The sequence below is a fragment of the Uranotaenia lowii genome, chromosome 3, assembly GCF_029784155.1.
Source record: "Uranotaenia lowii strain MFRU-FL chromosome 3, ASM2978415v1, whole genome shotgun sequence".
Taxonomy (NCBI): Eukaryota; Metazoa; Arthropoda; class Insecta; order Diptera; family Culicidae; genus Uranotaenia; species Uranotaenia lowii.
In genome coordinates, this window is record NC_073693.1 from 158,526,904 (window position 1) to 158,598,992 (window position 72,089).

The following is a 72,089-nucleotide window of genomic DNA, read 5'->3' on the forward strand; positions in this document are numbered from 1 at the left end:
CAGTTCTCATTCAATGGGTTTCCCGTTCCTTCACTCCCGTTCCCTTTCCCGTTTCCATCTTAAGACAAAGGAATGCATTGAAAGGAGGCCAAACGCCGGGAAGCCGCCGTTGTATGTTTTTTGTGATTGATCGGTAACAGAAAGCTTATGACAAATATACCTCGTCCTGCATGAAGCTCGAATAGTACACTGGTTAGAATGTCGGACTGGAAAGACGATACAATTGGTGATGTGAGTTCGATTCTCACTACAGCGCTGTGGTTTTAATTTTTATTTTCTTGTTTCTGGGTTGAATTATCCAATAGGAAGGAAATCCCATAAAATGTTTTTCTTGTTTCGCTTGAATGTAGTGGTCATCATTTTGGTTGGGAGCCGAGTCCTTATGCCAGTTACGGTTTTTCAAACATACCGTCTTCGGCACAGTGCACATTTCAAAGCATTATCGGCACAAAGATTTGCTAAAAAGGCATTAGATTTTTGCAACCTCTTCTATGGGTGTACAAAGGTGGAGGCGATATATCTACAATGACAAGATTCCAACGATTCGATTTCCCCACAAAATGCAAAATATACGATTTTAAGTAATTTGAGTAAATCGGAAAAAAATTTCCCCGACCGAGATTTGAACTCCAGTCCTCCGAGTTCTCACAGTCCGGTAACTTACCACAATGTCAACTCATCAGTTGATAAGATCCACTCTATAGCTCTATAGGTGAGATTTTCTTTTTACGAACCGGTCAAAGGAAGAAAGGGAGAGATCGGATAGAGTTTCAATTGATGGACCGCCCATTTATCGTAAATCAGTTCACTCAAATCTTAAATGTCGAATTAGCATATTCCCAACTTTTTGGAGACATATTTACGTATTGACTAAACTGCTATCCGACTCAACTATTTTTGGGCAAAGCTTGTCGTAAATGAAAGATAGAAAATCACTCAATACCAACTTGTTTACGATGGTTATTGAAAATGTCTTAATATTCGACTGAAATCACGTCACGAGCCAAAACCAGAGCCCGGAAGCTGTATCATCGGATTTAGCAGAAGCCAGATGCGTGCATTCTCATGGACGATGAAACCTATGTAAAAGTGGAAAAATTTGGCCAGAAAGTGCTTGTGTGGCAGGCAATCTGCTCCTGCGGATTGAAGTAGGCAAGTTGAAGGTGTATCACTGCCTGGCTAGGGTATTGGTGTCTGCTAGCCGTCACGAAGAATGTCTACCTTAACTGGTGTACCCAGCCGTGCGCCGGTGTGTCACGGGGATCGGCTTAGAGCGACTTCCCCTGGAGTGGCCACAGTGGACTTTTGGAGAAATCTGTCGAGAAAATATGCGGTGTTTTACGCTGCGCGAGACTCGTGCGGTTTTCCCCACAACATACCTTTTTGGTCGATTTATTCTCGTAGAACTTTTGCCACTGCACTACCACTATCCTATGCTTTCTAGATCTAGGCTAATCGAGAGAAGTTAATTAATTAAAGGCACTGATAAAGGAAACTACAAGTGTTCAAAGTTACCAAGTCTGAATGTTCTTTGACGGCAAAAGATAACCGATCTTTCCTACGCTAATCACCGGGAATAAATGGGTCGGGAGATCTTTTCGTCATCTGGCTTACTGGATTAGTTTAACTTCGTGACCGGCACTACCCGATCCGACTATGTCGAATCGCGAAGTTAAACAATTAATCCTCTCTCGCGAATTCTCGGATAGCCCTTGTCTTCCCCTTCCAAATCCGAAATTAGAAACCAATCTTTTTCTTCCCCAAACTTTTAGGTTCACAACGCATCCCGAAGGAGGTCATTCACCTGATGCAAACAAAGTCTGCCGTCGGTGGTCTACGGAAAACGGCGTCTCAAGCCACACGTTTAAAGTTGGCAGTGTGTTGGTTGATCTAAAGCCTTCAACAGCGTGTTAATGGTTTTGATGATTGTTCGTCTAGGGTGGCGCTTGAAATATGAAGTCGAAATGTTTTCGCTTTAGGAATAAAATAATTTAATTAACGCTTATTTATTTTGGTTAAACTATTAAGGATATAATTATATGAATATTTACAGTCGTTTATCTCAAATCAATGTGTTTTTTATATTGGTCTTACAAAGAAAAGGTTTTGCCTTATTAACCCGTAACACCTCTGCGTCCCCTTTTTCTCTCAGCTTTCGGTACAGCCACGATTTCGGAATTTTTATTGGAATTCGACGATTCTCAATTGTTGTTGGAGTTCGACGATCTAGCTTTAGCGCTTGAAGGGTCTCGAGCTCGCAAAAAACGTCCCTATGGTGTAGGTTGAACAAAGTGTTTAAGGCCACAAATATGAGTTTGTGATTTTTAATTTATTCGCGGGGAAGGCTAAGTTTGCAGCTCGGGACGATGGCTCTAGGGCGGTAGACGGTAGATATCCGGTGTTCTAGTTGAAGTTTACGCAGAAAATCTTATTATAGAATGTTTCATTTCGTGAACGGTGAACGTTCAGTGTTCAAGCTGTAGTTAGAAATTTCAGTTAATTAATTGAAATTTTTTATGAGTAAATCGAAAAGTTCCATGTTTTCAATCGCTGGTCCCTTTTCGTCGCGTAGATCTTTGCGATCACCATCCAATTTTGATTTGATTTGAAATTTGTTTATTTGAAGGGTGCCGTGCGCTATTCTGATTAAGTACCCTTGATTACCATCCGATCATCAAGGTTTTGTTTATGAAACACTATAAAAATCGATCGTATTCATTTGTATCCAAGCGAGATACATCTATTTTCCTTCGCCATGTCTGTTAGTTTTTATATGTAAAACAGCGCAATGAGCTATAGAACTTTAATTTGGAAGATGATTTGGTTTATTGAACAATCTGTCATTCTAAAATATTTGGAATGAAGTTTTTTATTAGGCACTAAATTAGAGGCGTGTTTTGTTTCATAGTTACCCATGGGAAAAGCTGTCAAACAATTATAATGAAGCATTCCAAGATTTTTATATCTATAAATATAAGATTTTTTTTTCAGAAATGGCAAGGACTCGATTCATCATTATCCACTTACAATAAAAAATTAACGTTTGAATCAAACGTATTCCGAAATAACAGTACATAAATGACAGCTAATTCAAATTCTCGATTTTTTCCCACACGAATCTGTAGAATCTAGATGTAGAGCAAAGTTAAATGTCTCAAAAAAATACAAAGTAGGTAGTTTAAAAAAAATCTTTGATTGAGAATAAATCTGGATGGATCTGAGGGTCATCTGACAATATCCGGGCAAAACCAGGCTTTTCATTCTGAATTTATCCGAAAAAATTCAAGAGAAAGAGGCGGAAAGAAAATTTATTCAAATTAAAATGTTCAGCGTCAAAATTGTTGTTAAAACTATGGTATGAGAATTTCTCTTATTTTTATTTTCATGAAAATAATTCTCAGGAAGTGATATGAGCTAAATGACAAAAAAAAATGATAAAAACTACACGCTTCTTTATTTTAACTCAAAATTAAGTACGACCGAGGTTCAAAACATAGCTCGATTCTATGAACTTAAAGTTAAGTACCCTTTTTCCTCCTTGCGATGGTTCAAAACGGAGTTCTAACTGCGAACTCAAAATTGATCCCTTTCTTTCCTTCGGCGAGGGATCAAAGCTGAGTTCGACCTTATGAACCAAAAATTGAACTTTTTTTGTTGGAGTGAAAACACAGCGAGTTCACTTCGAACCGGAACAGCAACCAACGATCACGACGCAAAGTTTTGCCGTTCCGGAACAATTACCGGAAGACTGTGAAGGATCTTCATAATGGAATGTCCATCGTGTCAGCGTAAAATTCTGTCCGTCATTGTCATCATAAATATGGTAAGCGGCTTGGAATGCCCGGAAACTTCCGGATGTTATATACTTTCCGTGGGAAGTAACATCCGGAAGTTTTCTTTGGCCGGGAGTGTCAAAACTTTCCACCGTTCTGTAATTGCAATGCAATGTACCGGAACAGCAACATCCGGGTACAAATTTTTTTAACCATCCTTTAATTCGCTGAAAATAAACAACCCTCCAATAAAAAGGATAAATTTGAGTTCGGCTGCCGAACTTTGTATTGAGTATGCCTATCAGAACATAGTTTTGCGTTTGCCCAGTCAAACTCAAAGTTGAGGGCTGCTACTGAAGTGCTGTTTTGAACCAAAATTACTTAATTTTGAGATTAAAAAAAGGAGCGTGTATGGCAAAATCTAGCAAGGTCGAGATACAGAGATATCCTATCTAAAAATCTAAAAATTTCGTTTTTTTATTTCCTAGATCGAAGTTATGATTTAAAAAACGCAATTCCAGAGGTATAAGAATAGTTCAGAAAATTTGGCTTTCCAATTTATGATGACAACTTGTATCCACTACACTTAATTCACAAAATATGACTAGAAGGGCATAGTCCGATAGTGATAAAAGGGAAACGAAATCTTCGCGTTTGGTAAAACATTCCGAAAATAGCAGGAAAACTACTGTACGCAGATATAAAGCTACGTGGACCATCTTCTACTCTTGAAAATGCTTGCGAATACTTGCGAATGCTGCTGCTGCGCTCTTATTTTGTTGAAACGCAGTCAGTGGTTAAAAGTCATAAATACCAGCAGGTGCCGCCGTTCGCAATTCGAAAAGGGAACCATTATTGGCGAAAGAATGAAGTCATTTTGCCATTTGCGGTATACCGTTGCACCTAATTGAATGCAAGGAATGCGAGCTCGCACCGGGTTCTTTATGGTAATGAAGAGTGTGGTTTTTGGTTAATTGAATGCCGTTGTCGTTCTGCATGCGCGAAAATTTTTAATGGATTGTTAGGAACAATTGAGATTAACGGAAACGGCGCATTATCGGCTCTTGTATGTTTAATTATTAACGAACCAAAAGTTGGGTACCGTCAACAGGGGCATAATGCAACACATTTCAACTTCAATGGCTTCTAAAAACTTAAAGTCCGCAGATAATCATACCGCTTGCACATCAAAAGTTTTAAGGTTGGTGGGGCATCAAATTGACGTAGTCAGAAAATTTGAAATTTTCAAATTGACAAAAACATGCTTTCTTCACCCTACTAAGAAAAAGGGGTAAGTTGCAAAAAACTTTGTTAGTTAGTTAATGATCCCGCGCCGATCCTCCGGTGCATAGGGCCGTGGTAAAAGACCTCCACTGTTAACGATCCGGAGCCAGCGTCTTCACCTGGTCCCAGTCAAGTTTCTCGTCGACAGTTCGGATTTCAGCGGCTAGGTTTCGCCGCCACGAATTTCTGGGTCTGCCTCTTCTTCGATGACCTTCTGGATTCCAATCTAGCGCCTCTCTGCAAATCTCGTTTTCATCTTTTCGCAGCGTGTGCTCAATCCATCTTCACTTACGTTCCCGAATCTCGATTTCTAGCGCCTTTTGATGACACCGGCGATGTAGTTCCTCATTCGAGATCCAGTTGCCAGGCCACCAAGCGCGGATGATATTCCGCAGGCAGCGGTTTACAAATACTTGCAGTTTTCGCGTCGTTACCGCATATGTGCACCAAGTTTCGCACCCGTACAGCAATACGGATTTGACGTTTGAGTTGAAGATTCGGATTTTTGTTCGTAGAGAGATCTGGCGTGACCGCCAGATGTTTCGGAGACTCGCAAATGCAAATCGGGCCTTTCTGATCCGTGTTTCGATGTCTTTTCTGGTACCACCATCAGGCGTAATCTGGCTACCAAGATACTGGAAGCACTCCACTTTCTCAACTTGTTGCCCAGCTACCATGAAACTGGAGGGATTTCCTGTGTTGATCTCCATCGACTTGGTCTTTCCGACATTGACTTTGAGACCTGCTGCCTTGGAACTTTCGGTGAGGTCGTCGTGTTTGCTCTGCATATCTGGTTGTGTTTGGGCGAACAAAACAATATCGTCAGCCAGGTCAAGGTCGTTCAGTTGCTCCATTGTTGAAGGATTCCACGGCAATCCTCGGTTCGGTGCACAGTCAATCGATCCAATCAGAATCTCATCCATTACGATTAGAAAAAGTAGCGGTGATAGAATACATCCTTGTCTCACTCCAGCAGTTACCGGGATTGGTTCGGACAAGACACCGTCGTGCAAGACCTTGCACGAAAATGCCTCATACTGTGCTTCGATGAGATGGACTAGTTTCTCTGGGACCCCTCGTCGCCTTAGAGCCGCCCAGATGTTTTCATGGTTAAGTCGGTCGAATGCTTTTTCGAAATCAACGAACACCAGCAGAAGAGATTCCTGGAATTCGTTGATTTGTTCCAGTATGATTCGTAGCGTTGTGATGTGGCCCACACATGATCGTCGAGATCGGAATCCAGCTTGTTGCCGTCGGAGTGTTGCGTCTATTTTCTCCTGGATCCTGTTCAGAATCACTTTGCAGAGTACTTTGAGGGTTGTACAGATCAACGTTATGCCTCGCCAGTTACCGCACTCTGTCAGGTCTCCTTTCTTCGGGACCTTTACGAGGATACCCTGCATCCAGTCGGCCGGGAATGTTGCAGTATCCCAGATGTCAGCGAAAAGACGGTGCAACATCAGCACAAAGGCAAGGTCGGCTTTCAGCATTTCAGCAGGGATGCAATCGATCCCAGGTGCTTTGTTGGATTTCATGTTTTTGATTGCCGCTTCTATTTCAGCCAGCGAAGGCGCTTCCGAGTTGACGCCATTTATGCGACTTACTGTTGGCGCTTCGAGCTGCAGATTCTGTTGGCCATCGCTATTCGTGACTCGGAAGAGTTGTTCGAAGTGCTCAGTCCATCGTTTGAGCTGATCTGTTCGATCGGTCAATAACTGACCTGCTCGGTCTTTTAGCGGCATTCTTGCATTAGTCCTTGCACCACTGAGGCGGCGAGAAATGTCATAAAGTAATCGGATATCTCCATTGGCGGCGGCTCTTTCTCCCTCTTCGGCTTGGGAGTTTGTCCAGGCTCTCTTGTCTCGTCTACAAGCTCGTTTAACTGCCTTTTCCAGCTCCGCATATCGTAAGCGGGCGGCTGCTTTGGCTGACCCGGTACATGCCTGCTCAATTCCGACTTTCGTCTTTCTCCGATCATCGACCATCCTCCAAGTTTCATCCGACATCCATTCACTCCGAGAGTACCATGGCTCGTCGTGATAAAGGCATTCTTGATTCCACACCACTGTTCTTCGACTGTTCCGTCTGTCGGCAGCTCCGAGGCTCGGGATTCTAGCTGTTCAACGTATGCCCTTTTCACCTCTGGATTCTCCAACCGGCGGACGTCGTATCGACACCCGACTTTCTCCTCGCGCCGTTGGACACGCGCAACTCTCAGTCGTATGATGCATGGTCAGATGCAATGTCTGCGCTTCGCTTGTTGTGGACATCAAGAAGGCTCCTTCTCCATTTTCGGCTGATGCAGATGTGGTCAATTTGATTTTCTGTTCGGCCATCTCGGGATACCCAAGTGACCTTATGTGCTGGTCGATGGGGGAAGAGCGATCCACCGATCACCATGTTGTTGTTGCCACAAAATTCTACAAACAGCTCTCCGTTTTCGCTCATCTGTCCTAGACCATGGCGCCCCATGATGCGCTCAAGGTCCTGATTGTCGGAGCCAATCTTTGCGTTGAAGTCGCCCAAATGGATTTGAATGTCACCCTTCGGAATTTTCTCTACCACGCTGTTCAGTTGACTGTAAAACTGCTCTTTCTCCTGCAAGTCGGCAACGTCAGTTGGCGCATAACACTGGACCATTGTAAGGTTTCTAACCCGTGTTCTAAATCTGGCTACGATTATTCTTTCGTTTATCGGTTCCCATCTAATGAGGGCCGCGTAGGCCTGCGGGCTTAACAGGAAACCAACTCCTCGTTCCCGAGTAGCATGTTCTCCTCGTATGCCAGAGTAAAGCAGGACTTGCCCGGATTGTGTCTTGTGTTCTCCAGTATTAGGCCAACGGACTTCGCTCAGTCCCAGAATTTCAAGCTTGAGGCGGCTAGCCTCTCTAGCAAGTTGTTCCAGTTTGCCTTGTTGGGCAAGGGTTAAAACATTCCAAGTTCCAATTCGTGTCCGTGTTTTCATGCTAAAAATCGTCGCCAAAGTTCCAGGTCGGTCATTTCTTTCGGATTCCGTAACAATTTCAAATCGGGAGCAGTAGGTTGTTAGCCTAAAGTCCCTATCCCGCGATGGGGCTGCCATCTTGGACTTAGCTGGCGGGAGCCGCATTTCATAAATTCAGCCGCTTGCTGCAAGACAGACGCTGTTTGAGCCGCCCCTGACCTGGAGAACAGACGCTCGGTTGTTGTTGCACGCCGCCCCTGACCTGGGGAACAGACGCGTGCGGCCACCTTCTCAGTCTGCATGCGACCAAAGCATCCACCGGGGTTGGGTACCCGATCTCCGCTTAGGTTACTCGCACCCCAGCCGGCACCGCGGGGAGGTAGAGATAGGAGTTGTGAATAAGAGGTGATATGACCACTATGGGGTCTCGTGTTGCACATTATCCACCGTTTACCAGCCAAGCCAAACTTTGTCTTTAATAAAAAAATCAAATGAAAACGTTTGAAAAATTATAGTTTTTGATATATGTCATGTTTTTCAAGCAAAAGCATTAAAGTGCTGCATACATTTAGGGTATAAAAACTACCAAAAATGTACTAGCTGAAATCATAAAAATAAATGTTTGGATGGATTCATTAAACCAACACGTGATTCAAAACAATCATATTACAGCACATGGAAACAAGATTTAAAAGGTAATCATTTGCATTCTGATGCATTTTAGCCCAGATTGGTAACTGAGTTATTAAAATATTTAAAAAACATTAGTGACAGTACGATAAATATGTTTACACCAACAGTGTTGGTAGAGGATAATAAACGCAATATAAAGTTTGTAGGTGATATTAATAAGATAATCCGTCATACTGGGTAAAATTTTTACGGCATCAAAAAATATAAAAAATTGTACATCTATGGCTCGATTTTTAAATTATCTATGAGAATCAAAAACTTTAGAAGACTAATTCACGATGTGAGAAACTATATAAACATCATATTGTTATCATTAAATGATAAATTTATTACATAAGGCCAGAACAAATATCAATTGCTTCTTTTGTCACCCCCATTCATAATTTTCAAAAACTCCGAAGGGGGAAATAAATAAAGTTTGAAGTATTTTATGGAAAATTCGGAAATTTTATCAAATATCCGAAAGATAACAAAACAACAAAACAAATTGTGGAAGATGGGAGTCTTATCAACTTTTATATGCTTTAATTTTTTGAACTTTTCAATAAAAAATTACTTGACTTATGGGTTTTGTGCAATGGTATAGTATGCAATTTTATTGCAAACAAGCTTTCATGCAATTTATTTCAATTTATTAGTTTTTTGCATTATTTATTACCCCCCCTTTCGTTGATCCAACTCCGAGTGACAAAAGAAGGATTTCAATTTTTTTCCGAATAGAATTGAATTAGTATTGTGGTATACAAATGTTGCATCTAACCCTGCTGTTGCATCACGGGAGGCTGGGTCATTCGGCCGAAAGTCATGAGGCCGAAGGTCAATCGGCCGATGAACGTTAGGCCGAATGGGTTATCAGGCCGAATAGAACACTAGGCCGAATAGGTTATTCGGCCGATGGTTATTCAGCCGAAGGCTGTAAGGCCGATAGAACGCAAAGCCGAAGAGATGTTCAGCCGAATAGTCACTAGGCCTAATGATTATTATGCCGAATGGTCATCAGCCTGAATAGTCGTTAGGCCGAATGGTCACTAGGCCGAAAAGTCATTTGGCCGAATGGTCATCAGGCCGAATGGTTATTAGGCCGAATGGTCATCAGGCCGAATGGTCGTTAGGCTTAATGGTCCCAAGGTCGAATGGTTATTAGGCCGAATGGTCATCAGGCCGAATGATCGTAAGGCCGAATGGTCACTAAGCCGAATGAGTATTTGGCCGAATGGTTGTAAGGCCGAATGGGTTAAACGGCCGAAGGCTATCCAGACGAAGATTGTTCGGCCGAATAGACGGAAAGTCGAATGGATATTAGGCTGAATGACCGCATGGCCGAATAATCGTGAGGCCAAATGGTCACTAGGCCGAATTGTCACTAAGCCGAATTATGGCTAGGCGAATGAACGCTAGGCCGAATGGTCACTAGGCCGAATGGTCGTTATTTCGAATGGTCACTAGGCCGAATGTTCGTAAAGCCGAATGGTCGTAAGGCCGAATGGTCAGTCTTAATCGAATTTTTGCGTGATAGGTCGAACGAATGTCAGGCCGATTGATACCAGGCCAAATGGTCATTAGGCCGAATGGTCGTAAGGCTGAATGATCATAAGGCTGAACGATCGTTAGGCCGAATGGTCAGCCTTAATCGAATTTTTGCGTGATAGGTCGAATGAATGTCACGCTGAATAGATAGCAGGCCACGCTGAATAGATAATGACCATTCGGCCTGGTATCTATTCGGCGTGACATTCATTCGACCTATCATGCAAAAATTCGATTAAGATTGACAATTCGGCCTACCGATCACTCGACTTAACGGCCATTCGGCCTTACGACCATTCGGCCTAACGACCATTCGGCCTTACGACCATTCGGCCTTACGACCATTCGGCCTTACGACCATTCGGCCTAACGATCATTCGGCCTGGCATTACGACTTTCCATGCAGACATGTGACTCACGATCATTTGGCTTAACTATCATTCGGCCTAACGACCATTCAGCCTTTTAACCATTCGGCCCAACGACCATTCGGCCTCATGATCATTCGGCCAAACGACCATTCGGCCTTGCGACCATTCGGCCTTGCGACCATTTGGCCTTGCGACCATTCGGCCTTGTGACCATTCGGCCTAACGACCGTTCGGCCTTGCATCCATTCCGCCTAACGTTCATTCGGCCTGGCAATCAATCGACCTAACCAGCATTCGGCCAAATGACCATTCGGCCTAACGTCCGTTCACCAGGCCGAACGTCATTCGGCCTTGCATCCATTCGGCCAAACAATTTTCGGCCAAATGTCCTTTTGTTCCGTTCGGCCGAACATACTCCGGCCTAGTAACCCTTTCGGCCTAGTGACCTTCGGCCGAACATCTTTTGGCCTCTCGGGCTTTGGCCGAATGTCCGGGCCCCGTTTGACGGTAACTTCTCTTTGGGCTCTCGTTTCGCTTAAGTACTTATCATGACAAAATTGACACCTATGACATCTACTTACGTTCATGTGAAGAGCATGTTACCATTAGCATGTGAAAAAGGCTATAATCAAGATGCTGTTTCCTCGAAAGGCCATACAAAAACAATCTATAGTAGAAACCTTGAATTTTCGGCTAACGTACATTTATCTCACCAAAAAAGCACGACGGAATCTGATTATCTAGCCTTGATGTAAGTGCAACCCGCTAGCGAAATGCAAAAAGCATTACCAAAATAAATCGATGTTCCATTTCGCAAATGGCCAATAAAGGATATTATTTTTAGCGAGCTTCCAAACAAACGAGTTGCCTCGCTAGGTTGGAAAACTCTGGGCTGGCCATATTAACCAAGCACCGAAAATTTTACACAACACAAATTATAATAAACACCCGGGGAAATTTTACCTATAGTGCGGTGCTCCTAGCTCTAGTGGTACTGGGCCAGTGTAAATATAACATAGGGTGTTGGTGTTAAACGAGTTAGAAAAGTACACATAATATCATAATTTTAGTTATGTTTCTATTGACATTATTAATTCAACGTTTGTGAGCTTCTAAACCTGAGACATTAAACGTGCCACTACCTTACATTATTCCACTACATTGCGGTTTGTTTCTCAGCTCCGATATTGACCAAGCGCTGGCCTCTGCCTGGAGTCCGAGAACCGAGTGAAGTTGTTTTGCTAGTGCAAACATTACTATTAGCCGCCCCATCAGAAATCGACTGTAATTCATTTATGAACGGCAGAGGCAATTTGCATACTTATACCTACTCGTTCGAAGGAATCTCGCTGATGAAAAAGGATCAGAACGACTTTTGGATCTCTTAATTCGGTTACATGGTTTTATTTAAATTATATTTGAAACAATTTTAAAAATACTTACCAGGATCTTTAAAAAATCATTACGAGCTTTCAATATTTTGTTCAAACTCACTGTTTATAATACTCGGATGATTCGTTGGTAATTTGAATACAGCTCTTTAAATTGGAACCCAGTTTTGAAAATAGAAAAACGAAATAATGAGTTACGGTTGAGTTTAATGAAGTGAAAAGTTTAATTAAGTGTCCTATCAAATTTGCACTTGTTTTGCCCTCTGCACTAGTTTTTAAAACTAATGCAGGGTTGTTCCCCTCAAATTCCCAAGCTTGATGAAATTGTCAATGTCATCATTGGACAGATAAGGTGGCTCCATCAAGGGGAAAGTGTTTAATTAGTTGCCAGTATTTATTTCAATGCACAGCTTGATTTCGGGGTTAGGTTCATTCCTCGAACACTAGACAACTCAACCTTGAAGGCGCTTCTTTAAACGCTGCTGCCTGTATCAAGCCAAACAAGTCATTGTTTGAATGACTTATTTCTGCGAAGAGCACAACAAACCCACCCAGCAAAATTCGACGTGGCAGCTTCTCAAGCGTCCGTGAACAATCGTTGAAATTTGAAGTAAGTATTCAAGACCTGGAGAGCAAACTATGGTCGATGGCGATAACGATCTGCTTTGAAACTTGAAACGATTCGCTTCGGATAAGCTTTTCTCTGTTCGATCTGGAGAAGTGTGCTTTTGACAAAGTCATCGAAAAAGTTGTTACTAAAAATTCGATCACTTGACACAACTTGTTCTTCTTGGTAGGACAATTTGTTGGACGTGTACCTTTTCTGACACGGCGATGTGGCTCAAAAGTCTGAGTGGCTGCCAAAAGTTATCTACAGTTAATAAGGGCGGGAATGGCTGAGCAGATATGTTCTTTTCCTTTCGTTTTGGCGCTAATGCCACGGCACCCAAGTGGGAGGGAGGTTTGGGGAGTAATCTCAATTTTAACGAGAGCAGTGAAACATCTACTTGGCAGCTTTCATTTCCCCGGGGTGGCATTTCCATAATAATGGATCTGATTGTGGTTTGGCGAAGGGTGTACCTTTTCCATGTTTTCTCAACCAAGCAAATGGTACTTGTGTAAATTGACGAAGCCCCGCTTAAATAACGAGCACAGTGTTCGGTTGAAGTATTTTTATTTTTCCACATTTTTTTTTCCTTCACGAGCTCATTAGAGACACTGCTGAATGCTCGCGTGAGAGGTGGAAAGTATCAAATTTGATATGGTTTTTTTTTGCACGTTAGAGGGTATTGTACTGAGAGGTAATGAGCATAGAATTTTCTTCTATAAGATTGTCCAAGATTTCTAGGTACAAAATTAATTGGTGTCAATCATTCCATCATGAGATCAATCAATATTGACGTCACTCTCTGGAGCCACCGCCAGCCAGTAGCACTAGTTTACAAAATTTAAAAAAATTGTGAACTTCATTTACTGATCCAAATTTTTAATGTTAAATCTGGCACTGAATCTAAAGTTATCATTTCGGGTTAACAACTTGTAAATTTCTTTAAGGTTTGCCAATACTAAGCGCTTTTGCTTTAGTAAACGAGAACTCCCCCCGGGCACTTCTGTAACCTTTTTTTCCCTGCCAGTTCTTTGCGTACATCTCCTTCAAGTTAAAACGAGCTTGAAGAAAGGTACTCTCCAACGCATTTCTTCATATTTCCAATTAAGCGCTTTGAACATGCAAATTCACCTGTTGATTATAATTTATAACAATAAATCACAATTCAATGTATTAAAGACTTGAAATTACTTTGAATTTTCTGGAGCCTCCACGATTTTGGAAGTACTGACGAAATCCGAATTTTGTCGCTCGTCTTTGTACACCCCTGAAACGTTTCTTCTAGCTGCTCAATCATCTCCTCTCCGATGCACAATAAGGAAAAAAGTGTAGAAACAGCTAAGAAATTCAATATTTTCCCTACTGCACAAAACATATCTACATATGAAAAAGTATTTTTCTTTTGTGAAAATTTCCAGAGAAGCGATTAGATAGGGGAGAGTGGGGATACTTGATCCCCTTTTTTTTATTTTCACCATATCTTTTTGGAAAAATTTAGCAACTCGCCGTCTTTAACATTTTCTGACAGCTTGTAACTTCAAGTTTCTATGCTCCAAAAATTAAAACGATAGTTGAACCCGTTGATGAACTAGAAGCATTTTCGTGGGAGTAAAAAAATTGCGATTTTTCTGAAGTTAGGGGAGACTTGATCCCCTATTGAAGGAGACTTGATCTTTTATTCAGGAAGCTGTGCGATCTGGTCCAGGGCTTGGAGGCACCAGTGTGCCAACCACTCGACCTTAAACGCCGGGGGAACCGCGCACTACCGCTCGACTCGTTCACTCACGCTCGTTGATCGCTGGCTGACTGGCTGGCGTACACGCTCGTATCGAATGACCGAGTGTCGGTTAAATCCATTCACACATCCTCCTCCTATCCAAAAAAAAAATCAATTTTGGAACAATGTTTCTTGTTTATATAAAACTAGCTGATCCCGTACGAACTTCGTTTCGCTTTAAGTCGTTGGTACGTCAAAATGAGTTTAGAAAATGAATTCGAAACATTCTTTCGACAATTTTGGGGAAAAAATTAAACAGTGTTTAAAGTCGTTACTATTACTATTACTTGAAATTCAAATTAAACGGTTGATTGGCTTTTTATTAAAATTTATGTGAGAGTGTTTTCTTCTCGATCGATTGCAAAATCTAGACATTATGGCAGAAACATGTACTATTTGTTTATGTGCACGACTCTTTTGCTTGACCTTCACACTTAAATTGGTATCAATTAACTGCCTCCAACAATATTATTGCACAAAACACCGAACTTTCAATGAAACCCTCTTTTTCTGTCCCATGGCCCGAAATTCGATAATTGAAACCAATTTTACGTTCCTCAAAACTCCCTTGTGCCATTTTCTTTTCAAATTATATGTAAAATAACGTCAGGAACTTTCAAACAGTGAACAGTGAATATAGACGCCCCTTTCGCCGACCCTTGACACGGAACATGCTACCTGGAGTCAATTGTTCATAGTTTATAACCCTCATCTGAACATTTTCATCTCAATCCGATGCATGATCACGACAATATCGCGAAAACAGTGAGCAACTAACATGGACGGCCTTTTTTTACCACGATTCAAAACTTGACACCTGAAATCAATTATCACTAGTAGAGGATTTAATCCCTGATAGCAAAACAAAATGTTGAGGAAATTTCTTACTCAGTTTCTCTGCGAACCACCATGAAATTTAATAGGCAATGCATGGTTCTATCACTTACGTGAATTGATTTGGTCTCAACACGTATTTTTAAGTTTTTCTTCTATTACTTCTTTCTTCTATTACGTTTAACTTTAAGTTTTTCTTCTATTACAATGTCTGTCAACAAACCTAATATTAATGTAATCGCGCATTTTTTGTTTCGGAGGCCTTTCAGTTTAAGACAGTCTTTTCGACACACTAAAAATTTAATAAAAAATGTTCATGTTGTTTATACCTTATTTCATGGTCAATCCCGTTCATTCATTTTGCTGTTAGCCACTATCTCATTTGAATTTCAAAGGCTTTTTCCTGTAACGTTATCATTATCAAGGCTCTATCCAATTTTTCCAGCGTTCATCTTACTCATTTTATGATTTCGAATTATTTTCTCGATTCACCTTGCGATTCATTCTTATTTCAAGCTGTTCTTTCAACTCGCTTGGTTCAAATTGCGGAGATACTTGTGTTATCCTATTGACTCGCTTTTTTTTAGTTATCCTCACAACTCGGAATTTGAAACACTGAATCCAAGCAGATCTCTCAACTTCCTTCATTGTTAACTATCATCTCAAATTGTTCAACACGTTTGGTCATTAATTTTAAAAGCAACTTAAGCTGTTCTCGCCTTTTAATTATTGTCGCTGAATTCCCAATATCAGCGACGGTGACATCACTGACGACACTGCATATTAACCAGACATCATTCAAACACCTTGCAAATGTCGGTACCAAACAAAAGAAAGAGTTGCCGATTGCCGAGGTGTTTGATGAATTTTTCATCGTCGCTGGTTGGCAAGGTTGCCAATCCCCAGCGCGAAAACTTTGGATTCCAACTGCATTGACAATATAAACACTCAGGCATCTGAACTCGCATTCCGATTTCAAGTTGTCCTTTCAACTCGCTTGATTTCTCGTCATTAACACAGGCTGTCTCCTCTACTTGCTTTTTATTTTCAAGCTGTTCTCTCAACTCGCTTCATTTCTTATCAACAACTCAAGCTATTATCTCAACTTGCCTTTTAATTTAAAGCTGTCCTCTCAACTCGCTTGATTTCTCATTCATAACTCAGGCTGTCCTCTCAACTCGCCTTTTGATTTCAAGCTGTCCTCTCAAATCGCTTGATTTCTCATAAACAACTCAGGCTGTCCTATCAACTCGCCTTTTAATTTAAAGCTGTCCTCTCAACTCGCTTGATTTCTCATTCATAACTCAGGCTGTCCTCTCAACTCGCCTTTTGATTTCAAGCTGTCCTCTCAAATCGCTTGATTTCTCATAAACAACTCAGGCTGTCCTCTCAACTCGCCTTTAAATTTCAAGCTGTCCTCTCAACTTGCTTGATTTCTCATAAATAATTCAGGCTGTCCTCTCAACTAGCCTTTTGATTTCAAGCTGTCCTCTCAACTCGCTTGATTTCTCATTAATAACTCAGGCTGTCCTCTCAACTCGCCTTTTGATTTCAAGCTGTCCTCTCAACTCGCTTGATTTCTCATGAACAACTCAGGCTGTCCTCTCATCTTGCCTTTCGATTTCAAGCTGTCCTCTCAACTCGCTTGATTTCTCATAAACAACTCAGGCTGTCCTCTCAACTCGCCTTTTAATTTCAAGCTGTCCTTTCAACTCGCTTGATTTCTCATGAACAACTCAGGCTGTCCTCTCAACTCGCCTTTTAATTTCAAGCTGTCTTCTCAACTCGCTTGATTTCTTATTCATAATTCAGGCTGTCCTCTCAACACGCCTTTAAATATTCATTTTCATCATTCAATCTGCTGATTCTATTTGATATGATGCTTTCTTACTAATTTGCCTCGCCTGAACGTCTGTATTCAATTAAATGAAACATTGATTAATTTGTTTCCATATGGACTATATGTCACCTTTTCTCTACACCGACCGAAAAAGCTCAATAAACATAAATCAAAAAACTAATTCTCGCTATAACCACTTTCTTTATATAATGGGTACTTAGATTACTCATTGTCCTAAAACGGGTAATTTGATAAATTACTTAATTTTTAAGCTCGGCTAATGCAAATTATTTATTCGTGAACTTTTCAGAATTGTTTATATTTTTCGGTTCGACTTTCTTTTTTCCGATTCCGATCTCCAAACCTTGACTCTGCAAAAAGGTTTATGAAAAGGAACTTGTCACGGTCGCCAAATGTGCGATCTGGTCCAGGGCTTGGAGGCACTGGTGTGCCAACCACTCGACCTTAAACGCCGGGGGAACCGCGCACTACCGCTCGACTCGTTCACTCACGCTCGTTGATCGCTGACTGACTGGCTGGCGTACACGCTCGTATCGAATGACCGAGTGTCGGTTAAATCCATTCACACAGAAGCCCTAATCCTTGTATAAAAATCAAACAAAACCCCAAGATAGAATGTTAATTGACTATTTTTTTTTCTCAAGGGATTTTAAGCATCACTAGCTTATTCATCCCGAGTTAATTGACTATTTTGGTCATGTTTGTTCTTATTTCACAATTTATAGCAGACATAAGAAGAAAATTGTATAACTTTGTCTCAACGCTAATAACATTGCATACTTAAAGGCGCTATTTTTTTTATAATTAAGAGAAAACGGTTGTACTCCATTTACCCGAAAACCATTGCCCAGAATGAAAAATCCCCAGAATTCCAATCGCCAGAAAGAACCATTCCCCAGAATTTTTTTCCCCAGACGAACCATTCCCCAGAAAAATTTTCGCCAGAATGGACCATTTCCCAGAAATTTTTTCACCAGAATGAACCATGTACCAGAAATTTTTTCGCCAGAAGAACCATTTCCCAGAAATTCGAAAACATTTATCCTTACTAGAAATTATTTAATAAAAAGGAATTGTTACAAAAAAATGGGGTTTCATAACTTCATTCTTTTGCGGCAAAGCCGCAACCAACGAGGATGAAGGGACTGAGGCGGCACAAAGCCGCCGAAGCTCCCAAATCCGAGGAGGCCGCCGACCCGCCGTCGGAAGCGGCGGCCCTAAGACATTGGTCTAGGTCTGCCGGGGCTTCCTAGGTCTGCGTGAAAGCTAGGGGTGATCCCTTAGCCCCGTCCGCCACGCGACAGCGTGAAGGACAAAACGTCTTTCAAGTTCGAACGCGCAGCGTGAGGAGTCGGATACCAAAACGGTTTTTTAAAGGACCATGGTAAGCATTGATTGAATCAATTAAAGTACCCAAACCATAAACAAATCACAATATTGGTTCAAAAAATTAATTAAGTTGGAAAATTTTAAAGTCGTAGTTTCATTTAAAAAATCATTTTGAAAAGTTAATTTCGAATCATATGAAATATACAAGAATTCATTTGAAAAAAAAAACAAATAAAAATACTAGGGGAAAAAATCTGGGATTTGTGCCATTCTGGTAAATGTTCCATTCTGGGGAAAAAAATTCTGGGAAATGGTCCATTCTGGGAAAAAAATTCTGGTAAATGGTCCATTCTGGGGAATTTTTTTCTGGGAAATGGTTCATTCTGGGGTTTGATTTCGGGTATTTGTCATTCTGGGAAAAATTCATTCTGGGCAATGGTTTTCGGGTAAATGGGATACAATCAGAGAAAACTAATTATTTTTGCTCTTTACTTCAGACAATTGTTTGATAAATATTAGTTTTTGGATAAATATTAGTAATTTCGTAATCAGCAATCATAACGATCAATTCAGAAGAAGAATATGCCGTTTGGAAGGGGGATCAATTGTAACCAACTCTAGGGGATCAATTGTACCCATAATCAACATTTTAGAAAACTTTTTCTGAAAAAAGATGAAAGTTTTCCATTGCTTTGGAAATATGGCATTATGAAGTTCATTTTTCGCTCGAACGATTGATACATTGGAACAAATATGTTTTTCATAATTTTACCATGTCAGGAACATTTAAAAGTGATGAAAAAAAATCTTCAAGTTACATTTTGTGAAATTTTTCAAACAAAGTTCAATTACTCAAACAATTATTTTGTTAAAATTTTTTAAACTACAAGCATTGTTATTTTGCTCATTTTGGCACATTTTTCTAGAACATTTGATCTTTGTAAGACATTCCAGTTTCGAGATATAGCTAATAATCAAGTATCCCCAGGGATCAAGTATCCTCATTCTCCCCTATAGTTTCAGACGCCGCACGAGCTTACAAACGGAGTTATAGTGCCTTTTTTTTAAATATAAGGGAATATTTTGTAAACAAACCAGAAAAAATCCTATTCAGACTTGAAAACATTGAACAAAAATAGGCCTAGCTTGTGTAGTTTTTTTTTGAGAAATCAAATACAGGCTACTTGAGCTACCGCACGTTTTGGAAAATGGAGTTATGGCTATTTTTACCTTCAATTCCCCTGTATTTTTCAATTATTTCAGAAAAAAAGCATGTTCGGACTTCAAAATTTTCGACCCAAGGAAACTAATCTTATGTTTTTTGTTCAAAAAATCAAATGGAGGCTATTTGAGCGACCGCACGCTTCAGATAACGAAGTTATGACTATTTTACTCTCAATTCCCTTACATTTTCAAATAGTTAAGAAAACGCATGTTCGGACATGAAAATTTTGAACCAAATGCGACGTATCTTATGTGATTTTTTCAAATTCAAAAAATTCAAGTCCGAACATGCTTCTTCTGAAGTATTTGAAAAATGTTGGGAAATTGAGGGTAAAACAGCCATAACTCCTGTTTACAATCCGTGCGGTGGCTCAAATAGGCTTCGTTAGAATCCTCGGAAAAAATAACACAAGATAAGCCCCATTTGGTTCAAAATTTTCAAGTCCGAACATGCTGTTTTCTGAAATAATTAAAAAATGTAAGGGAATTTAGGGTTAAAACAACCACAACTCCATTTTCCGAAGCGTGCGGTGGCCTTCATTAGATTCCTCGGAAAAATTACATAAGATAAGCCCCATTTGGTTCAAAATTTCCATGTCCGAACATGCGTTTCCTTAACTATTTGAAAAATGTAAGGGAATTGAGGGTAAATTAGCCAAAACTTCATTATCTGAAGCGTGTGGTCGCTCAAATAGCCTCCATTCGATTTTTTGAAAAAAATCACATAAGATTCGTCTCATTGGGTAGAAAATTTTGAAGTCCGAACCTGCTTTTTTCTGAAATAATTGAAAATTACGGGGGAATTGAGGGCAAAACCAGCCATAACTCCATTTTCCGAAACGTGCGGTAGCTCAAATAGCCTCTTTTCGATTTCTTAGGAAAAATTACACAAGATAGGCCTACTTTTGTTCAAAGTTGTCAAGTCTGAATAGGTTTTCTTCTGGATTGTTTACAAAATAAAGGGGAATTATGGGTTAAAAAGGCACTATAACTCCGTTTGTAAGCTCATGCGGCGTATGAAACTATGTCTAATCGCTCCTATGGAAATTATTACTTTAGGAAAATACTTTTTCATAGATATGTTTTGTGTAGAAGGGAAGATATAGAATTTCTTCGCGGAGTATACACTTTTTTCCCCATTGTGCGATGCTTTAAAAATTTCATTTTGATTATCAGCGACTCCAGCAAAATAAGTTTTCATTGCTTTCGATGTCCTGAGCATTTTTTTCGTTTTTGCATTAATTTGATCGTCTGACCCTAGTTTTACTCACAGGAAGTGATGCCACATTTAAATCGGTATTTTGAAACCCATCTTGATCGGTATGGAAATATTAAAAATCGGTATTTTGCTGTGGATATAAAAATGCACAAACTGTTATGGTTATTCAATAGTTCACCAATTCAACTACAAGATTGACAAAAAAATCAAAACTCGCCGCTTCGTATTCAAAGCCTAACAAACAAAGATTATTGTCTGATACCTTAAAAACCCTTCATGTAAATATAACATTTATTCTTAGCATTAAGTTAAACACTAAAAGTAACTTTCCTAACATAGTTTCTCTGAATAAAAACTTGTAATGGAAAACTAGTCCCAGAACAAGAGTTCGCTAAGTTAGGCAGAAAGACTCGCAATGGTCAATAATAGGAGAGATGAGGGCATAATGGCCACCTTAAGAAGGACGCTAATTCAACCATAGAAAACAGCTATAATTTGTGAATTGCTTCATTGTTTCGTGTTCAGGCACTAAGAAAATCATTTCCTAACGGACTAAAACCTGAAAAAGAAGATAAAAATGTTTAAAATGTATTTTAAATTTTTTTGCCAAAAGCTGAAAATCAGTCACTAGGGGTATAATGGGAACCCCCACTGGGGCAGTATGAGCACCATTAATCGGGGCACGGAGAGCATTTTCTGCCGTAGAATCTAGCAGTGAACTTGACTCGATAAAGTCAACTGAATTATAGATTTGGCATATTGGTTAGGTGTCGTAGGTAATCATAAGACTCGAGTTCGATTCCTGGTCGATGGTGAGTCGTAGATCCAACAAACACAGCAATAACAAAATAGATTTACCGATGGTTTAGACAGTGAATTGAAATTTCTAACCAACGAAATTGTTTTATTTTTTCAGGCCACGGAGCATCCCTTTGCAGTAGGTTGGTGTTAGGTTTTCGCACATCCTGACGGATCAAGTAAATCCGAATGCTTTCCAGGGATTACAAGAACACGAATTCTCGACTGACCCGGGCAAAGGCTGTTCAGAAAATTCATTTTATTTATTTAGTGTATATTCTATGACAACTTTGATTGATGGTAAACACACTGACCATAGTAAACATATCAATTTGGCTACTCCAGGCATGTCAAACTCGTTCAAGTGTGCGGGCCGCATTAAAAATCTTCAATGACGTAGAGGGCCGCAGCCTAAATCAGTTAGAAAACATAACATATAAGTTTCGCGGAGATTAGATACTATAAAATGTAATATAGTTATAAGTAAACTTGGAATAAAATTTTGCGTTAAATTTCTGTGTTAGCTTCTAATGTTTAACATTCTTAGATTATAATGCATTATATCTATTGTCCTGATATCAGGTTGAAGTTTATTTGTCACTGACACTTTCATTATTGATGATAAATTTTTATCAGAAAATCTCGAACGATGAGGAGTTTTTGTAATTTCATTATGGAAAAAAAAACTGCACACATAGACAGCTGCTTGCAAACATACCAAGAATTCTGGCAACAAATTTCCGTAACTCAACGTAGCGTTCAGACAAATAACTGTAAAATGTTGGTACAGCCACTGCAATGTATTTCGCTTTTAATATATAATCGCACTGCAGCTCTATCGACTCTAGTTGCAAATTATCAGCAGCATTTTTAAGGAGCAAACGAAAATGGAGATACAAACAATAAAAATTCTTGCATGCTGCCTCATTTTGATCTTTTTAATTCTTGACACGTAGAGAAGAGCACAAGGTTTTCTTTGGAAATTTGGTTGATCCATAACCGTAACTTCGCTTGAAAGTTTTTTACATCATTACAAGCAGTTATGATATCTTTTTTTTCTTTTCCTTGAAGCTTTACACACAAAAAAAGCATAGTAAAATTACTAGATCCGTGGTTTAAATGAACAACACGCAACCATATTTTTGAGTCAATAATGTTTTGTTCTTGATATTACCATCCACATAGTAATTTTACTTTGTGTTAATTTTGGCTGCGCATAGTAATTTTAACTATGTTCATAGTAAAATTGTCAATGATAGGAAGAGCTCTTTTACTTCGAGCATAGTAAAATTGCAATTTTCCATTATCGTAATAACACATTAAAATGAGTACCCCATCATGATATACATCACAAAATTACCATTCGGCATTGTATAAAGACCTCGAAATAAAATTCATTTGTTAAAAATTAAAATTTTTATTTATTTTAATTATTTTTCATTAACTTCAATTCATGGTGGTAGCACCACCCACGAATGGGGCACAGGGGTTGCATCACACTTAGCGTCTGAAATAAAAATGAAAAAAAAACGGGAAACAATTAATTATAGGAAATACGAAAACGTACAAAAACTGTTCAGTTTGCTTGCTCAACAAGCAGTAAAAAAATTAGAAAATAAAAACACAATTTCACTCACCTGAAAGCCTGCATTTAACGGCCCGGCAGATTTACTGAAATTGCGTTCCGCGAACAGTGCGCCAGCTCACCGGTTAGCAGCTTTCGTCACAATGTCTTCCGACGTTGTCCAATATCCGAAATCGAGGGAGGTTGAGGAGCTCGAGCGCATTCGCCGACACTAAATAAATTAGGAAAAACAGTATCACACATGGAATTGAAAAAAATGGTAAATTCGCCTATCCGCTGATGAATAAAATAGAACTAAATCTAACTAACCTGAAAAATTTCCGACCAGACTAATCTGCTGTCCCGCTCCGGGAGCGTTGGTTCAAAGGCTCGTTGAGGCCCTTTCCAGCTTGTCGACGACACAATCTGGGAAATCTTTCGACAACGTTCTGTTAGCATATTTCATAAGCAGTTAATTAGAAGTAACAAAAAAAAAACACAATTTACTCACCTGAGGAAATAATTTTCCCGATCCGACAAACCGACAATCCGATAATTTTGTTCGCGTTCCGAAATCGCGAACGGCTGGCCCGTAAAAAACAAACACTCGAATGAAGCACATAGTAAAATTACAATGAATTATAATGCGCATAGTATTTTTGACAACACAAATGACGGTATTTCAACATTACCATGGGCATAGTAATTTCAAGAACATGAATTGTGTAATATCAAAATATCATGCGCATGGTAATTAAGACACGAGAAAATTACTATGAGCTGTCAAAGTTCGCATAGTAAAAATACTATGTCGTAGTATTATCGCCCAGATTTTCGGTAAAAAATACTAAATCATGGTTGAAAATACTAAATGATGGATAAGTAAAATTATCATAACTCTGTATTTGAAAAGCCCATGCAATTTTTTTCCGTGTAAGTTCAAATCTTGCAGGTGGCCAGTGAGATCCCGATCAGGAGAGCATATCAAAATAATAACTGAAACGTATCTCACCAAGATATTTACATTTAATTTAGTTATAATTAAGTACTCTAAATTTTCAATTCTTATTTGATGGGGTTGAGCTCATTCTCAATGATTAAGATTTTGTGTCGGTTTGTCCTCAAATAAAATGATTATATCATATTTTGATATACGTGCAACTTTTTATGAAACACGGACATCGAAGTCAACGGCGCATACCTTGGATTAATTCCCTCCTGATCGGGATCAACGTCAAATGCCAAATCCAGAACCCAGTCGTCTGCTTGAAAATGTTCGACAGGTTCACTTTTCATTTCTAAAAATAATATTATTTCCTCTCGTAGCAAAAAAAAATTTAATATTGTGTGGCAGGAAAGCCAGCGTACTTCTGTGTAGTAGGGAATTTTGTGAAAATTTAAGACGGGGCTACGCGGGCCGCATTGACCAAGGCCGCGGGCCGCATTGACCAAGGCCGCGGGCCGCATTGACCAAGGCCGCGGGCCGCATGCGGCCCGCAAACCCCCAGTTTGACATGGCTGGGCTACACAATTAAGCTGTTTTAAGATTTCCCTAAATTTCCCGCTTTTTTCGGCTGTGTCCCGCCTTTTTTGTGAACTGTCCCGCTTTTTTTCTAAAAGTATCTGGCAAGCCTAGCATAGCCTATTATAGAGCGAAAAATGTCGAAGTACATTTTGAAGTTTGGATTAAAATCCTTAAAATCGGGAGGAAATCGGAAGGTTTTTCCAAAAATCGTTAATCGGTACACAAATCGGTATATACAGATTCTTGGTCTGAATTTGGTCAAAATATGTATGGCATCGCTGCTCAAAGGTGTCTGACCAAGAATTTGTAATGTCGTGTTAAGAAGGGATAGCTTTGAATGGTAAATATCGCGATTAACAGGATGTTCATCAACATCTTCATCTAGTAACTTATGTTTAATATTTTTTTACCCAGCTCAGGTGGGGTTTCTAACTCATCGAATGTATGACCCATCACACTGGGTTTAGCTTACTGTCGTATCGCATTGGATACATATCCTCCGACCTTCAACAACTTTCCCGGCGTATTCATGAAACCTGTCCTGATAGCGCGAGGTAATTCTAGTCAAATTCTTCTTACGAGCAAAATCAGCCAAACTGGTTCTCGTGACTTTGGCATATGGTTTGCAAGCGTTGAACACCAGAACGTGGATTTAATAAAATCCATTCACGGAGTGTGAAATTGCGATATGATCGATGCTGGTTAGGAGCTGACATTTTTTTGACATCAAACCTATCGAACACACCATTTTATTCTTCCAATAAGGCCGGAACAAATTTCAAATCCTTCTTTTGTCACTCGGAGTTGAAACATCGCAAGGGGGGGACAATAAAAAATAATGCGAAAAACAAATAAATTGGAATAAATTGCACGAAAACTTGTATGCAACCATATTGCATACTATATCATTGCACAAAACCTATAAATCTAGTAATTTTTTATCGAAAAATTCAATAAAATCAAGAATACAAAAGGTGGAATGACTCCCATCATCCAAAATTTGTTTTTTGGTCTTGTAATCTTTCAGATATTTGATATTTTTTTGCGAAATTAACATAAAATACTTCAAACTTTATTTATTTCCCCCTTCGGAGTTTTTGAAAATTATGAATGGGGGTGACAAAAGAAGAAATTGATATTTGTTCCAGCCTAACTGCGAGTAATAATTAATCTTGGTATTTTGCCAACCGGATGGTAGCTTGACGTTTCACATACTTATTGCTGATGTCAGCCAATGTGGTGGAAAGAGAGGTGATGAGAAAGAAAAGTTGCAAAGGTGGAATAGGCGATGGAAACGCTGCCGGAGTTGGGTGATGGTTTTGCATTAGTGCAAGTGGGATGCAGCTAATATTTCACCCAGCTTTTGACAGATCTTACGGGGTTTTCTTAAGAAGAGAAAAAATAACTTTTCGATTTCATCGCCCATAGTAAAGTTTTTTCTTCGTAAATATAGTTACCATGACAAAAGTGACGTAACTACCGACATTTTGACGCATCGCATTTTGCCTAGGATAAATGAAGCTTCCCGACAACGACGCGTCGCGTCGCAGTTTCGATTCACCCAAAACTTTGGATTTTTCTTATTTACGTTATAATAAGTCATCCTCCTGATTATGAGCGAAATCGAAGAGGGTCGATGCATTTTCAATGTCACTTGGTATGGAATGACCCTTATATGAACATAATTTCACAATTACATTACAATGGTTATATCATATTGAAAAATAAAACTTCTCTTATGAATCCCTTGGCTTGAATAAAACCTCTCAAATGAATAAAACTGTGTTTTGTAATATAGCAAATGTGAGCAATGTGTTACTTTATGTTTACCTACTTTTATTCATATCATGTCCCCAATAAAAAGGTTATAAACGATAAAATTCATCGGTTTAAATTCAAAACCCATTTCTTCGATTGCGAAATGGCCAAAGCAGAACACAACCAAAAAAATGTGTTTTGGTTTTGTCGGCAGCAAAGCAGATTTCCTTTTGCTTGTTCCGGTAGAAAACGATTCTACGGGGGATCCGCAACCGTAAGTATCAACAGTTAGTTATAATTAAGTTATGTTTAAGTTATCATATTTTATGCAATAAGACGTGTTAGGAGTTCTCTCAAATAAACTTTTTCTGGAATAAATAGGTTTAATTGTATTGTAAAAGGAAAAATATTCAGGTTAAGTGATCAATTCACTGGCAGGAAGGTTGTACAATGTTCATATAACAGCTGATGAATTTTTTAGTACAATATGTTTATTACCTAAAGTCTGTTTCACATATAATCTGGTCGGATAAAATAGATCATTTCTCCGCAAAGAAATAACGTACAACAAAAGTAAAAATGTAATTTTGTAGGGTTTTTATTGCATTTTAAGGAAAAAAATTGAAAAATCATTCGTTAGCTTTTTGGATGAATTTTCGAACTTTTTTGTTATACCACCCATCATTTTCTGCACTTAAAGTCGCGAATGCCATAAAGATGGTAAAACGACTATAATCGAAAAAAAATCTGCACAGTACTGCTGGTAACCTCATTCGCCATCGTGTTCCACCACTTTTCCATTTGAGCGGGTTTTCTCATGGTTCTGCCACATTTCTTCAGTTTGCCCTTAACTATTGCCCAATATTTCTCGATGGGACGAAAATCCGGACAGTTTGGTGGATACTGCAACATTCCCGGCCGACTGGATGCAGGGTATCCTCGTAAAGGTCCCAAAGAAAGGAGACCTAACAGAGTGCGGTAACTGGCGTGGCATAACTTTGATCTATACAACCCTCAAAGTACTCTGCAAAGTGATCCTGAACAGGATCCAGGAGAAAATCGACGCTACACTCCGACGGCAACAAGCTGGATTCCGATCCGGACGATCATGTGTGGACCACATCACAACGCTACGAATAATACTGGAACAAATCAACGAATTCCAGGACTCTCTTCTGCTGGTGTTCGTTGATTTCGAAAAAGCATTTGACCGACTGAACCACGAAAACATCTGGGCTGCTCTTAGACGACGAGGGGTCCCAGAGAAACTAGTCCATCTCATCGAAGCACAGTACGAGGCATTTTCGTGCAAGGTCTTGCACGACGGTGTCTTGTCCGAACCAATCCCGGTAACTGCTGGAGTGAGACAAGGATGTATTTTGTCACCGCTGCTTTTTCTCATCGTAATGGATGAGATCTTGACTGGATCGATTGACTGTAGACCAAACCGAGGATTGCCGTGGAATCCTTCAACCATGGAGCAACTGAACGACCTTGACCTGGCAGACGATATTGTTTTGCTCGCCCAAACACAACAAGACATGCAGAGCAAACTCGACGACCTCACCGAAAGCTCCAAGGCAGCAGGTCTCAAAATCAATGTCGGAAAGACCAAGTCGATGGAAATCAATACAGAAAATCGTTCCAATTTCGTGGTAGCTGGACAACAGGTTGAGACAGTGGAGTGCTTCCAGTATCTTGGTAGCCAGATTACGCCTGATGGTGGGACCAAGAAGGACATCGAGACCCGGATCAGAAAAGCCTGATTTGCGTTTGCGATTCTCCGAAACATCTGGCGGTCACGCCAGATCTCTCTACGAACTTAGATCCGAATCTTCAACTCAAACGTCAAATCCGTATTGCTGTACGGGTGTGAAACTTGGTGCACATATGCGGTGACGACGCGAAAACTGCAAGTTTTTGTGAATCGCTGCCTGCGGAACATCATCCGCGCTTGGTGGCCTGGCAACTGGATCTCAAACGTTGAACTTCATCGCCGGTGTCATCAAAAGGCGCTAGAAATCGAGATTCGGGAACGTAAGTGGAGATAGATTGGGCACACGCTGCGAAGAGATGAAAACGAGATTTGCAGAGAGGCGCTTGACTGGAATCCAGATGGGCATCGAAGAAGAGGCAGGCCCAAAAGCTCGTGGCGGCGAAGTCTAGCCGCTGAAATCCGCACAGTTGACGAGAACCTCGGCTGGCAGCAAGTGGAGACGCTGGCTCCGGATCGCCAGCAGTGGAGGTCTTTTATCTCAGCCCTATGCGCCGGTCAATCGGCGCTGGACCCTTAGGTAGGTTAGGTTGGTGGATTGATACTTTTTTCAACAAAATCAATCTTGTTCTCCTTATACCACTTAACGACATCCCTGCTGTAGTGGCAGCTTGCCAGGTCCGGTCAGAACTTCACCGGACCTTTGCGGGACCGAATGAATGGCAAAACCCTCTTCTGGAGACATTCTTCTTCGTAAACATTTCCATTCATTGTGTTCCCAGTGATGAAAATCTTAGTCTTCTTCCCACAACTACAGATCCGTTGCCAAATCATCAACTTACGAGCAAATTTATCTGCGAAAACAAGCCATACGCCTTGCAAGGTAAAATTTATTTCCGGGTATTTGTCCAAAATCCATTTTGACGTAAGTTTCGTCGTCCATCAAAAATGCATCCGTTGTACTAGAGTGTCTATAAGAAGAGTGACACCAACTGTCGAAATTGGAATAGCGATGAGCTGTCAGTGTCATTCCAAACGAACAAATGACCTGTCAAATTCGGTCAAATTCAGCCTGAGAAGGCTGAATTTGACAGGTCATTTGTTCGTTTGGAATGACACTGACAGTTCATCGCTATTCCAATTTTGACAGTTGGCGTCACTTTTCTTATAGTCCTATTTGCCGCTGATAGTGTTGGTGATATTATGCTGGTTGTTTCACCAACACTTTTTAGTTTTGGGACAATCAACCTCAAAAACGACCATGTTTGTCGACCGTCTGTCCGTTTTTTGTACCGAGAGTTTTGGAGGTTAATTGTCCCGTCTCATCTGTACACGCTCAGCAAGTGTGCGTAAGAAATGTCAAAAACAACTCTATAGGCACTCTACGTTGTACTTGGTCAACACTTTCTCTTACAACTTCCTTGCCCTGGTTTTGGCAACCAGGTTTTGTTTCAGCGTCCTGTTGGGGTGTTTGCTTGCATGATACGCCTTCTCGCAAACAAATTCGTCGAGTTGTACTGTGGTTCATCTTGAACTTTTTCGCCAAATCACGCAAGGAGATTCCAGGATTATTGTGAACTGACCGAATTTCCTTTGCTCGCAGCTTCCGGTCATATGTTCCACTTTTACGCCTGGTTTGTTTTGCTCGATCCACCGTAAGGGTCTCCCGGTAACGTTGCAGCACCGAATTTACAGTCGATTTTTGGGTATTTCGAGAATTTCGCGATCTTTACCCCTGACCACGTCGGTTTCTCTACGTGAGTGTGCAGAATTTTCTCTCGCCTTTGACTGACTGCTTCAATTTTGATGAAATTTTCACCACTAAGTAAACAAACCATCCGGATCAAAACACTGTCAATAGATTCGCGATGTGACAACTAGGGGCACTGCAGTAAATGAAAAGATACGAAAAGATTCTATGTGAAACAGACTTAAGCTAAAAAAGAAATATTTCAGGACATTAGGATCTTATGCGTTATTATCTTGCCTTTATTTTTTTCAACTTGAGTTAACAAATGAAGAAACATATGTAAATATATGATCTGCCAAACAGCTCCTCTCGCATAAAAAAACCATCGAGAGTTTCGCTTCGTCTGAAATTCGCCCAAGCAACCCTGGCACTCAATCTTATTCAAATGTTCAATAATGGTTGATTCCAGGGAGCTGCTTTATGATTGCCTGCCTGTCTGGAAGTGCTCTTCCCATTGCTTTGCCCTGTCGACTTGTTGAAATTGGGTTAGCTTTCGGAGCAGCTTAGATTGTTTGTTTTGTTTTACTTTTCAACGAGGATTAATATGCTTTGATGAGTTTTCGACCGAAAGCAGAAAAACTTTGATGTTATTGCTGGCCTTGGAGCAACGGCAACAAAAGAGTTCTCAATTTTTGTGTATATTTTGCATGCTTGGCTGTGCTTTTATGAAAGAAAAAACATACACATATGATGAGCCTGGAGTTGTTGGTGATGACTTTGCGAGCTTTATTTCGTTTAAAAATGTGTTACTTTCAAACTTTGATATGTGGGCAGATACAAAAATTTGAAGGAAGTTAACACGACTAAGAACGCTAAAAAAATCTGAACAATCTTAAAATTTCTTGAAGTATCCCTTTTTAATACTTTTTTCAACATTTTTTTTACTGAAATGATATTTTTTTAAAATTTCTTGATTCGAAACGTTGACGTCGTAGCGTGCAGTCGCACTTTTACCCGCTCTTCAAAACAATAGTGCAATAAGTGTGGTTAGTTTTTCACGCGTCGCGTTTCCAGCCCGGCAAATCCGGACTTTTTCGCGCCGATCGGGCATTCCTGCTGACGAACCATTGGGTTCGGATTTTCGTGCTGTTGCCGTTTACCCAAAGGACCATTGGAGCTGATCCAATTAGTGGCAACCGAGGAAGGCATTGTTGCTCCCAAACCACGTGGTAGGTCAAGGCCATCGTTTGGTGTCTGCTGATATAACCCAACCAAGCGAAGGGTGGCCACCAAACAAAGCCACATCATCATCACTGGACCAACAACAACATCAAAGAAGAAGATTAGTATTTTTTTTTTTCATTTTCCCTTTTATTTCATTTCTTACTCTAACTGTTACTAGCTATATTTTCCCTTTATTCTCATTTTGATAAGTGTACTTCGTTCATATTTTCATTACGGGAGACATATTTGTCCCCGTAATAAAATATGAACGAAGGTGGGGGGGTTGACTCCCCAGTTTCGATGGATGATATGGGTATTTCCTATGAAGATGTAGAGCACCTGGAGGACCCATGCCCTAATTCTGAGGACTTCACCTCAGAGGAAGGAGCGGGCCCTTCAGGTGCTCATACATCTTCTCAGGATGATCTCTCAAAATCATCCAAAGCATCTGCGCCCCCCGAATCAGAGTTTATACTGAAAGTTCAACTTTTGCTGGGCCGTGGGTGGTTTTTTTCCGGCAAAAAACCGAATGGAAAACCTCTGAATGTAATTCGGATTTTGAAAGATCTGGCCAGGTGGCCCTCTGTGACCAATGTCACGAAAGTAAGACCCAATAAATTGCGGGTGGTCGTGGCTAGCCTAAAAGCAGCCAACGAAATTGTTGCCAGCAATCATTTTAATTTAGAGTACCGAGTATTGTTCCTTCTCGGGAAGTTGAAATCGAGGGAGTGATATCCGAAATGAGCCTGTCGGCGGAGTATGTTAAATCCAACGGCGTTGGCAAGTTTAGAGGCCTTGACTCGACTTCGGTCAAAATCTTGAACTGCCGCCAACTCGTGACTGCCAACGCCGTCAATGGAGTTAAAAAGTACTCTCCGTCAGCCTCATTTCGGGTAACTTTTGAGAGTACTGCACTCCCTCATTTTGTTTTAATCGATGGGATGTTAAGGCTCCCTGTAAGGCTTTTTGTACCCCGTCCTATGCATTGCGAGAATTGTGTGAAGTTGGGACACACTGCGTCCCACTGCGCGAATAAACCACGTTTATTATTAGAATAAAATCAACGGATCATATGTAGATCCTAATGATAACTTAATAGTAGATAATAACAATACAAGATAAAAAATTAACACAGGTCTATACAGTTCTTGAAACAGTTAAAATTTTTGTCCGGAACACGTTCCTCGAAACATCGAAGTCGAAATGCTCAGAAAAGCGATTGAACGTTTTCAATATGCCGATAAATGCGCTGTTCGCTCCGTAGTTGTTGAGACGAATAGGTACATAGAGCTGCAAAAGCTGGTTTCTCAATCCTCGGGGACGCACGCTGAGAGGAATGGCCTCCAGCAAAACGGGACAGTCGACTCTGGACGTTAAGAGATCAGCAACAACTAGAGCGCGCGTAGCGTTTCTGCGAGCTTGAAGCGTATCTAGGTTTATGAGGCGGCAGCGATTCTCGTAACTTGGTAAACGGAACGGGTCTTGCCAGTTCAGATGACGTAGGGCATACCGCATGAAGCGACGCTGGATGGCCTCGATTCGTTCAGCCCCATTCTGGTAGAAAGGGCACCAAACAGCTGAAGCATACTCGAGGATGGAACGAACTATACAGCAGTAAAGACTCTTCAGGCAGTACACGTCTTTGAAGTCTTTGGCCATGCGAAATAAGAATCCGAGGTTTCTGGATGCTTTGTCGACGATGTAGTTTGTGTGAGTCTTAAACTCCAGCCGTTGATCGAGAATAACGCCCAGATCGTTGATGTGGTCCACCCGAGAAATGATTCCGTCTCCGAGAGCGTACTCCGCATAAAGAGGGTGTCGCTTACGAGAAAATGATACGACCGAGCATTTACTGCGATTCAGGGGCAGGCAGTTCAGGTCACACCATTGAGCAAACACAATGAACTGCTGCTGCAGGAAATTGATGTCCTCTTGGCCGTTTATGGTGTGAAAGAGTTTCAGGTCGTCGGCATATGCAAGTTTTTTGCAGTCAAGGAGCGAGAGTACGTCATTGAAATATATCACGAAAATAAGTGGTCCTAAATGACGTTGTTCCTGTTGCGGAGAAAATCATGGAGTTGGAGCGTGCCCTGCAACAACACAAAAGTGTGTGTATTGTGGGGGCTCACCCCATGATTTATCTTCTTGTGAGGCGTTCCAGAACAGTTGGGACAAGCAGAGGCGCTCTTTGAAAGAACGCTCCAGGCGTTCTTATGCCGCCGTTTTAAAGAGCGCCTCTCCACCGGCTCCAACTCAATCAAATAACGTCTACTCTGTGCTGCCAGTTGACGACATTGACACGGATACTACTGAAGAAGAACAGCCACTTCTTGTATTAGGTAGTTCTCGGAAGCGTTCAAAGGTGACTTCTCCTAAAATCCCTAAAAAAGTCCCTCTAGTCAGCCCACCAATAAACAGTGCTAAGAAATCGTCAGAAGCGGATAAGGAAAACAAAATACCACCTGGTTTCCGCGGGAAAACTATAATCTCCAGTGATCCAGCAGTCGCGGGAACATCAAAAGCTCCAGTACCTGATATGATTTCTTCTACAGCAGCTGCCCAGTCTGGATTTTTTAAGTTGTCCGACATTTTGAACAAGCTTTTTTCGTTTTTCGATGCATCGGACTCCATCAGAAGCATAGTAACGGCAATGCTTCCTATTGTAAAGACACTTTTTCAGCAATTGATGCAAACTTGGCCCCTTCTTTCAGTTTTTATCTCTCTCGATGGCTAATTTAGGCCGAGAGGTCGGAGATATCACTGTTTTACAGTGGAATTGTCGTAGTCTCATTCCTAAACTGGATGTGTTCAACAATTTACTTCATAACACAAATTGTGATATTTTTTCATTGTCCGAAACTTGGCTATCTTCTCAATCTAACATCTCATTCCACAATTTTAATATTATCCGTCTGGATCGTGACGATTCTTATGGAGGGGTGCTTTTGGGGATCAATAAGAGCCACTCTTTTTATAGAATTCACCTTCCTTTATCAGGCGGAATTGAAGCTGTTGCATGTCATACAACAATAAGAGGCAAGGACTTATGTGTTGTCAGTTTGTACTGGCCTCAGAGAGTTGCAGTGGATCGAAATCACCTAGAGGACCTGTGCTCAGTGCTCCCTGAGCCAAGGTTGATCCTGGGTGACTTCAATTCACATGGAACTGTCTGGGGAGAACAAATTGACGATAGTCGTTCTACTCTTATCTATGACATTTGCGACAGTTTCAATTTAACAATTTTGAACACGGGTGAAAAAACACGGGTACCTAAACCTCCTGCAAGACCAAGTGCAATTGACCTCTCACTCTGCTCAAATTCCCTATCATTTGATTGCCAGTGGAAGGTGGTCCATGATCCTAATGGTAGTGATCACTTGCCTATCGAAATTACTATCACCAATGGGGCCAACTCTTCGAACACGATAAATATGACATATGACCTTACAAGACACATCGACTGGAAAAAGTACTCGGACGAAATAATAACAGCCATCGATTCTATGCATGTTTTACCTCCTTTAGAAGAGTACCACTTTCTTTCTCGTTTGATACATGAAAGTGCACTTTGTGCTCAAACAAAACCCATCCCAGATTCATCTGTTCCTAGAAGGCCCCCTAATCCTTGATGGGACCAGCAGTGTTCTAAGCTTTATAAAGCCAGCAGATCGTGGCCTAGAGGATAGCATACTTGTCTTCTAAGCCAACGTTCATGAGATCGAATCCCGGTCGTGACATAACCTGGCACACATAGTATGATGAAGGTTGGCGGTTTTAACATTAGTGAAATGCTAGCCGTGTATACCTTGGAATTGTACGCCTCAATGATGCAGCACATGCATGTGGATGGATCTTTTCAAGGGAACTTAGATTGCACTTGGAGATCCTACCTAGTTATGTGTGTGCTCGTAGTGCTACCGGTAAACAACTGCAACTTCAACCAATAGTGCAGGGGTGTCAAGTAGCATAGCAAAGTAAAAATAATAACGCGGGGTAATACCACAATAGATCAACTTAATGGTCGCAGTGGACTCTCTCCCCAACAGGAAAAAAAAAGCTTTATAAGGATAAATCGAAGGCATATAAAGATTTTCGAAAACATGGAACTCTCGCCCTTTTTGAAACATATGTTTTCCTTGAATATCAGTTTAAAAAACTTATAAAAGGGAATAAAAAGGCGTATTGGAGGAATTTTGTGGGAGGTTTATCACGGGAAACATCCTTGAGTACCTTGTGGAGAGTGGCACGAAGCATGCGTAATCGATCATCTACGAATGAAAGTGAGGAATATTCACATCGATGGATATTTAACTTCGCACGGAAAGTCTGTCCCGATTCTGCACCTGTACAAAAAATAATCCGGAATGTGCCTCCAGATAGGTGTGGTATGGATTCCAGCTTTTCGATGGTCGAATTCTCACTTGCCCTCCTCTCTTGCAACAATTCAGCTCCGGGAATTGATCAAATCAAATTTAACTTGTTGAAAAACCTTCCGGATGTCGCAAAATTTCGCTTATTAAATTTATTTAATCAATTCTTGGAGCACAATATTGTTCCCCAAGAGTGGAGACCAGTGAGAGTCATTGCTATCCAAAAGCCCGGAAAACCAGCGTCTGATCCCAATTCGTACCGTCCAATAGCGATGTTGTCTTGTATACGCAAATTGATGGAGAAAATGCTCTTGTTTCGTTTGGATAAATGGGTAGAAACAAATGGTCTCCTTTCGGATACTCAATTTGGGTTTCGAAGGGGCAAAGGGACAAACGATTGTCTTGCTTTGCTGTCTTCAGAGATACAACTGGCGTACGCAAAACGTGAGCAAATGGCTTCAGTGTTTCTAGACATAAAGGGAGCTTTTGATGCAGTCTCAATAGAGGTTTTGTCAGACAAATTGCATTCCCGGGGTCTGCCTCCTCTATTGAACAACATCTTATACAGCTTGCTTTGTGAGAAACATTTGAACTTTGCTCACGGAGATATTGCAGTTAGAAGGACCTCTTACATGGGCCTCCCGCAGGGTTCATGTTTGAGTCCACTTTTGTACAACTTTTATGTAAGTGACATCGACAGTTGTCTCTCTGAAGGCTGCACTCTAAGACAACTTGCAGATGACGGCGTGGTTTCTGTCACAGGATCTTCCGAGTCTCATCTGCACAGACCTTTACAAGATACTTTAGACAGATTGTCTTCCTGGGCTTTGGGGCTTGGGATTGAGTTTTCCCCTCAGAAAACGGAAATGGTTGTTTTCTCTAAGAAACATAGACCTGCTCAACCTAAGCTTCAACTCCTAGGCAGAACGATCACTCAATCGAGGTGTTTTAAGTATCTTGGGGTTTGGTTTGATTCCAAGTGTACCTGGAGAGCTCACATTGAGTATCTGAAAGGAAAATGCCAACAAAGAATCAATTTTCTCCGATCAATCACTGGCACCTGGTGGGGAGCCCACCCAGAAGATCTTTTAAAATTGTATCGAACTACGATTCTCTCAGTGATGGAATATGGTAGCTTCTGTTTCCAGTCAGCTGCCAAAACTCACCTCATCAAACTCGAGCGTATCCAATACCGTTGTCTTCGCATCGCTCTGGGCTGTATGCCCTCAACGCACAACATGAGTCTTGAAGTTTTGGCAGGAATACTCCCTTTGAAAGATCGATTCAATTTACTATCACTTCGGTTCCTCATCAGGTGTGAGGTCATGAACCCATTGGTGATTGTGAATTTCGAAAGGCTTCTTGAGCAAAATCTTCAAACTAGATTTATGTCTATATACCACATCCTCATGTCAATGCAGGTGAACCCTTCTTCGTACTCTCCAACTCGTGTTTGTAGCCCTGACTACGATAATTCTTCTGTCCAGTTTGATTTGTCTATGCAGCAGGAAATCCGTGGAATCCCGGACACGCACCGTCCACTTTTGATTCCACAAATTTTTGAAGCTAAATATAGACACGTCGATGCTGAAAAAATGTTCTTTACCGATGGGTCCCTGATAGAGGAATCATCGGGATTTGGAGTGTTCAACGAAATATCTAGCGCCTCTTACAGCCTCCAGTCACCATGCTCTGTGTATATAGCAGAGTAAGCTGCTATTCATTGGGCCTTAGAAAGTATTGCCATAAGACCTGTTGAACACTACTTTATTATAACTGATAGTCTTAGCTCTGTTGAAGCGATCCGCTCTATAAGACCAGGAAATCTCACGCCGTATTTCCTCAAAAAGATACGAGATTTAATGACCACTTTATCAAGACGTTGCTTTTCCATCACCTTTGTTTGGGTCCCCTCACATTGCTCGATATTAGGCAATGAGAGGGCAGATTCCCTTGCAAAGGTGGGTGCGATGGAAGGCAACATTTACCAGCGTGAAATCGTCTTCAACGAATTCTACTTCTTGGCTCGGAAAAACTCTATTGTCAACTGGCAGCGCAGATGGGACGAGGATGAGTTGGGTCGGTGGCTCCACTCGATTATCCCAAGAGTAAGCCTTAAGCCCTGGTTTAATAGATTGGACCTGAGTCGAGATTTTATTCGTATATTTTCCCGTCTCATGTCCAATCATTGTTCCTTGAACGCGGTACTCTATCGGATAAATATTGCTGGCAGCAATTTATGTGACTGTGGCCAAGGTTACCACGACATCGAACATATCGTCTGGTCATGTGAGGCCCACCTGGCCGCTAGAACGAATTTACTAGACTCCCTTAGGGCCCGAGGAAAACCACCCTGCACCCCAGTAAGAGATGTACTAGCTGCGATAGACATTGATTACATGTTCGAAATATACCTTTTTCTAAAAGCAATTGATCTTCGTCTATAACTATTTTCATTTTCATATTTCCCTATCTATTTTCTGTTATCTTCTAAAAGTGAAAAAAAAGTGATGAAGTGATGTAGACCTAAGAAAACAATTGTAAACATACAAAACGAGTTTGGCTCCTTAAAGCCTCAAGGTATGAGCCGTTTCAAATAAAGAAATTATAATAATAATAAAATTTCTTCAGTTTTTTCAAATCAAACAATTTTAATGATGTGGCAATTTTGACATTTTTTTTTCAAATTTGACAATTTTTTTATTATTTTGGAAGAAGTAGTCCCAAATTTGACAATTTTGACAATCTTGACAAAATTGAAAATTTTGTCAATTTTGTCAATTTTGTCAATTTTGTCAATTTTGTCAATTTTGTCAATTTTGTCAATTTTGTCAATTTTGTCAATTTTGTCAATTTTGACAATATTGTCAATTTTGTCAATTTTGACAATTTTGACAATTTTGACAATTTTTACAATTTTGACAATTTTGACAATTTTGTAAATTTTGGCAATTTTGACAATTTCGACAATTTTGACAATTTTGACAATGTTGACAATTTTGACAATTTTGACAATTTTGACAATTTTGACAATTTTGACAATTTTGACAATTTTGACAATTTTGACAATTTTGACAATTTTTACAATTTTGACAATTTTGACAATTTTGTCAATTTTGGCAATTTTGACAATTTCGACAATTTTGACAATTTTGACAATGTTGACAATTTTGACAATTTTGACAATTTTGACAATTTTGACAATTTTGACAATTTTGACAATTTTGACAATTTTGACAATTTTGACAATTTTGACAATTTTGACAATTTTGACAATTTTGACAATTTTGACAATTTTGACAATTTTGACAATTTTGACAATTTTGACAATTTTGACAATTTAGACAGTTTTGAACATTTTGAACATTTTGACAATTTCGACAATTTTGAAAATTTTGACAATTTTGACAATTATGACAATTTTGACAATTTGGCAATTTAGACAAATTGGACAATTTGGACAATTTTGACAGTTTTGACAATTTTGACAATTTTGACAATTTGGACAGTTTTTACAATTTTGACAATTTTGACAATTTTGAACATTTTGAACATTTTGAACATTTTGCCAATTTTGACAATTTTGACAATTTTGACAATTCTGACTATTTTGACAATTTCGACAATTTTGACAATTTTGACAATTTGGACAATTTTGACAATTTTGACAATTTTGACAATGTTGACAATTTTGACAATTTTGACAATTTTGACAATTTTGACAATTTTGACAATTTTGACAGTTTTCACAATTTTGACAATTTGAAAGTTTCGACAATTTTGACAGTTTTGACAATTTTTACAATTTTGACAATTCTGACAATTTTGACAATTTTGACAATTTTGACAATTTTGACAATTTTGACAATTTTGACAACTTTGACAATTTTGACAATTTTGACAATTTTGACAATTTTGACAATTTTGACAATTTTGACAATTTTGACAGTCTTGACAATTTTGACAATTTTGACAATTTTGACAATTTTGACAATTTTGACAATTTTGACAATTTTGACAATTTTGACAATTTTGACAATTTGGATAATTTTGACAATTTTGACAATTTGACAATTTTGACAACTTAGACAATTTTGACAATTTTGACAATTTTGACAATTTTACGATTTTGACAATGTTGACAATTTTGACAATTTCGACTATTTAAAATTTTTGACAATTTTGATAATTTGGACTATTTTGATAATTTTGACAATTTTTACCAAAAATTTTACTTTAAATACATATAACCAAAAAATTCAATCATGTCTTTAATATTCTTCAGATCTGAAGCAAAAGTTCATAATGTGGAGTACGGCATATGAAATAACCAACAACTTATTGAATTGTTTTTGAACTTCTTCATTCGTAACCATGAATTACCCAATGATGGTTGTTTTGCTAAGAAGTTTGCTGCATTCCTTCACGAGTCACAAGGTTGAGGTTGCAAATTGGAAAAGAAAGTTACATTCGTTGAAATTGTAAACGATAAATGATAACAACAACTATCGGATGAAAACAAGATTGAAAGCGTTGTTGCTTCACACTTCGCTGATCACGTTGCTTGTGAGCAAACTTTCACATATCTCTGGGCAAGAAAACAATCTGGCGCACAAACAACATTGAACCTCGAAGCTCACCAACCTAACCTAACTAAACAAGAAAAGAAACAAAGTTTTATGTTAGTCAGTCAGTCAGTCAGAAGAAGACTCCATTCAAGGGTAAAAAGAACCTGAATTGATATTGTGATATGAAAGCTGCTGTATTGCAGGAAGTGCACCAGACAACAGTTTAAGTTTGCTGAATAGGAAATTCAATGATGTTAACAGTAACGAGGAAATGCAAAGTCAAAAATCACAAAACACGTAGGCTGGTCGATAAAAGTGCGAATCAGTTGACCAAAATGATGTTCCTTACATTTCTTTAGATGGTTATTTGTTTGATTAGTCGATTAAGAAAACGGACAAAATAATAAACCTTATTTTGTTTTAAAAAAAATCGGTCATTATAAAATGATGATTTTTTTTAAATTGAACCATACAAGCCTTTGCCTAAATCTGATCAAACAATCTACAAATGAGATTCACTCGTCAAATAGATTTTTCTCGAAACTTGCTCTAATCACATTGTTTCGCCGGAATTGAAGGAATATTCGAATGAAGATGTCGATAAAAAGAGCGATATCCTCAAAAGCGAAAAAAAGGAACGGAACAGACAATCCAGTCAACCGTTAGATTAGGATATTCAACCGTTCAAAGTCTTACCGTCTATGTCTCCAATTTCATCAGAATAAACCACATGTTGAATTCCGGAGGACTTGCTTTGTGTCGTTGTGTGGGGTTGGGTGGATTTGCAATTTTCTGAGGATCAATCGTGAACTGTGTGTGTGTTTGTGTCTGAAGGCCCGAGAAGAAGAAAGGTTCAATAAGCCTTCAATTACACCGGAGCTTTTTTTTCTTTTCGTCTTCTGAACTTATTGCGTAGATGCGGATCAAGGGAATGTGTATATGAAGCGTAAAGCTATTTGGTTTCGTGCCATGATTTTCATGACGTTGATTTTTTCCTTTTTTTCCCCCATTCATGCCCGGGAAAGGTTCTTTGATGTTACCGTGCGACAGATTCTTTGACTGGTACTTTGTTTAAGCTTCGTACAATGTGTCTTTTATGAGGTATGGGAAGGAAATTTTACGATAACGATTCGCAACAGTTTACGTCCATTTGAACTTTCGACTAGGCTATGTGAGCTTGAGCATTAAGGAAGCGAAAATGAACATAAATGCAGCAATAAATTAGGACCGTTTGAAAACAGGAAAAACTTTTGAACGACTTCCGAATTATAGGAAAAACACTAAATCCTTTTTAATTGCAAATTTACATGTCATTTGTGGTTTATAGCAAACATTTTGTTTAGTGGATTTTAACGCTTTTGACATTCATCACAAAAATCCTTACCCATAACCTTTCCTTAGAAACATTTTTTTTGTGATCGAAGATCGAACTAATTAACTCAAAAATCTGCTCAGTGTTCGATCATATAATTTGTCAAATCTGATCATTTATCAGCAATTGGTTTTAGAACGAACAATCTACATTTTTCAGAACGTCACCATGTATTTGCCTAGCTTTTAGCGTCTTTAAGGATCATCTTGACAACTTCTGACAGTTTACTCGGAAAAATTGTGGCTTTGAAATAATTGAAACTGTTTAGAGTAACACGGTGCTTTTTTGAGAAGTGTTTAAGAAAAAAAACAGTAACGCTTATTTTCGTACGAACGTAAAATATAGCATTTTCTGAACAAATTCCACCCAAAATGAAAATATTTGGTCGGTGAGTGTTCGTTCATACATTCGGGTCGTTTTAAAAATTGCAGTTTTATTTTTTAATATTTTAAGATGTTTTGTAACCAAATTTCATTCAACCAAAGCTATAAGCAAAACGAAATAGTGAAAGAAAGTGATTAAATTGACTATTGGATCTCAACAACATTGGTCACCCTGATAATAATAGCGCCTTTATGTAGACTAGCTTGCTCAACAGATGAACCAGTGATATCATGTAGACAGATTTCATTCTTTTGTTACTGTTTCAAAGTTGACGCGCGAAAAGTTGCCCCACAGAACAGAAGTTTTATTTCTTATTTGCCATAGCCTGGATAAAACATTGACTTTTCAAACTATTATTTGTCATTTGAAACTTTTAGGATTCGACTGTTCCTAGATATTTTGTTAGAAATAAGAAAATTTTATAAATTTGAATGAAATAATATGATTTTGCCAATATTAAAGTGACTTCTCCACTACCTAATAAAACTAATAGATATCACTACTGTAGCTCCCAGTAATATAAATAATATATCACACGAATACTATCTAAGAAACATCTCCACTCAGTTTAAAGTTTGTTTGCGACTGGAAGTTATTAGTTGACCACGTGTTGAAGCTAAAATGAGGTCCCACGAGGAAAACAAAAATAGAGTGTGTATATTGTGCCTAAAAAACGAGGTCTTTCTTCCATTTCGCCAAAATTGTTCGAAATGTTAAAATCCACTTATATCACGGACCTGGAAGAAAAAATATGGTACTATTCCTCAAGAATATGTAGTGAGTGTTCTTTTTCCCTATACAAAAACAAAACAGCAAAATATATACACCAGTATGTGAAGAATCTGCGACCAGTGACAAGAGGTAAATATAATCGATTTTTTTTTCATTGTTTTAAAGCTTATATATTTCAAAACAGCTTCAAAAACCTGTAATTGCGAAATATGCAAAGCTGCGCGCATTACTTGCTTACAAGGTCAAGCAAAATTGAAAAAAGTAGACCTCTAAAACCAAAAATAATTCATCAACTCCCAGTGTTTTCAAGCTTTGCTCAACGTGTTTTTCAAAGATACATATGTAAGTGATTAGTTGATATAGTAATCTAATGTACATTTAATAGAAATCTACTTTTCTATGTAAATAATTTTCCAGGTAAAACTCATTGGTGTACGAAAACAACTCGCCACCAGAATGTTTTAGACATTGTTCGTGGGCAGACTTATACCAAATAAAACACGATAAAACATGATAAAACACGAAATTGCTGCGTAGCTTGGATATTTGCGTAGCTTCTCACGTTGCAGCAGGATTAACAGACTCCAACCAAAAGCTAGCCATGTTTTTCACCTCATGTAAAATGAATTTTGAACTTGGTGCGTTGAATAATTTTCAAAAATCGGTTGTTTATTGCAAGGATAGAAGGGGGTTTGTCAACGCGGTGGAGCAAGAAAGACTTCTTTTCGAGAACAAGGTCTTTTACAAAATCGGAATCGATAGTGGAGGAGGTTTCCTGAAGGTAAGTCTATCAATTATAAGCGATAGAAGAGAGTCAAGAAGAGAGTCACGATTCAAAGAAACTGGAGTAAAACGGATTGTCATTTTGGCTGTTGTTTCTGGGGTTCCAGAAACCTATTTCAACTTAAGTGTTTTGTGGTCTAAACTTCTTCACTTGGATAATTTTGAGTCAGTAGTGGCTGCAGACCTAAAAATGGTAAACATTCTATTAGGAATCATGAGTCACAGCTCGAGTTATCCCTGTTCTTATTGTCTAGCTGCAAAACCTCATTTGGCAGAAAATGCTGGTCCCACAAGAACATTTGGACTGATATGCGAGTCAGTGGCAGCAAAATGGAGCAATTGAAAAAGCATCGAAACAATTTTTTAACTGCATCCGAAATCCTTTGGTGAACGGCTCATCTACAACAAAAATTATTTTTAAATCTCCTCCTCCACCATTACACATTGTTTTGGGAATAATTAATGCAGTCCAAAATATCAACCCGAGAGCAGCTGACATTTGGACAGCAAAAAGCCTATGCCAGAAACAAAGTCAATTTGGATTCATTGGACGTAATTGTCACAAACTACTGAAGAACCGAGAAATTTTGAACGCTGATGACAATTTGTTGAAATTCGTAAAGGTAAGAAGTATTTTTATTGTACTTGATTCTAATTTTTTATCTTTTTTTCAGGTTACGGATTTGTTTCAAAACGTATTTGAGTGCTGTTTCAAAGACGTTTTAAAAGAGAATTTCAAAGAAAAAATTTAATAGTTTTCATTGGCTTGGATAGAAGCTGACCTGCCGAATTTATCAAAATTTCATATTTTGAAATTCCACGTTATGGAATTTTGTAAAGAAATGGGCATCTAAGATGTCTCTTGACGCTGAATTGTGATGCAAAAATCGTCGGGTGCGTCGCGTCCGCGTTTTAGTACTTATCGACAGCGTTGACCGCTGACGTGACGCGACGACCGACGCTGTATTGTGTTTCTGCCTTAACTCAGTCTATGGTTTGATTTTTTGAAAACTGTTTTCTACGTTTGAAAGCCTATGTCAAAATTTGGTTTGTATTTGAATTTTTTTTTCTGTCAGTAGAAACGTAATTTCAAAATCTTAAATATCTATTTTATCCAAGGCTCGCAAACAAACAGCTCTCCTGATGATACCAAAAAGCGGTTAGAACCAAATGGGTTGAATGTGAAAGAACAACTTTTTTTCTTTGTATATGTATTTATAAGGCTATTTTTATAGTCATTTAATGATAAATTTTTGATATTTAAAAAATAAGGACATTTTCCAAGAATGAGCTCATATTAAAAAAATGGATAGGAACCCTATCAAATGGTTAACTTTGAAGAAAAAATGAAAATGGGAATAGTGGGAGGGCCTAGGGAAATGTGTGAAAGTAAAATTTCATTTGTATTTTGAAGCTAAAACTATTGAGAAATTGTTATAATTTTTGCCCCTAAATGTATGCAGAATCGATTGAAAATGTTTTTAAAAGAAAACGTTAAAAAGCAAGGAACAATTGATAAACTAGTATTTGTGAATATAATGAAGGTATTTTGTATGCTTTATGATCAAGAAACTTAGTAAAAACCGTCATTATATAAACTGATCAATGTTACCCCAAAGCATCAAATTCTGAACAAAGACGAAATCGATTTTTAATTTAAAATCAAAGTACTCTTATAAATTTCTACAACCATGTTTTACGTTCATAGGAGTCCAGTACTGGTTTGAATAATATGAAACATGCCACACAACCCTTAACAGAAAAAATAATCGAAAAATATTGAAAAAAGTGATCAATCTTACCCCGGATTACGGTACTTTTAAACGCCTCAGGTTGTTTCAAAATATTTGTATGTGAAACAGAATCATTGCAACAAAACAACAAAACCTTCGCGAACTTTTTGGACTTTCTCTTTTTATGAATATCAAATCCCTTTGATAAAATCAAAATCGACAAAATATGTAAACAAATCTTTTAAACAAAACACTTCAACAAATTTCTTCAATATGTATAGAGTATAGTTGTTGAAAGAGAACTTCGATCGGATCTTTTGAGCGTAGAACACTGTTGATTGTGTGTAACTTTTGCTAAAAGCTATAATAGTTTATTAGTAACAATTTCGATTGTGTTACATTGTTAATTAGTCAAGTCAAGTTCTCTTTGAACAATTTCTTAACATCAGTCTCTTCTACATCACCTAGCGGCTAAACTGCAAACTCATCAGTAAACATGGAAGTTGACTGTGGAAATATATATGATGGTACATCGAACTTTGAACTAACCGTTATCAACTACCTCAACAATAGTACTACTTATGAACTGATAAAATCTGAATAAAGCAAATCAATGTTAGAAAAGTATTTCAGATGGCATGGACTTATCTAGACTTGCCCAGATATTCAGTTATGGTAAGCTTCATAGCGAGTTTTCACAGTTAATCTTTTTGACGAAATCTTTTCAAAAAAATTAATAGTGAAAACGTTGAATAAAAGGATTTTATTTTTTACTTTTATCATCGATTAGATAACCCACATGTTGGTCAGAACTGTTTAGATTTTCTCAGTTTTTAGGAGAATTTTTTGACTTGAATAATAACTGGACATATTCAGGGGTGCTAAGCCTAACGACAGATTTCTTTGCGACATTTCTATGATTCTTTGAGAAAAAACAACAGCCTAAAAATACCTCATTAGTTAACATTTATTTAGTTGAGCATCTAATCATATAAAAATATTTATCCTTTTATTTAAGTTATAATTTTAGATTTTTCGCAGAGTTTAAATGTAGTGATGAATATGTATTGCAAACTTTTCAAATAAATGCACGCGTATGAAATCGCTTTTGAATTTGACTGTTGCACTAGAAAGATGAGTTCATCTGATTGTCACTAGGGAACAGCAGTTTTGGTACCTACACAAGTAACCAAAAGTTTCATATCTACTTTAACACGTGCCTTCGAAGTTCGTATTTCGCTGAACAAAGGTTCCAAAGAGAATTGGTACCGAATTTTCTCGAATGCGAGCATGAAAGTTCCAAAAAGTTCCTTAAAAAGCCTTTTTGTGGCATGACAATTGCATCTCTTCAGTATAAAAGTTACAAATTGGTACTCAAATAGCCTTCCATGGACTTCAAGTTCCAAAAAGTTCCTCAAATAGCCTGGCGTTTTCGCTGCTTGCCGCTAGCTGCCCTTGCAGCTTGCAGGTATTCTAGGGAAGCTTATTACCACTTCGAGTTTTAGCTTCTAATAAGACAACATCTAGGCGTGACCTCGTAGCAGCGTGTTTGACTATCATCTCGTAGCGTCGTGGTTCAAATCTGGTATCAGGACTATTTTTTTCATTAGGTTGTTTGACCGCTTGAGTATGTGTATAAGAGCTGGCGTGCGTATCAAACTATGTCAAAAACAAAGCAATTAAGTCTGATGAATCGAAGTGATGGGAGGAATAAAGATAGATACCGAGAAACCGGCAGCACCACATGGGCTGGTGGTGACTAAAGTAGAAAGGAGAGAATAGTTTTTTTTTATTTGTTGATTAAACGATGACTTGTGAGCTGAACAGAAGGCCGTTCAAATCTGTAATGGAACTTCAAAAATTCAATAAGAACCTAAATTTTGGGCTGAATAAAACGAACTTTAGCACATTTTTTATGCTGATTAAGCTGGGTTTGACCTTTTTAACGAGACTTTTGGTTGCTTGAGTATGCTTTAATAACTAAAATTTTGGCGTCTAAAACTCGAATTATTTGACAGATTTTGTCCATCAAATATATGGCGTGTGGAAATTTTGGAAATTGATCAATTTTGAGTAAAATTGATCATTGATAATAACTGATGAATCAACAAACTTACATGAAAAACAAAAACTGATTTTAAATTTATTTAAAATCCTCCATTCAATCAAGGATTTAGATTTTGCCTAGATATTATAGATTCAAATATATATAGATTTAAAATAAATTGAATTCTAGAATTTAAAGAAATGCAATAAGATAACATTACAACTATTCAGACACGAACGCCACAAACGTGGTAAAGTATCTATGATTAGAAAAAAAAATTACAACTGTTTCTGACACTGCCTAAGAAAGTCTTCTAGTATTTGATATTAAAGATTTGTAATCATTTAAGAGCTTTGTTGAAGGCTGCAAAACGATTGGACTTATGGTTGAAGAAATATCTAAGATTTGAATCGGGTTCATATTTCTTAAAAGTCTTGTGACAATTACCATTTTTTTGCAAAACTGGAAAAAAAAATAAAAGAAAACTTCTATAACTTTTTTCTCAGAAGTCAAAATTACTCGCGATCTTCGGGAAAGTTGATCTTAGAATTAAAACCTCTAATTTTCAAATATGTGTTATCTTCTACAGCTTTGCCACAAAGGTACAAAAATTGATTAAACGAATTTCTACTAATTTCCAAAATTATTTCGAAAATAAGAGCAGCTATCAAAAAACTGATTGCAAATTTGGAATCAGCATCCCAGAAATTTTTACCAGTTCCTGGAGTTTCGATTAGACACACCACTGACTAAAACCGCTTTATCTTTCTTGTTTCAAAATCGTTTTTTTTTACAAAACTTATAATTTTGGAAACCTTGTAATGTAAATAAAATATGTTTCTCAGAAAATTTTCTGTTATTAAAAGCCTAAGAAAAAATTAGAAAAAACATGCCTCGGAAAAATATTGTAAATAGATCAGCATTCCTTAGCTTCAGATTTAGCAAATTAATTGACTTAATGTGCAAGACGCTGAATTTGTAAGCTATACGTTATCTTTTTTTTAAATTTTTATGGTCATGACCAAGAAAAATGTAAAAAAAATGGTGTAAAAACTGTACTTTTCAATCAATTAACCGTCAAAATTGTTCAAGCTACACCAGATAAATTTTGAAAAAATAATTATAAAGTTGACGTAATTTGGCACATTTTTGCATCTTTTGAGTGTCAAAATAAGAAACACAGAATTTTTGACGAATTTTGAAAGGTTAATGTTTTTTCAAAATTTAGATTTGTAATCTGGGAGTTTCTCAGATTTTCTAACACTTAATTTCTATTTTGCACTTTAATTGGATGCACTCGAATAAAGTTACCAGCCGTCACACTTCCACCAACAGTGTCATATTGACACTCAAGAGCGGATTAGGGTTAAATGTACAACAAACTCATCAATCTGAAACCTTTTTGGAAGATACATTCATTTATTCCTCTCAGAGGTCACGAAACACACAGAGGAAAAAGTTAAAATGCATGTTTGCTATGTTAAATTGAGATAATAAAGAAACATCAACAAAAGAGCGAAATGGATTAATAAAAGTTGAAAAAGTTATGAAAAAAGAAATGAGTTCGAATCCGCTCGAAAACCATAATTAGATTCACATCAACGCCCGATGAGTACTCTTGTGAGCAAAATGTTAAACCCATTTAGAGCAATCATCGGTCTTGTGTGCGAAATAAATTATGAAATTTTAATTATCTGCCCCGACACATGCTTCTCAACAACAAAACTGTGCTCAGCCAGGAACAAGCATCTCGATGTACAAGATTGGCTTTCTTCGGCTGCCGCCAAGTAACGAAAAATTAGTTAGCAACAACACAAACCAAGAACGGAAGGAAAGATGGTGTGGAAAATCGTTTGCAATGTTTGAACTTCTCCGGCGAAGTTCCCGCCAAGTTCCGGCGAAAGTTTATTTCGCGTCAATTTGTTTGCGCAGGGTTGAGGCACAGGCAGAGCAAAAGCCAAACAAACCGTGGCAACCCGTAGGGCTAGGTGGGGTAATTATGAACAAAATTTCTTCATTTGGCACACTTACAGCCACCATATGTTAATTTCTCATCACAAACTCTGAAAAGCTGCCATCAATGAATGTTTCCGTGCTCTCCATCATTCTGTAGAACAACTTTTGTTTTTTGGTTGCAACCTCTGTCCTTGAGACGTCTGTTCATAACTACCCCGTCTGTTCATATTTACCCCACTGTCTAGGGCAGGGGTGAGCAACCAGCGGCCCGTGGGCCGCATGTGGCCCGCGAGACCCTTTTGTGCGGCCCGCGAAGCTTTTTTCAAATGTTTATGCCTTAATTTTTTTTCTACAATGGATAGCTAGAAAAACTTCAGTTTGTTAACTTTTTGTTATGTTATGTTTTAGGCTGAAATGCAGTATTGTTTATTGGCGTAACGTAATATTGGAGTGTTTTTATTTATTTAGCATACTTTTTCCTTATTATTTAACTCCTACCACTTTGAGAGCAAAATCCATTAAAGTGAGTCGGAAGAACAGCCAAAAATCGGAACCTACACATGATCAAAGGTGTTTCGAAGCCCGTTTAGTGAACTCATTATTTACATTTCAAGCAAACATGAAGTTGAATGATAAAATATATGCTCAGCAGATAATTTTTTTTCAATTATTCTATCCAATTCGGCAAAAATGTTTGTTCTGTTAGCATTCAAATACTGGCAAAAAAATTAAACCAAAAACTTGAGATATATTTTTTATTTCTGAATATTGACGAAAATTAAAAAATTAAGTCTTGGTGAACGATTTTAGATTGTTTATCATCATGAATCAGCCGGCATCAAAGTTACCCACAAAAATTATTAGTTCTTGAAAAAACAATGGATATCTGAAATTCTCTGATTCCACCAAAAATATCTTTGACGATTTTCTGTGATGTTTTTTTTCAGAAATTTTAATAGAAATTTATCACAAACATCGATAAATAATTATTTCACTTATAATTCGCAATCTACATTACCAGTGTCAAAATATTGCTCTAGAAATCCTATCCTAGTGATATCTAAATAAGATTAAAAATGATAAAAATGTGGATAAAAATTCTAAAATCAAAAATGTAGTTTGGAAAATAGTTGCCTCAAAAATATGTGAAATTGAACATTTTATAACCTTGCTCGACATCTGAATGCAATAATCCAATTCAGAACTTAAATAAAAAAACGGGTTTTTTAACGTTTGTAGAAAAAAATATCTAGGCTTTGAGGACAAGTTTTAATTGTAAAAAAACAGAAAGTCAAATAGCGACCAAAAGTACAACGCTAAGAAGACAATGATTTCTTTAGAAATTTTTTTATCACACTCTTAGTTATCACTGTAGTAAGCTCCAGAAAATTTTTAAATGGAAGTGATGACGAATATCGGTTTAAACAAGAATGTTGTAAAAACGAATGTTCGCCAAGAAGTACTATTAAAAAATTGAGAGAATTTAAAAATGACAAAGATTTTGGGGGTGGAAAGAAAGTGGAACCTGCTCGCCTGGTGGTCTAACAATAACTAACTATATATTTCTAAGAGCAAGTTCACTGGTGTTGGGAAAAAGTGGTAGAACTTTAGACATTTTGAAAATTTTACCATGCAAAAATGTTTTCAAGATCTTTAGGTGTTGTATTTTTTACAACACTGTTTCTATTTCAGCTGTATGTGATATAAATATTGTTATTTTTACATCACAGCATGCGAAAATACAACACGTGTTGTAAAAAAACTAGAAGGCCACAGATCTTGAAAATGTTTTTGCATGGCAAAATTTTCAAAATGTGCCGTCATTGTCAAATTTTCCACTTTTTCCCAACACCAGTGAACTTGCTCTAACTAATTTTACATTATCATAAAATCATGCTACACATCGCACTTGATATCATTATGCTTCAAAAAAAGATTTAGCGAGGTAGGTACCTTTTCAATATCGGGTATTTAAAAAGCCGTGTTGAATTACTGTTTTTGAGCACGTGAAATCGTTTTATCTTTCCTTTTTCAGATATGTTTTCGCCAAAATTTGTAGTTATGAATGTGTTTTTGAATGTTGTGGTGTGAAGCTCTGATAATTATCACAATAAAATTTTAAGTGCGGCCCGCCGGCAAGATTTCAAATTTAAATTGGCCCGTTGGTTCAAAAGGTTGCTCACCCCTGGTCTAGGGGGTAATTATGAACACGGATTACGAACTTGGTATAAAATTCTTGAAAAATAACAGTAGTTATACGTTACATTTATCCATAGTAAGCAGTGTATGCTGATTTTTTACTTAAAAAATTATGTTCATAATTACCCCGGATTATGTTCATATTTACCCCGAGACTTGTCCAATATGATTTATATGGTGTCAGGAAATCTCAATTCAACACCAAATATTGAAAATTATTAGCAGCAACAAGAAAATGGGTTTTTTTTATAAAAACTCAATCCAATTCATGTACAAAACTTGCAAAATAAACAAATGCATTCAAATTAAGATGTAAAACAATAGAAAAATAGCTATTTAGTGTTATTTTTTATTGATATTTTCTAACTTTTGTTTCGAGAGTTTATTTTCTTTGTTTCATCTTTTACGTTTTGGTTGGTTTCTTTTTTCCAATTCTTTATGTCTTTACAGAACATTTTATTCGATAGGACCTCTCCATACGTGTGAAATTTTAGACTAGTTAGTCTACTCGATAGTTTTTACATCCGTTGTCCTGCGCAGCAAACATCAAGTCTTCACCAAAACTTCGTGGGCTAGGCATTTCACGTACGTGCGAGGTTTCATGAAATTGAAACCTATTTATACATATACAGGAAATTCGAAAATAATTTAAAAGGGTTGTTTCACACAAACACTCATTAAAATCTTCTTGGATCAGTGAACAGTCATTTTTTACTATTCTTGTCAATTCTATATGATCGACAGTTTTGAAAAATATTTACACTTATAAATTTTTTTATCACCCGTATGAAATTTCACATAAGTAGCTCTATTCTTAAAAAAAAGTTGAAGTGCTACCGAAGTTTCAACCAAAAGATGTTCATTTTGCACCAAATTAAAAAAAAAATTCGAACAAATGAACATTGAAAAAAGTATCTAAGTAAAAAATTAGACTGCAGGAAAATAGATTTTTGATCTTTGATATCCGGATGTTACACATAAACAATTATTATTTGCTGTAATTCTAATGTTCTGAATAGCAGCACGTTGTCCAAAAATACAGGAAATTTGACCTTTACTTTGTGGAATTATTCACCAATTAAACTTACCAAAGTTTTTCATTTTTACTGTTGACCACAGAGATTTAAGGTCCATAATAATGTTAAATTTCCAACAGTTATGAATAAAAGCTCGAGCAGCAAACCTTTTGTAAACGAATGGTGAATTTAATTTTAAGTAAAATTAAACATTTCTTCAAGTCTGGTTGTTAACCTTGTTATTTATCAATTAACAAAAAACCTGGTTTTGGAACCACGTAAAACCTGTATTCGGTATTAGATAACTATTCCTGGGATACAGGTTTTCGGTTTTGGTATAACCGGTAAAACTTTTGACTGCCTGTTTTCTATCAACGAAAAGCAAGTTTTTATCGCTATTTATTTAAGCAAAATTAAGACGTATTTAAATTGGGTTACGGATTGTGCTTTTTTCAAAATTTCTGTTTTTTCACTTTTTTCCACTGTTGAAATTTTATTTTCAGTTTACATAAAATGAGGTTCAAAAGTTTTTTCAAAGACTGATAAGAACTGGCATAGCTTTTTCTCTAAATCTGAATCTCAATTTGGAAAAAAAATCAATTTCTCAAAAATTCAAAACTTAACACATTTCAGACCTAATTTAATTATGAAATTTAGGCTGGTACAAATATCAATTTCTTCTTTTGTCAACTCCCCCTCCTCCCTCCCCCCTTCAGGATTTCCAAAAACCCGAAGGGGGAAATAAATAAAGTTTAAAGTAATTTATGAGAATTTCGATAAATAATTGAAATATCTGAAAGATTACAAGTCCAAAAAACAAATTCAAGAAGATGGGAGTTATTCCATATTTTATTTTCTTGATTTGATTGAATTATTCGATAAATTTCGCAATTACTTGATTTTCAGGTTTTGTGCTATGATATAGTAACAATTTTGTTGAATACAAGCTTCCGTGCAATTTATTCCAATTTATTTGTTTTTCGCATTATTTTTTATTTCCCCCCCTCGCGATGTTCCAACTCCCAGTGACAAAAGAAGGATTTGAAATTTGTTCCGGCCTTATTGAATTTGGTCCAGGTATGGTATAAATGCCGAATGTTAATGTTTCCCGGCTAAGATTTTTTTCTTTGGTTTTTTAAAACATCTGAAATGATATCTTTATGATTTGAAAACAGATCGGAAACACCTTACAACTATCAATCGGATGTTAAACTACCACTTTTGGAACTTTTTGTGTTCATTCATCCCCTGCAGCAGCGCGTATGGCACTTGTTCGGAATTACCTCGTGTTCATAATTACCCCACTTGACCCTACATTTTCTCATCGTACCGCGTGGCCACCCATTAATAATGAGCTTCCAAGTTCTTTTTTTTAACAGTTGGAATTGATTGATATGCATTGAAAATTACACATAAACTAAGCAAACTTTAGAAATTTTTTTTTTAACTTTAGCGATCAATTTTACCTTTTTATGCCAACTTAACTCTACTTACACCAAAGATAACTATGAAGCGTAACGAGCTACGCGCGCACCACGGAGATCATCGAAAGCATACACGAGACCAACCTCGTTGTATTTAAATCAAAATACTTTATCACTTTATCACAAGACGCACTAACGGGCCCCAAGCCATTATTTCTAAAAAATACGCTAACCTTCGGCTTCGACTGATGTTTTTCTTCATTTTTATTAGGGAAACAAGCTTTTCTATCGTTTCGAAGGTGAAAAGACTTTCATTCTTAAAAACAGAAGGATTACTCGAATCTCCGTGAAACATGTTATTTTCATGATAATCATACAGACTTCATGGTGAACCAGCCTGCGTAGTCTGATAAAACTGTAGCTTTTTGATTTTCTACTCGTATGCACTTTCGGATGACTATAAATTTTTTGTTATATTTCATTAATTTCCCACATGCAACTGATCTTATTATTTATTTCTAACCTATTTTGGCTATTGACCGTTACATCTCCCATTACTATCTGAGCTTGAAGTCACACTAGAAGAGCCATATACCTTTTAAATTTGAAGTACAGGAATCTAAACCCTCATCTAACTAATCGAAGATCCAAAATGTTGACTCTGGTTGATATTTTCGATGCAGTTAACCGAATTGCTGAGTCATCCCTTTATCTCATTCCTTTTGCTGGCTGCCACTGTTTTCTCTGTACTTCCGGTCGGTTCTTGTCTTCACACTGCGGATTGAATCGGACAAGACACCGTCGTGCAAGCCTTGCACGAAAATGCATCGATGAGATGGACTAGTTTCTCTGGGACTCCTCGTCGTCTAAGAGCAGCCCAGATGTTTTCGTGGATCAGTCGGTGAAATGCTTTCCCGAAATCAACAAACATCGGCAGAAAAGAGTCCTGGAATTCGTTGATTTGTTCCAGTATTATTCGTAGAGTTGTGATGTGAACAACAAATGATCGTCCGGATCGAAATCCTGCTTGTTGCCGTCGGCCAGCGTCAATTTTTCCTTGGACCCTGTTCAGGATTACTTTGTTGAATTTTTGGAGGGTTGTACAGATCAAAATTATGCCACGCCAGTTACCGCACTCTGTCAGGTTTCCTTTCTTAGGGACCTTCACAAGGATACCCTGCATCCATTCGGTCGGGAATGTGGCAGTATCCCAAAACGCAGCGAAAAGACGGGGCATCATTTGTACTGACAAGGCAGGGTCGGCTTTCAGCATTTCAGCAGGAATGCAATCGATCCCAGGTGCTTTGTTGGACTTCATGTCCTTGATTGCCGCTTCTTTTTCAGCCAGCGAGGACGCTTCTGGGTTGACGCCATCAATGCGACTTACTGTTGGCGCTTCGAGCTGTGGGTTCTGTTGGCCATCGCTATTTGTGACTTGGAAGAAATTCTTTTGAGTTAGAGCTTCTCTGTTTTCAACAACTGAACCTCTCGGTCTTCCACCGGCATTCTAGCATTAGTCCTTGCACTTTGCACCTTGCATCCTTGCAAAAAGTTATAGGGTATCTCCAATGGCGACGGCTCTTTCTCCCTCTTCGGCTAGGGAGTTTGTCCAGGATCTCTTATCTGATTTTCAAGCTCTTTGAAACGGCCTTTTTCAGCTCTGCATATTGAAAGCGGGCGGCTGCTTTGGCTGACCCAGTACTAAATGCCTGCTTAATTCCGACTTTTGCCTTTTTCCGATCATCTCCGTGATAAAGGCATTCTTGATTCCACACCACTGTTCTTCGACTTTTCCGTCTGTCGCCAGTTCCGAGACTGGCGATTCAAGCTGTTCAAGCTGTATGCCTTTTTTTCACCTCTGGATTCTCCAGTCGGCCGGACTTTCTCCTCTCGCCGTTGGGCACACGCTGCTCTCAGTAGTCTCTCACCAAGGACGAGGTGATGGTCAGATGCAATATCTACGCTTCGTTTGTTGCGGACATCAAGAAGGCTTCTTCTACATTTTCGACTGATGCAGTTGTGGTCAATTAGACTTTCTGTTCGGCCATTCGGCGTGATACCCAAGTGACCTTATGTGCTGGTCGATGGGGGAAGAGCGATTTAACGATCACCATGTTGTTGTTGTCACAAAATTCTACAAACAGCTCTTCGTTTTCGCTCATCTGTCCTAGACCATGATGCCCCATGATGCACTCAAAGTCCTGATTATCGGAGCCAATCTAAACCTCCCTGATTTAAAATCCCTAGAGATTTAATACAAAAAAGGGATTCTTCTGAACACCCTTATGTACATATATGAAGAGAATAAATATTGTCAGCAAGCGTTGTTGGTGAAATTCCAATCATTCTTAAAACTTCTTATACTCTCCATACCATACTCTTTGTATGAAAAACGAACGCTGTCAATTTATTGTTATCAATTTTCGTCCGTGCACATGAGCATCTCATATTACTACGGAATAATATATCTCACCCTTAGATGCAACTCCTCGAGCGCGACAAATTTATTACTTAATCCCTTTGGATTATTTGGCTATCCTCTCACCACACTGTCGAAATATAAAGTGTCTAGCTCGAGTCTCAATTTGTCTTCGATTTCAATTTCATTTCACTTTATGGGTTCCAGATTTGGTGAATGAAATTTATTTTCGAATAATGTAATGAGGTTCAATATTGGAAGTCTTCACATTGCAATGTGGTTACACTAGGAGGTTGATGAAAATAATCGAAAATGACTCATTGACTCATAACCTGTTTTTTTTAAATTGCTCTAAATAATAATATTTTCACTAACTTGAAGTTTTTAAAAGCGCATTAACTTTATATTTACTCAAAACAGGAGTTATTATGAAAGCCAGCTAGGCCATTTTTGAGAAATCTCTTAAAGCTCCGTCGAATGCTGTGCTGTTGTCAAAAGCTCGCTGTCTTGAGCGGATGGCGAATATCCGGAAAACTCGACCGCCGGAAACTTCACCCGTTTTGCATCCGCACCGAAAGTGCTTGTTGTTGGGCAAAGCATTATTTATTCAAGCGTAATTTGGCTCACCCTACACAAGAACAAGAAGCAGCGCACAGCAGGGATGCAGCAATAAATACGCAGATTGCAGCCCGTGGAGGCCGATTAGTCTGGCTGGGAAAACGGTTTATGACTACTCAACTCAAACTCTTCGCCGACATTTGGAGGGCTACCGCTGAGAACTTTGTCATCATGATAGAATACACTTGTCGAGATCTTGACAGTCGCTTAATCTTTGGCAAATGGCACCGATAAATAGTCAGACAAACATCATTCTTTGAGGCAACTGGAAATATGTTCAGAACACCTTGAATTTATTTAAATGAAACAATTTTTTTCATACATTCGTCGAGAAACTCTTTCAAATCAAAAACATGTGGAATTAAAAAGTAGGAAATTTTGAAACACAATAGTAAAAAATCACTTCCCTCACGCATGTATTGCAGCTAACATTTTAATACCCAGACAACCGAGACTGGTTTTCAGACAGGGCCCAAGAGATTATCCTTTTTCCAAAAACCTTGTGCTCTGACCCTCTACAGCCGCCCAAAATTAGGTGAAGCATTACGACGCGGTTTTTGTTTTTGGTTTTATTGCAATGTTAACCCATCTCACCAGTCAACCCAAGTGTTGCTTCCCGAAATGAGGGGAGAAAAGCTTCAAAGGATAGACATTTCTCAGACGCTTTGAGATGATGAAATTAAACAAACGAGTGATACCTAGTATAATCATCTACATGTTTAAAGGGTGTCCACATGAAATTGCCACACACAAATTTTACTCGCAAAATTTGAGTTTTCATCCGATTGCCATCAAATTTTCAGGGATTGAAAATAACTATTAAACTTCATTTAACCATTTTACTCGTATTTTATTTACATCCCATACGCAAATGCCCGCACCTTGGCCTTAACTCCGGCCATAAGGTTCTGCACAACCTGTGAACCAACCGTTTTCTGCATGTAAACCCATACTTTTTTCAGTTCCTCGACTGTCTTCACTACCTTAGGCAGATCCCGGTAACGTTACACGATTTGTCGTGAATCTTGTTTTTAAGTTTTTTTTCCTCAGATTTAAGCATTTTTGCCTTGAGAGCACAGGAGATGAAGGCTTAATTCTGAGGAAAAAAGCTTAAATCTGTCAAAAAATGCTCCACTCGGTTTGAATAACATTGCCGGGATGTGACCTTAGGTCGTTTAAAAATGTGCTGCATTAATAAGGGACCATTCAAATATTACGTAACGCGATTAGGGGTGGGAGGGGGTATAGCAGTTTGTTACGGTTTGTCATTTTTGATAAATCTGATAAAAATGTGTTACGTAGGGAGGTGGGAAGGTTGAAAATTACCGAAAATTGCGTTACGTAATATTTGAACGGCTCCTAATCGTCCAGAACTTCTCGATGGGGCGGAGTGTTGGGAGGGTTGAACATTTTCGGCACGAAATTTACCTTATTGTCCGCTACCACTCCAGCACGTCCTTGTAGTAGTGGCATAAGGCCAAATGCGGCATAAGGAAACAGCCCAAGCAACCAAAAGTCACATACTTACTTAACATGGCATTCAGAAGTTCACAATTGGTTGAGAAAAAGCTCTAGGAGACCTTTAGGTACCCATGTCCCATTGAAGTTGCAAAGAAACCTACAGCGCCTTTTGAAAGAAAAAAGATAATGATAAATGAACTTTTAAGCGAATTTAACGCAACTTCTTTCAAGAAGTTTCTTTATGTTCGCTCAGCACATTCTTATGGACCATTGGTGGTTTTTCTAGGGAGTTTAAAAAAAAAGTTTTGCGACTAGCGACTTGTCAAATTTTTCTGCCAAAATTCATGATGATGTTTACATAAGGAATTAGGAATAACACTCCCCGAAGAAGACAAAATGGAAGGGGATTTTAGATAAGTTAAATGTATTTCAGGAACTCTTTACTGAAATTACGCGGCAGAGTTATTAATCGGAGCATCATTTACGGCAAATAGTGTGAAGGACGGTAATCAGAGATCGAGCACAGTTTTGACTAAGACCGGTCCCCCCCAATACGATGTTGTCAGCAACGAGCTGGGAACAATCTGAGGCAAGTATTTCCTTAGTCGATCACAGCGGCCAGGGACTATTCAGATTACACTCGCATTCTCCCGGAGGCCCATGGCCCATGGCTGCAGCCAGCTGTTGTTGGAAAGAAAGTTAATATTGATCCCCAACCGATGGCATTTGTGTGTTTCAAAAAAGGTGGTTAATTTTCCTAATGTGATTTAATAAAAAGCTGATGATTAAAAACTTTTCCAACATTTTTAAACCCACCGAAAGTCCCATAAAATAGAACAAAATGAATGATATATCCTGGAAACCCATTCACAAGCGAGCTATGGAATATTCTCTGGAAGTATATTTTAAATATAACTTTAAACAGTAAAGGGTGATACGTTCAAAATTTGGTCAATATCAACTTAACGCATTTCTTTCAATTTTGCATTTAAAAACCTGAACACCCCTCATTTTGAAGGTGTTTGTATGTAGAATGTTGCTCCTAGCGTATAAAAATTTTGCTCGCGCATCGCGAAAATCCGAGCTACTCGCACGCAAAGCTGGCAAAATCGCTAAAAGTTGCCAAATCAACCGTTAAAAATGTAATTAAAGTGTTTTGGGAACGTTTGTCGACAGCCAGGAAGTCTGGATCGGGGGAAATCGAAAACCGGAAGCCGCTGAGACGACAAAGAGAGTTGCCGGTAGTTTCAAGTGAAACCCTAACCTCTCTCTCCGAGATGCCGCAAATAAGCTGGGTGTATCGTCTACAACCGTGCATCGAGCCAAAAAACGAGCCGGACTATCGACTTACAAGAAGATAGTGACTCCAAATCGCGATAATAAACAAAATACGATGGCCAAAGCGCGATCCCGGAGGCTGTACACGACGATGCTGATGAAGTTTGACTGCGTGGTAATGGACGACGAAACCTACGTCAAAGCCGACTACAAGCAGCTCCGGGATAGGAGTTTTATACGGCAAAAGGAAGGGGAAAGGTAGCAGATATTTTCAAGCACATGAAACTGTCAAAGTTCGCGAAGAAATATCTGGTTTGGCAAGCCATCTGTATCTGTGGCTTGAAAAGCAGCATTTTCATAGCTTCCGGGACTGAAAGAGTGTTTGAATAAACGGCCATGAAGTGGTACACCGCCAACAAAGTGCAGGTGGCTCCCAAGGACAAGAACCCTCCCAACACGCCAGAGCTCCGCCCAATTGAGAAATACTGGGCTATTGTCAAGCGGAACCTAAAGAAGACCAAAAAACTGCTAAGGACGAGCAGCAGTTCAAGGCAAACTGGCTTTCTGCGGCGAAGAAGGTGGACAAGGTGACTGTACAAAATCTGATGGCAGGGGTTAAGCGTAATTCGGATTTGGAAAAGCGGAAGCCTAACTGAATATTTTTCCTGAATTTTATACTAACTAAATTTGAAAAAGAAATTTAATTTGATTTTTTAAATAAACGATTTATACGATTTACACGCGTTTTCCCTCGACCAAATTTTGACCGTATCACCCTTTAGTCGGGAGTGGCTCCTCTACGTCGTTGGCTACGCCGGCGATGTACCTTCCCCCATCGTCTTGATCTCCTGCATGTGCGCCATTCAGGTGTTCATCGAAGTGCTGCTTCCACCTTTTGATCACCTCACGATTGTCCGTCAGAATGCCTACACTCAGGCAAAATCTTATTATAATTTTCAAAAGATACGTCTTATGAACCCCTTTTGTGCGTCCAAACTAAGTTTTCATAAGAGTCTTATGAAATTCTTTCAATTTTCAAACGAAGTTCTTAGGAAAAATAGAAGAAACGGCATTGTGGAAAAATGAGTTTGAATCTTTGTAAAGGTAAACTCTAATTTGTTTTTTGTTTACTTTTCAGCACGATGACCTGGAAAAAAAACCAAGGTCAAGAGACCGAATGCGGCCGAACAAATTCTTTAGAACCGGATGTTGATGTGCTGCTGATGGTGACCATAATGAGTGTAATTCCAAACAAATAAGCCGAACAATAAAATAAATTTTTAACATCAATTGTTTTGAATTATTCTCATCAAACGTTATATTTTCTGTTTTCATAAGACCCTTTTATGAAAAGCACCAACCTCTCATTGAAGTAGGTGTTCATCTGAAGAATTCATTCGCGTCATAAGACAATCTTATGAATTTCATTGATTTTTCTTATGGCGCCAGTTCATTAGAGAATCTTATGGTATGCATAATAATATTTTTCTGAGTGTACGTACTTATCTCGGCACTTTTCAGCTTGCGACACGAAGCCTTTGTGGAATGCGTTGAGCATCTGATATAGCGTTACCATATCCCGCATTACCAAAAAGAGTACATTAAGATAAGTACGTCATGTACGTCTCGGTGGTCGAGTGGTAAGCGTGGTAGGACGGTAATTGCTAGACCACTGATGGCATGGGTTCGATTCCCATCTCGGTACTGGGTGTTAAATGTTAATCTTAAGTTGTCCACGTCATTTATTAAGTCTGTAAAGCCTAAGTCGGCTAAGACGATGTATGTCTTTTTTAAAAAAGGATCATTTATCCAAAAAAACTGGAGAAATGTTTTTTTTTTTTTTTTTTTTTTTTAAATATGTCTTTATTTGTATCAATTCATCATTACATTTATATTACATTATTTCATTAAATTAGGTGTTCAGCTCAATATTGAACTGTTCAGAGCCCTATAGTTAACTAGATATTAAAAATTTATTTGTAAGAATTAAATTTGCTTAGCGCAATTAAGTATTTAATGTAGGAGAACATCCTGTAATGGCAAAAATATTTTAAACTTAAAACTAAACACTATCCTAAAATTAAACTAGTTATAAAGAGAACGAATCTCTGCGATGGAAGACTGCATCGATTTTCCTCTGAAGTTAGAACTGGAGAAATGTTAAAAATTAGATCCGAACCCCCATTTTCTGAGCTCCCGCGTTATCCTAGCCATCAGGTGGACACAAGTACACTACATTTATTGGGCTTTGCGCCCGGGTGGTATGCAAAAGGATGTACAGTAGAACCCCGCTTACCCGAGGTAGTCTGGGGAGGGACCAAATCGGATAAGTGAAACCTCGGATTAGACTAAAAACATTGACTAAGACTATCCTTTTGATCTGGTTTTGCATATCATTCATGCGCATAGCTCGTTTGTTAGATGGATTTTATTTTTATTTTTAATCGACGTCTCTGGCAAGTTTAGATTTTAAATTTGCTAAAAACGTCAACTTCATAGCTTAGCAATATATCGTGATGACGCAACACGTTCTTACATGCATTTTGGATAAAAATGGTAGCTCGGATAAACAGAGCACGAATAAGCGGGGTTCTACTGTACATATTTTGTGCTATCTGAGATGGAACCGAGATTTTTCAATTTAATCAAATACTGTTAATGTATTGGAGGTTATGTGACTTAGATGAAAATTATAAAAAAATCTTTTAATTAAATATTCTTGTTCAATACCTAAATTTTGTGAAAAGGTATTTGACCGACTGAACCACGAAAACATTTGGTCTGCTCTTAGACGACGAGGAATCCCAGAGAAGGAGTTCATCTCATCGAGGCATTTTCGTGCAAGGTCCTGTATGATTCAATCCCGATAACTGTTGGAGTGAGACAAGGATGTATCTCATCATCGCAACTCTTTCTCATCGTAATGGATGAGATCTTGACAGGATCGATTGACTGTAGACCAAACTGAGGATTGCCGTGGAATCCTTCAACAATGGAGTAGCTGAACGACCTTGACCTTGCAGACGATATTGTTTTGTTCGCCCAAAGACAACAAGACATGCAGAGTAAGCTCGCCAACCTCACGGAAACTTCCAAGGCAAATCTCAAAATCAATGTTGGAAAGACGAAGTCCATAGAAATCAACACAGAATATCTTTCCAATTTCGTGACAGCTGGGCAACAAGTTGAGAAAGTGGAGTGCTTCAAGTATCTTGGTAGCCAGATAACGCCCGATGGTGGTACCAAGAAAGGCATCGAAACCCGGATCAGAAAGGAGCGATTTGCGTTTGCGAGTCTCTGGAACATCTGCACTCAGAAAAATACTACTATGTATGCCATAAGATTCTCTTATGAAGTGGCGCCATAAGAAAAATTAATGAAATTCATAAGATTGTCTTATGACGCGAATGAATTCTGAAGATGAACGCCTATTTCAATGAGAGGTTGTTGCTTTTCATAAGAGATTCTTATGGAAACAGTAAATCACTTTCTAATAAGAAAAATTCTCGATATTTCATGCTGAAAACACTCACTTTATTGTTTTCCAAATTCGTTTAAAATTAAATCCTTCATTGTCACCATCAGCAGCGCATCAACAGACGGCTCCATCAAGGTTTTTTTTTGCCGCATCTTAATCTTCGACCTTTCGTTTTTTGCCGATCAGCTTGCTGAAAAGTAAACAAATAATGTATTTTAGTTTACTAATATATTCAACGTTCACACCAAAAACAGCAAATCGAACTTACCATTCCAGAGATAACAATAACATTTAACATTGAAGGAAAACTATAATAACTATGAACTGGCGATTGCTTCGTACTGTTAGATGATGAAAAAAAACTGATGCTATGAATGAATGTGTTCATCATTTTTTCACAATGCCGTTTCTTCTATTTTTCATAAGAACATCGTATGAAAATTGAAAGAATTTCAAAAACTTTTATGAAAAATTAGTTTGGACGCAAAAAAGTGGTTCATAAGATGTATCTTATGAAATTTATAATAAGATTTCCTCTGAGTGTGGCGGTCACGCCAGATCTCTTCACGAACAAAAATCCGAATCTTCAACTCAAACGTCAAATCTGTATTGCTATACGGGTGTGAAACTTGTTGCACGTATGCGGTGACGACGCGAAAACTGCAAGAATTTGTGAACCGCTGCCTGCGGAGTATCACCCTCGCCTGGTGGCTTGGCAACTGGATCTCAAATGAGGAACCACATTGCCGGTGTCATCAAAGGGCGTTAGAAATCGAGATTCGGGAACGTAAGTGGAGATGGATTGGGCACACGCGGCGAAAAGATGAAAATAAGATTTGCAGAGAGGCGCTTGAATGCAATCCAGGAGGACATCGAAGAAGAGACAGACACAGAAATCCGAACTGTCGACGAGAATCTTGACTGGGACCAATTGAAGACCATGGCTCCGGATCGCAATCAGTGGAGGTCTTTTACCACGGCCCTATGCACCAGAAAATCAACGCGGGATCATTATCTAAGTAAGTATTTAAGTATTAAAATACGATAGGGGGCATCCATAAATTACGTAACGCTCCTAGGGGGGGGAGGGAGTAAGCTCGAGAGTTACGAATCGTGACATAGGGGAGGGGGGAGGTATGCTCATCGTTACGTAACGATTTTTTCCTTAAAAATTTCAGTTTACTTAAACGCAGCTATTTTGATGTCATGCCATTTTCGCAGAATGATAAACATACCAAAATTTGCTTAAAACTTGTAGGCTTCAACATGATTGAAACTGGTTTGTAACCTTTCCCCTTAAAAGATTCTGAGATAGACTCCGACAAATGCGGATTGAATATCCGTGAAATAACCGTTGGAAAACCGGATATTTGGTTCATTTACTCCCAAGAACTCAGTTCAACCTTAATACGGAAATTTTACTATTTTTTCTCAATTGATTTAAAAAAATGCAATTTTGATTATTCCGACGAATATTACTAAGTTTTACATAACAAGTTATACTTCTTGAACAAACTAAAGTAAACAAGGTAGATCATTAGTGACCAAGCACAGAGCAACTCGGATTAAGATAATCAAACTATTTTATCAAAGAGTTATCATCAATGAGTACTAAGAAGCGATTTGGATGGAAATAAATTCTGTTTTGTAAAACGTTAAAAAAATTATCTTAAATTTTTTTTTTATCTTAGAAAATCAGTATTTAAAAACATGAGAAGATGGGGGGGGGGTAATTATAAGCGTTACGTAATTTTCGAAGGGAGTACGTCGAAGCGTTACGATTTGTGACATACGGGGGGGGGGGGAGGGGGTCAAAAAACGGCATTTTTTGCGTTACGTAATTTATGGATGCCGCCTAGAAGGCAGATTTGTATCTCTTTAGCGGAAAACTGTGCATGAGATGCACAAACCAATACATTAAAGTTTGAATAACTAAATTATTCTTTTTATTCTTAGAAGATTGTTTCTTGCAAACTTTGTAATAAACGTTAATTTCTCACCATATGTGTCTTTAAAAACATGCTGGAATGTAGGCTAACTTCTTTGAAGATGTCAGCGCATTAAACTTTTTCTCGCCATACAACGTCCTACATATGTATGTGGTTTACGGGCTTGTACATGGACTAGCTATGCTGGTTCTTAGAAAATGCAGCTGCTTCACATGTAATTATTGCTCTTATTACAAGGTACGAACACGTTTGGTGTCACGACAGAGGAAACTGTCCTCATTTTGCCGGTGGGAAAAAGTACGCTTGGTTTTCATGTCCAAGAACAAAACGCAAACATTATGCTACCGAAATGTTTTTCCCATTTCACTGCGGCAAATGTTCCGATAGAAGAAATATTTGTAAAGTATAAAGGCCATTATTATTGTTAAAACGAATAGGTATATGTATGTACATAGATGGCTCATTGGCGATTAATTGTTACTCGTAATGAGTGGGACATGATTTATCCATGTAATCACGTTATGAGTTACATAAAATACAAATAAAAACAGTATTCAATTCCATTTAATTCAAGTTTAATGTAGCGTAATTATAAAAATGTAGTGTTTTTCCCTTCGTTTTGCAGTCACAGAACCAGCTGCCTATCATTTTTGTTCATGTGAATACATTTTGCCAACGATTTTTTTCCGATAAGGTCCAAATTATTGCCTCATTCATAACCAGAAATTTAATCAAAAATTGAAAGTGCGGCAGACCTGTCGTTCTGAGGAAAACTTTGACGTCGAAAATGGCGCAGTTTTCTCGAATTTTATATTTGGATGTTTTTTTTTATCTTAATAATAAAAGCAGCTCGGGCAATTAAGCAAAGTTTTCCAATTAAACTTGATATTTTTGAAGTTGCTTTCCTATAGCAGCAAGCAGAATGTTGACATTTAAACTTTGATGTGCAGCAATGTATCGAGACGAGTAGCGATATTTCCCAAAGTGTTCCGGTTTATTTGCGAAGAACGAAAAAGAAACTGGACAGCAAGTTTTGTAGTAGCATGGAGGAAACATAAAACGAAACACGCTGCTGGCTTGTGACTTACAGTTTAATTAAATGGGCAAATTGTATTGCCGGCATTGCTACCAAACACTTTTTGTGGGTAAAAATACTTGAAGAATAACAAATTTTTCCTTCCAGTGCTTTGCAACTTTTAAACTTATTTTAATTATTTGCGGTTTTACACATAATGTTGTAGATAAATTCTGTGAATAAATTGTATAATTCAATATAAGACGATAATTCATTCTTGAAAAGACTTTCACCTCCATAAGGATTTGATACTAATTTATGTTTTTGATGACGTCGAGATACCGTTGCCCACAGAAAAAATGCCATTCAACAGGATAATAAGATAAGTATATTTTTCATTTCAATTCAAACTTGCTTAATGTATTGAACCTGACAGATAAAGTTTTAATTAGCTTGCCGCGAATTCGAGAGAAATAAAGTTCATCGGTTTGTATAGTAGTGAGTTTTTTTACTACCCGCCGTGAAATCGAAGTCTTGTACAGTGTTCGGATAATTTTCCCGTGTTTATTTCATACGTGTATTGCAATGCCGCGTTTGGACGTGTTTTCTCTTGGTTTACAGCGCGCGATAGAATTGTTTTGTACGTGTATGATGATTCCAATATTGATTATTTCCAATGCGGTTAAATTCGGTTCGTTTTTTCTCTCTCTCTCCCTTTCTCTCGTTCTTGCTTTTCTCGTTTTAAACGCGTGATAAAATTCGGTGAGTTGCACCAGTGCCAAGTGCATTGCACGGGTATGACAATGCCACGTTAGGACGTTTTGTTCTTCTCATTTTAAGCGCGCGATAAAATTGAGCATTGTACGTGTATGACAATGCCACGCTAAGACGTTTTTGCTCTTCTAGTTTTAAGCGCGCGATAATCTGAGTTGCACCGGTGCCAAGTGCATTGTACGTGTATGCCAATGCCACGTTAGGACGCATTTTCTCTAAACGCAATGTACTCGATAGTGTGCGACGCGACGATCAATAAATATTTGACTTTGCTTTGATCACATCCCTTCCCAAAGGGAATCCAGATCTTATTTACCTTCCCTACTAACAAACCACCCTTCCTGAGACGACCGTGGAGATTTAGAGGTGTATTCGGTCTCTAGTAGCAACGGAAGTCGAACTAACAATCCCTCCCTTTCCCCGATGAACCGTAAGGACGTGGCCGGCGCCGTTATTGACCATATAAGATAAGGAACCTTCGAAACGTGTACACAGAAAATGGTAAGCTAATCCCAAGCCCCATTTATTTGGATCTATGTACAATTTTGATGGTTCTTGTCAATCACGGAGTAGCAACTACTGAAATGTACGGTTTATCTAAGCTCAAGCTCAAGCTCAAGCTCATAAGGATTTGATACTAATTTATGCTTTTTTTTATAAAAGATAAGTTCAATTTGAAACATTTTAAACATGAGTATTAATCCATGTGATTATTTTGTTTTCAAATTGATTGTCCGTTCGCCTCAATTTCTTGAACTATGAACGAGCCAGGAGGCAGGAATTATTGTTGCATGCAAATTATTGTCGATTGCATATTAATTTTATCGCCTCTCGATGCAAATCCGCTCCTTTATTAAGCCTCGACAACTAATCTTGGGTTTCATCTCTTTGTTTCAAATTTCTATTCAAGACATTAATTCTAAAATATGGGGGAGGTTCAATGAAGTGTTCAATTGAACTTGTTTGAGATACCCTCATATATAAGTAAGTTATTCGATATCGTACAAATGGATTCACACATGTTCTTTGTTTGGGGTAAGTATGCTCCCGGACATCTAAATTTATCGCCTCACTGACTGAATTAGGCCAATAAAATATACGAGTGAGATCATGTGGTACATCAACAATAATGATTATTATTTTTCGTTTTCTAAGAGTTACCCAATAAATTTCGATGATTGTGTCTTTAATCCTCAAGCATTCAATATTCGAGAAAATTTTTTTTGTTATGAAAATACAATAGCATAAAGTCTGCTTCATTTAATATTGGAACAAATTCTTTTGCTCATTGTGGCGCTCCTAGTGGTCGGATTTGGAAACTTTTTTCATCCACGTGTCGGGAAATTCATTACCTTTCACCAATGTATTTATGTCATAACACCAAACGATAGCATTTTGTAAACAACCGCCATGGAAGCCGAACGGAGAGATCAAATTGTGAACAGTTTTCTAGAAAATCCATTGTTGTCGGCATCGAAGCTAGCTAAACAGCTTAAAATGCCCAGAAATACCGTATGGCGTGTTATCAAGCAGTACAAGGAAACATTGACGACGGCTCGGAAGCCGCATTCGAAGCGTCGGAGTGGAACTGTCGACCGGAAACTGCGTGGGAAAGTCATCAAGGCCGTCAAGAGGAATCCCAATCTTTCAGACCGCGATTTGGCCAATAAGTTCCAGGCCGCTCACAGTACGGTGCGACGAATTCGTCTCCGGGAAGGAATAAGGTCATTCCGAGCCAGCAAACAGCCAAATCGGACGCTGAAGCAGAACAATGTGGCCAGAATCCGTGCTCGAAAGCTGTACGACCAAGTGCTGACCAAGTTCGACGGATGTATTCTGATGGACCTACGTGAAGGCGGACTTTGGGCAAATCCCAGGTCAAAAATTTTATTTGGCGACGGCTCGGGGGGATGTACCTGCAAAATTTAAGTTCGTGTTTGCGGATAAATTCGCCCGCAAGTACATGATTTGGCAGGGGATATGCAGTTGTGGACAGAAAACCAAAGTCTTTCTCACTGACAAGACAATGACATCAGAAGTCTACAAAAAAGAGTGCCTACAGAAACGGATTCTGCCGTTTATTTGTGCCCACGACCGTCCAGTAATGTTTTGGCCGGACCTCGCAAGCTGCCATTACAGCAAAACGGTTATGGAATGGTACGCAACGAACGGGGTCAGCGTAATACCGAAGGACCTCAACCCCCCAAACTGCCCCCAGTTCCGGCCGATAGAGAAATACTGGGCAATCACGAAGCGGAGGCTTAAGGCAAAGGGAAAACTTGTTAGGAACATGACTCAAATGAAGAACTGGTGGAATCAAATCGCCAAAACGGTGGACGAAAAGGGTGTGCGCCGCCTAATGTGCCGTATTACGGGAAAAGTACGAGAATTTCTTCGAAACATTAATGAATAATTTTTTTTAATTTTTTTTTATGAAAGAGTAAAGAAAATGCTACATTTGTATGAAAAACAAATTATGAATTCGTTAATAAATGACTGAACTACACGCAATTGTTTGTGTTCCAATATTAAATGAAGCAGACTTTAATAAATAGATTCTCAGTATAGTGAAAGGCAGAAATGATTTTGTAATTTATTTAGATCATATTTGAGAGTCGCTCTCTGGAGCCACCAAATATTTTTCCTTGCTATGCTGTTGTATGTAACCAGGCAGTAGGAAAGCAAAAAATAGTTTCTCGTTTCCAATGCCCTCTCCTATCAAATCCCCTGCTAAACGCCAGACACTGTGCGCTTTTTGATGATGAGCCGTACGGAAAGACTTTGCCAATTACCCTCGTCTTCCATCTGTCTCAGGTTGTACACTGGCTAAGCTGTCAGGTGACAAGTTGATGGTAGAAAACTGATGTGAGTTCAATTTTCACCGACGGTTTTTTTTTTATTTTCTTGTTTCTGGGATGAATTTTTCAATAAAATGAAAATCCCATAAAAAGTTTTCTTTTTGAATATAGTGGTCATACAACGTTTTTAATTTACAAGTTTTTATTCGAATTAGGGTTAGATGCCCTACTTTGGACCCTTTAAGTGGTGGGTTTTATAAATCCATGTTTATCTCGTAAATTGACGAGAGTTTTTTGTTGTTCAGAAAATTAATTTATAGTTCATAATCTTTTCTGCATGTTTCAATGAGAATTTTAAACATAGGTTTCCCCGTTATTGAAAGATTTAGAAATATTTGTATGATCTCATTTCTCAACTTTAAACCTACTGTTCCGGTTTTGGTACTAAACTGGTTCCTTTTATTGAAGCTAGATAAAAAAACGTGTTGGGAAAAGTCGGGTAAGAAGGACACCCCAAGGTAGAATTACAATAGAAAATCAGATATTGCTTTCTTCATTACAGTTTTCTGCAGATGGACAGTTCAGGTTTTTTGCTATCGTATTTACCATTGGATATAGTAAAATTCCTGTATCAAGACTGTTTGTTGCACTTTTTAAAAATTGTCGGGTAAAACGGACACTTTGTAGAAGAGGTACATTATGCCGGAAAAATTGCTTGAAAGAACATAGTTTTGTGAGATCCGAATCCGTTGGCGCAGCAGTGTGGTTTTCCTAATTCCGTATTCTAGCAAGGCAAGAAAACACTCAAGTTTCTGTTTACAATGCTCAAACATTTACACTTCCTTTCCGCTCTATAAGTAGAAAAATTGTTTGATTCATTTGTGTTTGCTTGTAGCAAATTTACAAAAAACCCCAAGGTATGAGTCGTTAGGTCAAACTAAGTCGAAAATGTCCTATTTTTGGGCCCTGTAAAATTTTCTGGGATTCCAAATGATTTTCTTTTAATTTAGAAACATTTGTTAGGAGAATTCATATCTATTGTCGAAGGCTGAGGGCAGCAGTGGGTGGATTCCCAGACATTAAACTATGCGGACACCAACTCCAAATTTTCGGGTAAGTTCTTTAGTTAACTTTTACGGATAAATGATGACAACTCGCACTTGTAGTTCAAACAATTTATTTGCACTAATCACCAAACATTTATTTTGGACTTCAAACGAACTTTAATGACTTATATTTAATTTATTTCTAACACTTAACAATTATTGAGATGGAATAGCTAAGAAAATTGCGGCCTGGCCGTCTTGTCGTCGTGATGGAACAAACTGTAGTAAAGTGATCGCTGGAATGGCGTTTCGGAAAACCCAAGCCGATCTTCTTTTCTGCTGTTGAAAAGAACGTCCTTTTCATCCGCTAAACAATTCGCGGCTTTCATAACAAGACTTTTATAGCGATGAAATATTTCGCGCGCCACGCGCGCCGCGTCTTACTACGACGTGTCGAAATCCTGCCGAATACCTCGCTGCTCGATTACCATGCCTGAACATCTATCAAAGAAACAGTAGTTTAATGGGAAACTTTGGCATGGATAGTTATAAAACGTGATTTTTCCATTTTCGTAGGTGATGGAGAGAATCAAAGAAAATTAGCTATCAAAGAACGAAAGAACATAAGCCGTAGATATCATGAATATTTCGAAAAAGAAACAACGGCTCACCGGCAGGACTTGAACCTGCAATCTCCGCTTCAGTACAACGGCGCGTTAGCCAATTTCACCACGGTGAACATGATGAAACCGGCCAACACGAGCAATCGAGCTCTGCCGATCAACTGCTGGACCTTCTATCGAAAACGCCATGTATATTCCGCATGTGATCTTTCCCACTATTGATCTCTCTTGTTTCTCTAACCCCACCCATCGACTCGGGATTTTATCCGAGCGAGCACATGGTCGATTGCTTCGGGTTTCCTATTCATTCTAATATCTCAAAAATCCCCTTAGGACTTATCGAGCTGTCTGTTTTACCACCGAAAAATAATCAGGGTTCCTCCTCGAGTTTGCACTGCCGAGTGCAGAAAAATATCTTGTGAGCTTAAGTTTCAATCATTTCCGATGTTCTGGTTCCAATTTTTTTACAATTTAAATTTGTTGCCTATGAAAAGGTTGTTGAAAAAAATTCTGTGTTTTTGACAAAAAATTCTCCAATTCTGTGATTTGAACCTTAAATTCTGTGACGGTTTTCTGTGTAGTACATTGGAAAATCATGTCAAACATCATTTTTAATAGAAAAAAATCAATTGATATTACCTTGTTTTGATATGTTTGTGATTTAAAGTCAGAAATGAAAAGTCGGAAGAGAGAAAAAAAAATTATCATTTTGAAAATCTCTTCAAAATTTAGAAAAAAATGTGGATTTTGTAAAAATTTTCAAAATTCTGTGATCTGTGACAATGATTTTGTGACGAAATTTTGCTCAACATTCTTTGATAACACAGATGTTTCTGTGATTTCGGCAAACTTGGCCTGTGACCGGATTGTGGAATCTGCGTCCAGTTGATTATTCTTGATTTCACGGTTCATCATTCGGACAATATCCTGATTGGAATCT

The 72,089-nt window shown here is 38.4% G+C and overlaps 1 long non-coding RNA gene across 1 annotated transcript; it reads right to left on the reverse strand.

Annotated features, from left to right (window-relative positions):
* Positions 1-23,345: 23,345 nt before the first annotated feature.
* Positions 23,346-23,772, reverse strand: LOC129753186 (uncharacterized). The gene is made up of 3 exons (XR_008738917.1): positions 23,707-23,772; positions 23,526-23,630; positions 23,346-23,427 (listed from the first exon to the last, which is right to left on the reverse strand). It is a non-coding gene; the product is annotated as an uncharacterized LOC129753186 (long non-coding RNA).
* Between the last annotated feature and the right edge of the window lie 48,317 nt (positions 23,773-72,089).